The sequence below is a fragment of the Schistocerca cancellata genome, chromosome 6 (genome assembly GCF_023864275.1).
Source record: "Schistocerca cancellata isolate TAMUIC-IGC-003103 chromosome 6, iqSchCanc2.1, whole genome shotgun sequence".
In the NCBI taxonomy this organism is placed as follows: Eukaryota; Metazoa; Arthropoda; class Insecta; order Orthoptera; family Acrididae; genus Schistocerca; species Schistocerca cancellata.
The window spans coordinates 549,917,314-549,989,402 of record NC_064631.1 but is presented as its reverse complement, the minus strand read 5'-3'; the positions used below and the strand labels follow the sequence as shown (position 1 = coordinate 549,989,402).

The window sequence follows — 72,089 nt, the reverse complement described above, 5'->3', positions numbered from 1 at the left end:
ATTTCCTACACAGTATTAACGCTTATTATTTTTTTGACCACTCATTCGCGAATGTACGTGCCCTCTTATTTGATGTATTCAGTCGGCCGTATTCTTTAATAACATTATTTGTAATATTCAGTGTCTTAGTTTCCACAATGATCTTTGCCTGTATCGAACAACACTTCACGCGAAATGTTTATTACGCGACATCCAAATAACATTTATTTCAAAATTTCGACGACAGACTGAATAAAGGTTTTTCTAGCAATAACAATAGCAAAACATAGTAATATAAGAGGACGTTTTACATAGTGGAGTTGCCTTGTCTAAGAACGTCCTTTTTGCTGGTGCTGGTCAGCTTTTTATGTCCTCTTTGCTCCATCCATCGTGGGCTATTTTACTCCCTAGGTAGCAGAATTCCTTAACTTCGTCTACTCCGTGATCACCAATTTTAATTGAGTTTCTCACTATTGTCATTTCTGCTACTTCTCATTCCCTTTTTTATTTTCTACTTTACTCTCAGCCCATATTTTATACTCATTAGACTGTTCATCCCATTGGAGAAATCCCGTAAATCTTCTTCATTTTTACTGAGGATAGCAATGTCATCAGCGATTCTTATCATTGATAGTCTTTCACCCTGAACTTTAATCACATTTTCGAACCTTTCTTTTATTTCCGTCATTGCTTCTTTGACGTACAAATTCAACAATAGGGGCGAAAGACGGTGCCCTTTTTAATATGGGCTCTCTGTTCTTGGTCTTTCAGGTTTATTAGTCCCTTTCGTTTCTTGTTCATATTGTATATGACCCTGGGAAATTATAGAGCATCCAAGTTTATTGAAGACTTTGGTTCAGAGATGTGAAAACGTTGAGGACATTAAGTTGGTTCAAACAATTCAAGTGAGTCTGTCACGCATAGTCCAACAGTACAGTCTTCATGGATTACTCTCTAGGATTATGCAGGCTGGCTGTGACGTAGAGTCCAGCTCATGACTCTTAACTGCACCTGCTCTTCTAGCTGCTCACCGGCTGATACTTTCAAATTGTTAGAAATTAAGTGGACTCACAAAGAGCAGAACAAAAAGTTATCAGAAAAAATTGGCTAGGAAAGAAGTTAGTGAAACCCTCTCTTGAGGAATGGACACTTGAGAAAAGTGCTGAAGCATTCAGGAAAAGACAATCTTGCGTTGGGCTGCACAGTGGATGGGGAAATTGTGATGCTGAGAGGCATCGTAGGTTACTGACGGCTTTGGTAGTAGCGGTTGCAACAAGGAAAGGGTACTGAAACAGTACTCGATGAAGTTGGACGTACCTTCAATATAACTGAAACATTTCTGGTGAGCATTCCATGTACTGTGTAACGAAAGTAGCCTATATTTGTTGATCTGATGGACTGTGTAACTGTGCTCTAAACTTGGGATCAAGCGAGGCGGTGCATTGGCTGACACATTTACACTCACATTCTGGAGACCGACTGTTCAAGTCCCATCTGGCCATCGTGATTTAGGTTTTCCATGATTTCCCTAAATCGCTTAAGGCAAATACCAAGACGGTTCCTTTGAAAAGGGCACAGTCGATTTCCTTCCTTATTCTTTCTAATCCGAGTTTGTCTTCCGTCTCTGATGACCTTGTTGTCAATGGGACGTTACAAATCAATCCTACTTTACTCTTTCTGAACCAGTTGATTTTAGGTGTGCCATTTGTGCTAGTAAATAGTTGATTAAGCATTAAATACGATACGAAGGGAAATTAGAATGGGTGAAAACGTTTCGTTTGAAAGTGGACAGGTTGTTGGATACTAGCTGAGACAGCAGAAAATAGGTTACCTGAAGATGCTCTGGGCAGTGGGGTAGAAAAATTATAGGGTAAACTGCGATTGGAATGTGGGTCATACGCTTTTGACGGCTTTGGGGGTCGCAGGTTTGGGGGTTGATTAAGAAGATGAGGTCAACGGCAAACTGACTTATACATTTCAAGTGGTTACCTCATGCCTAGACCAACAGTACAGCCTGTTAGGATGGGCTACTTTCTGACTGTGCAGCTCTGCTCCAATTGTGTGTCCAGGCTGTGAATCTTAGCTGCGCCTTCTCCAACAGCTGGTCGTCCATGCTGTGTCTACAGATAGTTCAGTGGACACTCAAATTACTGAAAAGGAAATACTAGCAAAATGTACTCGAAAAAAAGTCAGCACGCACCCTCTCTCGAAACATGTGATGGGATAAGTGTTGAGGCATTCAGATAGAGCTAACTTGGCGTGGGATTGAGAAGTAGAAAGGGTTGCATTATTATTTTGGGAGTAGCGATTTCACAGATGTGAAGAACTTATACAGTACATTAAGACATCAAAATGGATGACACACTTACTTGGTACACCGTGCCGAGTCCAACAGTAAAGCCTACATACGTGAGTCTCTTGGACTTAACAGGTGTCCTCCGATTTGGGGCCCAATAAGGACGTCCTGGATTCACCTTCACGTATAGCTGGTTACTCATTGGGGTCTTCAGATTGTCAGACTTTAAGTGGAAGGTTAAAGTGCAAAACGAAAAGATGGGGAAAACGTAGGCTAGGGTAGAAGTCTGCGTAAACTACTCGTTGGATTATGGACCGTTAGTTATTTAGTTACATAATCCATTGGTCACGTATCATAAGGAAGTGGAATGAATCTAATTTTAGGCCATTAATTTGTATCTATATACGTTTGCATGCTGACCATTTAGAGATAACTTCACGAGAGAAAAAAGAATCTTCAGCTTAATAGTGGAAGTAACCAGATAGTTAGGCAAATATGCCTTTACCTATAAGACTGATTTGGGGACTGTAGTGCTCTATGATGTATGGTCCAATTAGAGATGGTACACTGTTGCCTTTATATTCGGGATAATTTGCGTTTGTAGCAGTTTCGGGCTACAAATGGATCCTCCATGGTGAATGTAGTTATTCCATACTCCGGTCGCATAGATAACAGGTATTTGTGGCCAAAAGATGAAATATATTGGAAAGTAACAGTAATATTACAGGGGAGAATGCTGGATAATAGCGAGAGGGGCAGTTGTATGTTATGAAAGAAACAGACGAAAAATACAAAGAGTCAGGAATAAACGGCATAAAACTGTGTGCCCTGGAGCATCTACATCTACATGGGTACTCTGCAAATCACATTTAAGTGCCTGGCAGAGGGTTCATCGAACCACCTTCACAATTCTCTGTTATTCCAATCTCGTATAGCGCGCGGAAAGAATGAGCACCTATATCTTTCCGTACCAGCTCTGATTTCCCTTATTTTATCGTGGTGATCGTTCCTCCCTGCGTAGGTCGGTCTCAACAGAATATTTTCGCATTCAGAGGAGAAAGTCGGTGATTGGAATTTCGTGAGAAGATTCCGTCGCAACGAAAAACGCCTTTCTTTTAATGAAGTCCAGCCCAAATCCTGTACCATTTCTGTGACACTCACTCCCATATTTCGCGATAATACAAAACGTGCTGCCTTTCTTTGAACTTTTTCGATGTACTCCGTCAGTCCTATCTGGTAAGGATCCCACGCCACGCAGCAGTATCCTAAAAGAGGACGGACAAGCGTAGTGTAGGCAGTCTCCTTAGTAGGACTGTTACATTTTCTAAGTGTCCTGCCAATAAAACGCAGTCTTTGGTTAGCCTTCCCCACAACATTTTGTATGTGTCCCTTCCAATTTAAGTTGATCGTAATTATAATACCTAGGTATTTAGTTGAATTTACGGCTTTTAGGTTAGACTGATTTATCGTGTAACCGAAGCTTAACGAATTCCTTTTAGCACTCATGTGGATGACCTCACACTTTTCGATATTTATGGTCAACTGCCACTTTTCGCACCATTCACATATCTTTTCTAAGTCGTTTTACAGTTTGTTTTGATCTTCTGATGACTTTATTAGTCGATAAACGAATGCGTCATCTGCAAACACCCGAAGTCGGCTGCTCAGATTGTCTCCCAAATCGTTTATATAGATAGGGAACAGCAAAGGGCCTATAACGCTACCTTGGGGAACGACAGAAATCACTTATGTTTTACTCCATGACTTTCCGTCAATTACTACGAACTGTGACCTCATTGACAGGAAATCACAAATCCAGTCACATAACTGAGACGATATTCCATAAGCACGCAATTTCACCAAAAGCCGCTTGTGTGGTGCAGTGTCAAAAGCCTTCCGGAAATCCAGAAATACGGAACCGATCTGAAATCCCTTGTCAGTAGTACTCAACACTTCATGTGAATAAAGAGCTAGTTGTGTTTATCAGGAACGATGTTTTCTAAACCCATGCTGGCTGTGTGTCAACAGACAGTTTTCTTCGAGGTAATTCATAATGTTTGAACACAATATATGTTCCAAAATCCTACTGCGTATCGACGTTAACGATATGGGACTTCAATTTAGTGGATTACTGCTACTACCCTTCTTGAATATTGGTGTGACCTGTGCAACTTTCCAGTCTTTGGGTACGGATCTTTCGTCGAGCGAATAGTTGTATATGATTATTAAGTATAGAGCTAATGCTCCAGCATACTCCGAAAGGAACCTAATTGGTATACAGTCTGGACCAGAAGACTTGCTTTTATTAAGTGATTTAAGTTGCTTCACTACTCCGAGGATATTTACTTCTACGTTACTCATGTTGGCTGCTGTTCTCGATTCGAATTCTGGAATATTTACTCCGTCTTCGTTTGTGAAGGCATTTTGGAAGACTGTGTTTAGTAACTCTGCTTTGGTAGCACTGTCTTCGATAGTACGTCCATTGCTGTCGCGCAGAGAAGGCATTGATTGTTTCTTGCCTTTAACATACTTCACACACGACCAGAATCTCTATGGATTTTCTGCCAGGTTTCGAGAAAAAGCTTCGTTGCGGAAACTGTTACAAGCATCTCGCATTGAAGTCCGCGCTAAATTTTGAGCTTCTGTAAAAGATAGACAATCTTGGGGATTTTGCGTTTGTTTAAATTTGGCATGTTTGTTCCATTGTTTCTGCAACAGTGTTCTAGCCCGTTCTGTGTACCAAGGAGGTTCAGCTCCGTCGTTTGTTAATATATTTGGTACAGATCTCTCAATTGCTGTCGGTACTATTTCTTTGAATTTAAGGCACATCTGGTCTACACATACATTATTATATTATTAATTTGGAATGAGTGGAGAGTGTTTCTCAGGAAGGCGTCAAGTGAAATTTTATCCTTTTTTTTTTCTTTTTGAGTAGGTATTTTGTTCGCTTATTTTTCGAGGACTTAGGGATTACAATATTCAATATCTCTACGACAATCCTGTTTTCACTAATCTCTGAATCGGTTTTGATGCTCGTTATTAACTCAGGATTATTTGTTGCTAAGAGGTCAAGTGTATTTTCACAACCGTTTACTATTCGCGTGGGCTCAGGAACTAAATGTTCGAAATAATTTTCAGAGAATACGTTTAGCACAATTTCGGATGATATTTTATGCGTACCTCGGGAATTAAACATGTATTTTCGCCAACATATGGAGGGTAAATTAAAGTCATGACCAACTATTATCGTATGAGTCGGGTACGTGTTTGAAATCAAACTCAAGTTTTCTTTGAACCTTTCAGAAACCGTATAATCTGAATTGGGAGGTCGGTAAAAGGATCCAATTATTATTTTATTCCGGTTGCAGGACTAATACACAAGGGAGCGTAATTCAGAAGTGTCTTTCGGGAAGCAGAAGCAAGAGGTAGTCACAGGGGCTCTCTCCCGCCCCTCGTGATTGGTTGTTAAAGGAAATCTGGGCTGTGACGTATCTTAGTACGGTCAGTGTACTGCCATTGGGCTATCGCCCATCGATTCAACATTCATGTAGTGGCACGTATAATTGGCTGGAATGACTGTACAATGAATATAAAATCTTAACGAGCTGAAAAGGCAATAAAAATTATTTAATTATGAAGGTGTAACCTTTGAACTAACTCACCTACGCGTTTATTGAGGGACCTACAATCAAACGTGAACTCCAAACCAGGGTTCAACTTTGAATTTTTTCCCAAATAGAAATCATTGCCAGAAATGGAGAACGAGAAGTCTTCATCTTTTTTCCGGCACTAAAGCCCATGCAAGGCATTGTCGACCACCTGTCTCTGCCAGTGCTCTCCCAACCTTCTCAGATCCGTCTCGACATCATCCAGCCATCGCAATCCCGGTCTCCCCATTGAGCGGCTACCCTCTTATTTGGAATTAGCACTTTCTTTGGCACTCTTTGTTCTTCTGTTGCCTTCATATGCCCCAACCACTGACGATATACGGTGTTTGGTGGACTTTTGTAGCATTCATACTATTTTTCATTGGTCCTAAATAATCTCCAAGCACCATTATCACATACTGCCCCATATATCTTGCGCAGTACTTGCGTTCCCAGGCCGGCCGGAGTGGCCGAGCGGTTCTAGGCGCTACAGTCTGGAACCGCGCGACCGCTACGGTCGCAGGTTCGAATCCTGCCTCGGGCATGGATGTGTGTGATGTCCTTATGTTAGTTAGGTTTAAGTAGTTCTAAGTTCTAGGGGACTGATGACATCAGAAGTTAAGTCCCGTAGTGCTCAGAGCCATTTGAACCATTTTTTGCGTTCCCATGCATCCAAGGCATATCTAATCTGCTGTGTTATTGTCCACATTTCGGAACTATCCGTAACAACTGGTTTTATAATTGTTTTGTAGTATGTCGCCTTCAGCTGTCTTGAAATGTTTTAGGATTGCAACATGTTAAGAAAGCTGTAATAGCATCTGTTACCTGCAGCTATCCCTACATTTTTCTCTGTGATACCTAGTTATCTTCCGTAACCATTCCTCCCAAATACTTAAACCGAATTCCTCTTTCAAACCATTCAAGCTGCCGAACGTCTTTCCATCTTGGTGTGTGCTGCCCTTGGGCTGTTGCTTATCGATTCAGTGCTCATGCAGTAACTGGCTACAGTGATTAGGTACCGAGGGTAAAATCTTAACGAGATTAAACCAATTCCTCGGAGTCCAGATTGTGAATGACAACCTTCGAGTCCGCAGCTCGTGGTCGCGCGGTAGCGTTCTCGCTCCCCGCGCCCGGGTTCCCGGGTTCGATTCCCGGCGGGGTCAGGGATTTTCTCTGCCTCGTGATGACTGGGTGTTGTGCGATGTCCTTAGGTTAAGTTAGGTTTAAGTAGTTCTAACTTCTAGGGGACTGATGACCAGAGACGTTAAGTCCCATAGTGCTCAGAGCCATTTGAACCACAACCTTCGAACTGTCTTACCCAGACATTTAAAGTAGGGGGCCCAAATTTTTTCACCTTAATATAAGCCCTGAAAGGCTATGGAAAAGGCTAAAAATTTGTATACACATTCCTGAATTTGTTCTCCACCTCTGTGCAAGTTAAATTCTTAAAACATACTACAGTCAATATGTGACGTAAACATTAAAGTTTGTCGGTAGAGCTCTGGTTCATCTCGTTTACATACTGATGTGAAAAAAGTCGTGGGGTACCTCCTAATATTGCTTCGGACCTCCGCTTGTCCGGCGTAGTGCAGCAACTCGACGTAGCACGGACTCGACATGTCGTTGGAAATCCCCTGCAGAAATACTGAGCCATGCCGCTTCAGTAGCCGTCCATAGTTGCCGGTGTGTTACCCATGCAGGATTTTGTGCACGAAATGACCTCTCGATTATGTCCCACAAGTGTTCGACGGGGTTCATGCCGGGCCATCTGGGTGGCCACATCATTCACTTGAATAGTCCAGAATGTTCTTCAAACAAGTCACCAACAACTGTGGTCCAGTGAAATGTTTGGGAACATGAATTCCATGAATTTTTGCAAATGAAGTAGCACAACATAAACATTACCAGTCAGTGATCTCTTCAGTTGGGCCAGAGGATCCAGCCCAAACCATTACAGCTCAAACCATTATGAAGTCACCAACAGCTTGCACGGTATGTTATCAACTCGGGTCCATGGCTTCTTGGGATCTGCCCCATACTCGAGACCTACCATCAGCTCTTACCATCTGAAATCGGGACTCATCCAACTAGATCACGGTTTTCCAGTCATCTAGGTTCCAATCGATATGGTGAAGAGCTCAGGAGAGGAGCTGGAGACAATGTGCTGTTAACTCGCGTCGGTCGTCTGCTGTCATAGCCCATTGAAGCCAAATTTCGCCGCACTGCCCTAACGAATATGTTCGTCGTACGTGCCACATTGATTTCTGCGGTTATTTCAAACAGTGTTGCTTGTCTGTTAGCACTGACAAAACATGCAAACGCCGCTGCTCTCGGTCGTTAAGTGAAGGCCGTCCGCCATTGTGTTGTCCGTGCTGAGAGGTAACGCTTCAAATTCGGTGTTGTCGGCTCACTCATGACACTGAGGATCTCGTAATATTCATCATCTAACCGGTTCCTAAATGGAATGTCGCATACTTCCAGCTCCAACTGCCGTTCTGCTGTTAATTCCCGTCGAGCGAAAATAATCACCTTCGAAACCTTTTCACACGAATCACCTGAGAACAAATGACAGCTCCGCCAATGAAATGTCCTTATATACGTTGTGTACGGGACACTACCGCCATCTGTATATGTGCACATCCCTATCCCCTCACTTTTGAGACCAGAGTGTAGTTCATCTTCGCTTCCGTAAGACACATCTCTTCTACTGAAGGAACCCTTAACGTTTGTCGGCGGAATTGTGGTTCATCATGTATGTAAGTGTGACATATATGTTAATATACAAATGCAGGCAAAGTTGTGGGCTAAAAACTTGTGAACAATAAAGAAAACAGAGGCTCAGAGTGCAGAGTGCGGCGTGCCCACAGGTGGTGCTCTGCGTGGTGCTGGCCGCGGCGGCGGCGACCCCGCTGCCTGAGCCTGGCTACCTGGGCGCCGGCCTCGTCGCCCCCGCTATCGCCCCCGCCATCGCCGCCCCCGCCATCGCCGCCCCCGTGCTCGCCCCCCGCGTCGTCGGCATCGGTGGCGTCCTCGCCGCCCCGCAGCCGCTGGCTGTCGCCGCCGCTGTGCCTCACGCCAAGATCATCCTGGGCTAAGCAGCCCACCAGCGCAAAAAACACGTCACTCGACTACACCCTTATCCGGCCGGCAGGCGCACTGCTGACGACAGTGTTACCAACATGAAAGCCTGAAATAAATTATCTATTTTATTCGTCGCATCAAAAAACTGATCTATTTATTTATGACTACCTCAACAGACATACTCCTCAATCCATTGTACTGGGCATGATGGAAAGCACATTGCAGTATTATAGTCATTCTCTTTCCGGTTAGTTTCGCACAGTGCAGGTTTCAGCCTGTATAGTGGGGGGCCTATCCGGGCCTGCGAAAGCCTCTGAGCCCATGAGAAATACGGACCCTACAACGAACTTGAGACGTCACATTAGTCGCCTTGTCTGCCATACTTCGTGAACGCTCGACTTCATGCAGAGCCCATGGGAAATCAGTATCTTAATGAAAAAGTACCCACTAAAGGCCTTTACATCGTGATGTGCTACTGACATCTTCGATGCACTGAAACGTGCATTTACGAATTATTAAACTGGTCTGAAATATACTGCCAGAAAAAAATAGCAACACTAAAAACTAATTAATGTATAGAGTAATGAAATTTGAGGAATACATTTGTCTAGGTAACATTCCAAGATGGCAGGTTAACGTTAAAGCGAGATAACCGATTGCAAACATGAAATGCTGGTGCATTAATAAGCGGTGTAACCACCAGACTGCTAAATGCAAACGTCCAAAGGTGCATCGTGCTGTACATGTGCGATGGCGTTTCATACCTGTTGCACATCGTCGGTCAATACAGGGACAGTTAATGCTGTTTGTGGATGACACTGCAGATGTCCCATACGTGCTCGATTGGAGACAGATCTGGTGAGTGAATAGGCCAAGGCAATATGCCGACAATCTGCAGAGTACTTTGGGTTTTAACAACGGGATGTGACAGAGCGTTTTCCAGTTGGAAAACTCCCCCTGGAATGCTGTTCATGCGTGGCTCCAAAACAGCTCGACTCACCAGGCGTACAAATCTGCAGTAAGGGTGCGTTCCATAAAAACGAGAGCGTTACTGCTGTCAAACGATATCGCGACCCACACGATAACTCCAGGTGTAGGTCCAGTGTTTCCACCTCGCAAATAGGTTGGTTGGAGGCCCTCAGATGGCCTTCTTCTAAACAATACACGACCATCACTGGCATCAAGGCAGAACCACCTTTCATCAGGAAACACAACAGGCCTCCACCCTACCCTCCAATAAGCTCTAAATTGACACCGCTGAAGTTGCAACGGCAGTGGTTTCGGGCCAGTGATATTTTCACCGGGCATTTGGCGTACCCACAGCCTGCCATCGGATCGCCACCTTGTGTACCGTGATTCGTCACTCCACACAACGTTTTTCCACTGCTCAATCATCCGATGTTTACGCTCCTTACACCAAGTGAGGCGTCGTTTGGCATTTACCGGCGTGTTGTGTGGCTTATGAGCAACCGCTCGACCATGAAATCCAAGTTTTCTCGCCTCCTGACTATCATAGTACTTGCACTGGATCCTGATGCAGTTTGGAATTCCTGTGTGATCATCTGGATAGTTGGAAAACACTACCTGATAGGTATGGGGGAAAGAAATACAGTAGAAGAAGAATGGGTAGCTTTGAGGGATGAAGTAGTGAAGGCAGCAGAGGATCAAGTAGGTAAAAAGACGAGGGCTAGTAGAAATCCTTGGGTAACAGACGAAATATTGAATTTAATTAATGAAAGGAGAAAATATAAAAATGCAGTAAATGAAGCAGGCAAAAAGGAATACAAACGTCTCAAAAATGAAATCGACAGAAAGTGCAAAATTGCTAAGCAGGGATGGATAGAGGACAAATGTAAGGATGTAGAGGCTTATCTCACTAGGGGTAAGATAGATACTGCCTACAGGACAATTAAAGAGACCTTTGGAGAAAAGAGAACCACTTTTATGAATATCAAGAGCTCAGATGGAAACCCAGTTCTAAGCAAAGAAGGGAAAGCAGAAAGGTGGGAGGAGTATATAGAGGGTCTATACAAGGGCGATGAACTTGAAGACAATATTATGGAAATGGAAGAGGATGTAGATGAAGATGAAATGGGAGATATGATACTGCGTGAAGAGTTTGACAGAGCACTGAAAGACCTGAGTCGAAACAAGGCCCCGCGAGTAGACAGCATTCCATTAGAACTACTGACAGCCTTGGGAGAGCCAGTCCTGACAAAACTCTACCATCCGGTGAGCAAGATGTATGAGACAGGCGAAATTCCCTCAGACTTCAAGGTGAATATAATAATTCCAATCCCAAAGAAAGCAGGTGTTGACAGATGTGAAAATTACCGAACTATCAGTTTAATAAGTCACAGCTGCAAAACACTAACGCGAATTCTTTACAGACGGATCGAAAAACTGGTAGAAGCCGACCTCGGGGAAGATCTGTTTGGATTCCGTAGAAATGTTGGAACACGTGAGGCAATACTGCCCCTACGACTTATCTTAGAAGAAAGATTAAGGAAAGGCAAACCGACGTTTCTAGCATTTGTAGACTTAGAGAAAACTTTTGACAATGTTGACTGGAGTACTCCCTTTCAAATTCTGAAGGTGTCAGGGGTAAAATACAGGGAGCGAAAGGCTATTTACAATTTGTACAGAAACCAGATGGCACTTATAAGAGTCGAGGGACATGAAAGGGAAGCAGTGGTTGGGAAGGGAGTGAGACAGGGTTGTAGCTTCTCCCCGATGCTATTCAATCTGTATATTGAGAAAGCAATAAAGGAAACAAAAGAGAAGTTCGGAGTAGGTATTAAAATCCATGGAGAAGAAATAAAAACTTTGAGGTTCGCCGATGACGTTGTAATTCTGTCAGAGACAGCAAAGGACTTGGAAGAGCAGTTGAACGGAATGGACAGTGTCTTAAAAGGAGGGTATAAGATGAATATCAACAAAAGCAAAACGAGGATAATGGAATGTAGTCGAATTAAGTCGGGTGATGCTGGGACAATTAGATCAGGAAATGAGACACTTAAAATAGTAAAGGAGTTTTGCTATTTGGGAAGCAAAATAACTGATGATGGTCGAAGTAGAGAGGATACAAAATGTAGACTGGCAATGTCAAGGAAAGCGTTTCTGAAGAAGAGAAATTTGTTAACATCGAGTATTGATTTAAGTGTCAGGAAGTCGTTTCTGAAAGTATTTGTATGGAGTGTAGCCATGTATGGAAGTGAAACATGGAAGATAAATAGTTTAGACAAGAAGAGAATAGATGCTTTCGATATGTGGTGCTACAGAAGAATGCTGAAGATTAGATGGTTAGATCACATAACTAATGAGGAGGTATTGAATAGGATTGGGGAGAAGAGGAGTTTGTGGCACAACTTGACTAGAAGAAGGGATCGGTTGGTAGGACATGTTCTGAGCCATCAATGGATCACCAATTTAGTACTGGAGGGCAGTGTGGAGGGTAAAAATCGTAGAGGGAGACCAAGAGATGAATACATTAAGCAGATTCAGAAGAATGTAGGCTGCAGTAGGTACTGGGAGATGAAGAAGCTTGCACAGGATAGAGTAGCATGGAGAGCTGCATCAAACCAGTCTCAGAACTGAAGACCACAACAACAACAACATAGGACTTACATGCATTGAAACGTGCATTTACGAATTATTAAACTGGTCTGAAATATACTGCCAGAAAAAATAGCAACACTAAAAACTAATTAATCTACAGTAATGAAGTTTGAGGAATACATTTGTCTAGGTAACACTACAAGATGGCAAAGATGGCAGGTTACTGTTAATGCGAGATAGCCGATTGCAAACATGAAATGCTGGTGCTTTAATAACCGGTGTAACCACCAGACTGCTAAATGCAAGCATGCAAAGGTGCAGTGTGTTGTACATGTGGGATGGGTTTCATGCCTGTTGCACTTCGTCGGTCAATACAGGGACGGTTAATGCTGTTTGTGGATGACGCTGTAGATGTCCTATGACGTCCCATACGTGCTCGGTTGGTGGCAGATCTGGTGACTGAACAGGCCATGGCAACATGTCGACACTCTGGAGAGTACTTTGGGTTACAACAGTGGGATGTGACAGAGCGTTATCCAGTTGGAAAACACCTCCTTGAATGCTATTCGTGCATGGCACCAAAACATCTCGACTCACCAGGTGGACAAATTTGCAGCAAGTGTGCGTTCCGTAGTCACGAGAGCGCTACTGCTGTCTAAGGAAAAGTCACCCCAGACGATAACTCCAGGTGAGATCCAGTGTGTCCAGCACGCAAATACGTTGGTTGTACGCCCTCAGCTGGCTTTCTTCTAAACAATACACAACCGTCACTGGCATCGAGGCAGAACCATCTTTCATCTTTGCTGATGATACAAGTATAGTAATCACACCTGACAAACAAGACTTAACTGATGAAATTGTCAATACTGTCTTTCATAAAATTATTAAGTGGTTCCTTGTAAACGGACTCTCACTGAATTTTGATAAGACACAGTACATACAGTTCCGTACAGTGAATGGTATGACGCCATTAATAAATATAGACCTTAATCAGAAGCATATAGCTAAGGTAGAATATTCCAAATTTTTAGGTGTGTCCATTGATGAGAGATTAAATTGGAAGAAACACATTGATGATCTGCTGAAACGTTTGAGTTCAGCTACTTATGCAATAAGGGTCATTGCAAATTTTGGTGATAAACATCTTAGTAAATTAGCTTACTACGCCTATTTTCACTCGTTGCTTTCATATGGCATCATATTTTGGGGTAATTCATCACTGAGGAATAAAGTATTTATTGCACAAAAGCGTGTAATCAGAATAATAGCTGGAGTCCATCCAAGATAATCCTGCAGACATTTATTTAAGGATCTAGGGATATTCACAGTAGCTTCTCAGTATATATACTCTCTTATGAAATTTGTTATTAACAACCAAACCCAATTCAAAAGTAATAGCAGTGTGCATAACTACAATACTAGGAGAAAGGATGATCTTCACTATTCAAGATTAAATCTAACTTTGGCATAGAAAGGGGTGAATTATACTGGCACTAAAGTCTTTGGTCACTTACCAAACAGTATCAAAAGTCTGACAGATAACCAACAAGTATTTAAGAAGAAATTAAAAGAATTTCTGAATGACAACTCCTTCTACTCCATAGAGGAATTTTTAGATATAAATTTAAAAAAAAAACAAAAAAATTATTAATAAAAAAATAAAAATAAAAAAACACAAAAATGAAAAAGTTGTTATATTAACTTAAGTATGTTGTTAAATTAACTTAATTATGTCTTGTATTGGAAAATTTGACTCGTTCCACATCATTACGAAATATCGTATTCATGATCCATGGAACTAGTATTAATCTAATCTAATCTAATCTAATCATCAGAAAACATAACAGGCCTCCACCCTATCCTCCAATATGCTCTAACTCGAGAAGGCTGAAGCCGCAACGGCGGTGGTTTCGGGCGAGTGACATACAACCTACAGGGCGCCTGTCCTTGCGGAAAGTGATCTGTAACCGTTCGTCGTGACACCGTTGTGCCAAATGCTGCTCAAATTGCTGCTGCAGCTGCAGTTCGATACGTCAGAGACATACGCCGAACACGATGGTCTTCCCTCTCGGTAATGCTACGTGGCCGTCCGGAGCCCGGTCTTCTTGCGACCGTACGTTCTCGTGACCACAGCTGCCAGAAGTCATGTACAGTGGTTACATTCCTGCCAAGTCTTACTGCAATGTCACAGTAGGAAGATCCAGCTTTTTGTATCCACGTTACACGAGCTCGTTCAAACTGAGTGAGATGTTGATATTACGGCTTTGTCGCCTTAAAGGCATTCTTGACCAACGTCAACTTACCAATTCCAATTTCACGACCGTCACAGCGTGCATCTGAGTCAAACTTAATTTGGATCCTCATAGTGGCGCTACGATCGACATTCTTATGCGACCGGCGCGAAATTTGAGTAGATGTCATCTTTCAAATGTAGAACCACGCCTACCAAATTTATTTTATGTCATCTTCTTGGTGTTGTGATTTTTTTCTTCAGTCCTCGTTACTCCCTCCCCGCCGGAGACAGCTGCTGGCACTCGTAAAATGTGCAGTGTCACGTTCTGTGACGTGCGTACCGTGGTCTCTGGTTTTTCGTGAGCCTCGGACTACCTCTTTTGTCGTCATAGCCTGAATGCCACACACAGACACATTAGCTACAAAGATAGCACCTCACGGTACGGTTTCCATTATGGTATTGTTAGTCAAACTGATATCCCGCCACATATTATCCATCACACACAGATCACACTACGCTGTAGAGGAACTAGAAGAAGAAATAAAAACTGTACACACTCTTCGCAATATAACTTTAAACACTGTTTGATATTGGATGAAGCTAAAGCTACGTAGATCTAATGTCAGAAATACTGTATATCATTTATATCAAGTAGTACAGTGAAACAAAACATTAAAGGGAAAAAACTGGTAAACAAAAGATACATCATTGCAGTATTTTAAAAATGCAAGTAACTTAGGCCTGTTGTTTACCCAGTGGTTGTTCCTTATTTTAGGATAACTGTTTGTGAAAATACAGTCCCTAAAAAAAAAGGAAAGGAAGGACAAAATAAAATGAAAGTTCATGGATTGAGAGAGTGTGTGGTGTTATTTCAGTGACTAAAAAATCACGTCAACTATATAATGAACTTGACATTAGCCAACTTATCAGTATGACGCTCCACCCTCTCTTACCTGGATGTACGCACTGCTTCCGTTGGGAAGAGTTTCATAAAGCTTTTTCATTATCTACTGAAATAAGCTCTCTCACAACTTTAGTAACTAGTCGTTGGTATCCTAGATACCTGCATTGGGATGGAGTTGACACCCGAGCTGGTTTCACTTACATTCTGACGCATCAGATCAGGGCATCTTGCTAGCCACCGAGGTACCGCAACCGCGCAATTCTGTGAGACACGTGACATATGTGGGCGAGCATTGTCCTGTTGAAAGTGGAACCACAATAAGCACATTCAGAAGGGTTGTAGGTTGCAAGGTTGCAAAAATGGTTCAAATGGCTCTGAGCACTATGCGACTTAACTTCTGAGGTAATCAGTCGCCTAGAACTTAGAACTAACTAAACCTAACTAACCTAAGGACATCCCACACATCCATGCCCGAGGCAGGATTCGGACCTGCGACCGTAGCGGTCACGCGGTTCCAGACTGAAGGGCCTAGAACCGCACATCCACACCAGCCGCTGCAGGGTTGCAGAAGTTACTCGGAGACGAAGAGGCTTGCACAGGATAGAGTATCAACGGATAGCTGCACGAAACCAGACTTCAGACTGAAGAGCACAACGACAACATATAGTATTAGTAACAGAAAAAATGAAAAGTACAGTGTGATATGTCTGTTTGATGTTAGTTATTGTCGTTAAATGACATACATATTTACATAATCTGTGCAGAGGCTGAAATGAGACCAGATAACAATGTAACAAGAGAAGGAAGAAGGAAGAAATTAAAAAAGTATTTCACAGAGTTATTTCCTCTGCTCAGCTTTCAACTTAGAGTAATCAGTGTTTCAAGTTCATATGTGAATCTCCCTCTTATCACAAAATGAAATGAAATATTTGAGTAAACCATTACAAATGTCCACGTTAACTAATGCCTAAAAATTATTGTGTCTCTTGACTGCTCCCTTGATTGAGGCAGGCGAATGTTTACATTTACGTGGTTAAGTCAAGTGTGGAAACAGTTCACTAAATTAAAGTGTCTGTGGATCACAGATATTTAGTATGGTAGATGGATCGCAAAATTTTCTTCATGACCAATTTTATTCTTCCATATTTCACTCGGAGACAATTTTGGGCTGAAACTAATTTTTTTGCTGCGTCCTTTGTTGAACCCATACACTCTACATATTTACTTAGACAAAAAGTTTTTACGATAATTGGCTTCCAACTTACACAAAAAGTTTCTAAATTTTCAAGACTTAATGTCAGTCAGGAAACTACCACAACTAAAAGTTTTGCCAGCTGTTCAGTTCCTATGAACACACATTACATGACACAAGCGTACAAATTACTTGATTTTTGTGTAATTTCTTTCCTTAAGAGATTTATAGATAACAGTGATACGTTCCCTCACTGGTGTAGGTTTTAACGGATGTTACAGCTGGACTATACATCGTTATCTGGTCTCCACCCAGCCTCTGTATGTACAGACGTATATAAATGTGTATGTCATTTAACCATAATAAGAATTACCATCAAGCAGACATATCACATTGTACTTTTCATTTTTTCTGTTACTAATAGCATATGTTGCTGTTGTCGTGGTCTTCAGTCTGAAGACTGGTTTTGTGCAAGCTATCCTTGAGACTCTCTCCTGTGCAAGCCTCTTCGTCTCCGAGTAACTACTGCAATCTTGCAACCTACAACTTTCTGAATCTACTTACTACATCCATCTCTTGGTCTCCCTCTACGATTTGACTGCGTTGCTGACGCTGGACAAGTCACTGAGGACTACAGACACGTTTGCATGGCGACCCAGGACCTCCCAGGAAAGTTTTCAGGAATCAGTGAACACGATAAATCGAGCCCGCTCCGGACAGGGTTCCAGAAGGTTATGATGTTATGATGACGTCCGCATTTCACGAATTACGTGAAAAGATACATAGGCGTGAATTAGAATAGCTGCACACACTAGATACATGCTCATGCAGAACTTAAAGTTCACTTTAGGGTACAGTTAATTAGTTTCCTCTAATTAGTACCAGTCAACATCCTTTTACATCGAAACTCATTGAGAATTCTCCTGAGTTTAACGTGAGACTGGAATATCATTTTGTGACCATGACAGTTGTAACTTCAGCACATATTATTTACAGGAAACCCAAAGAACGATTTAAATATTCTTTGTTGGTTGATGACCAGTAGAGAGATAATTAACCACAGATATGGCATACAATGCCTCTGTGTGTTATTTTGTCACTTTTAAAACATCCTTCATTTATTCATTGAACGTTAAAAATGCAGACGTTTGTACCAGTACGCAAAAATATGGATGGCTTACATTCTAGGTTTCGTCACGCTGCCACATCGGCCAGAATTTGCATACTTAATGTTGACCTTCTTAACAGTCCGGATGAGTGTGCGCATTATACACTCCTGGAAATGTAAAAAAGAACACATTGACACCGGTGTGTCAGACCCACCATACTTGCTCCGGACACTGCGAGAGGGCTGTACAAGCAATGATCACACGCACGGCACAGCGGACACACCAGGAACCGCGGTGTTGGCCGTCGAATGGCGCTAGCTGCGCAGCATTTGTGCACCGCCGCCGTCAGTGTCAGCCAGTTTGCCGTGGCATACGGAGCTCCATCGCAGTCTTTAACACTGGTAGCATGCCGCGACAGCGTGGACGTGACCCGTATGTGCAGTTGACGGACTTTGAGCGAGGGCGTATAGTGGGCATGTGGGAGGCCGGGTGGACGTACCGCCGAATTGCTCAACACGTGCGGCGTGAGGTCTCCACAGTACATCGATGTTGTCGCCAGTGGTCGACGGAAGGTGCACGTGCCCGTCGACCTGGGACCGGACCGCAGCGACGCACGGATGCACGCCAAGACCGTAGGATCCTACGCAGTGCCGTAGGGGACCGCACCGCCACTTCCCAGCAAATTAGGGACACTGTTGCTCCTGGGGTATCGGCGAGGACCATTCGCAACCGTCTCCATGAAGCTGGGCTACGGTCCCGCACACCATTAGGCCGTCTTCCGCTCACGCCCCAACATCGTGCAGCCCGCCTCCAGTGGTGTCGCGACAGGCGTGAATGGAGGGACGAATGGAGACGTGTCGTGTTCAGCGATGAGAGTCACTTCTGCCTTGGTGCCAATGATGGTCGTATGCGTGTTTGACGCCGTGCAGGTGAGCGCCACAATCAGGACTGCATACGACCGGGGCACACAGGGCCAACACCCGGCATCATGGTGTGGGGAGCGATCTCCTACACTGGCCGTACACCACTGGTGATCGTCGAGGGGACACTGAATAGTGCACGGTACATCCAAACCGTCATCGAACCCATCGTTCTACCATTCCTAGACCGGCAAGGGAACTTGCTGTTCCAACAGGACAATGCACGTCCGCATGTATCCCGTGCCACCCAACGTGCTCTAGAAGGTGTAAGTCAACTACCCTGGCCAGCAAGATCTCCGGATCTGTCCCCCATTGAGCATGTTTGGGACTGGATGAAGCGTCGTCTCACGCGGTCTGCACGTCCAGCACGAACGCTGGTCCAACTGAGGCGCCAGGTGGAAATGGCATGGCAAGCCGTTCCACAGGACTACATCCAGCATCTCTACGATCGTCTCCATGGGAGAATAGCAGCCTGCATTGCTGCGAAAGGTGGATATACACTGTACTAGTGCCGACATTGTGCATGCTCTGTTGCCTGTGTCTATGTGCCTGTGGTTCTGTCAGTGTGATCATGTGATGTATCTGACCCCAGGAATGTGTCAATAAATTTTCCCCTTCCTGGAACAATGAATTCACGGTGTTCTTATTTCAATTTCCAGGAGTGTAATATGAGCAATTTCGCAACATTTGGTTCTATCCACAGGAAGAAGTGAAGACCCTTTGTGACTTCAGTCACTGTCTGTCCTCGCAATATTCCAGCACTGGTAAGTAACACACAATTTTCATTGTTAACTAGTTTTTCAGTAGTCGACACAGTTGTTTCGCATCACTATCTGCCACCGTTTCACCTTTTATTCACTTTCACTAGGAATTCTGATCCTACACAGCACATTTAATTCTTTAGGCTAAGTCAGTTAAGTTTATTCTCCTCCTTGCCTTGCTTATAAAGTGCTTTATACATGGTCAGGCCTTCCTCACGTGTAATTTGATTACTGATTTCTAGAAATTCATGTAGTGTCTTTCAAATTTCAATTATTTAGATATTCACAATTTTCTTTTCTTGTGTGATGAGAGCATACGATTAACTAAGAAGTAATACTTTATGTTTTTATGTTATTCTAACGGAAACGCAGTTCAGCTTATATAGTGTCCTCGTCAACTATATACAGCAAGAAAATACCACTCATCAATTTACTAAGGAGCAAGTCAATAGCTTTCAGATTACAAAATACCACATTACAAGCACCAATACGTGCAGTAGACAAAAAAAATCCTCACCGCTAGATTTCTCAGGGAGACCCGCACACGAAATCCTACAGTATTTATTTGCTTATTTGTTCATAGAAAATAAGTAGAAAATACTAATTAAAATATTTTAATTCTCAGTTACCAGCTAGTGTTTCAAAGGCAAAACATTTTTGTTCCACTAAGATAGCAAATGATAAATCAGTAACTGTTCACATCTGTTAGTATTCACTTTATTTATATGTATATACTGGAAAATTTAGGTTGGAATAATAACAATATTATGAAAATGATAGTCGCTACTTACCATGTAGCAGATGAAATCTGAAAACCATAGGCTTCTCCAATTTTTCACTTATTTATAAATTTTCGGGTCTATATTATCAGGACTTAGTTTATTACATAAGTTCCAAACATTCCAGCTAGTAGACACATCAAGAATAATGTTGACGTTTGCTACCTAATATGAATAATAGCCTTATTAGCTGTTATTTACAGGATTACACGCTAGATCAGTCAGTCAGTCAGTGTAACTATTGCTCTGTCAAGTCATTACAGAACTATGACTTTCTATAAATATACTGTGACTTTAGATTTCTACTACCTGCTTACAGTTTTCTTCCATTGAGTTGAGAGAACAGATCATTTTCAGTGACACTGCCACTAAGATCCTTTTCACATTTTCATTATATTATTACTTCCTCCATTAAAATATATGTACACATTTGACATCACAGTCAGTTCATGGTAGCACAAGGTAAATGATAAAATATAATATTAGTCATTGCTAATTATAAATACTTCCGTAGCTTACATCACATTACATGAGGTGGTCACCTCTGTACTAAACAGGAAATCCCCAAATGATTTACCAGATTGTAGGTAATCAGTTAGATCACTTCCACTAGACGTGGTTTATTACTATCGTAATTATGAGGGGGGAAAAGATTCCTTTCACTTATGTTGTATAAGAAGTATGCTTCGATATTACAGCTGCGAATGACCAATATTTGAAGTTCTGCCTTCAAGGCTTCAAACCAAAGTACACATACTTATCTCAGCGTTCAGCACAGTTCTACTGCCGTGTGTAATTGCCAAAACATTACTAATCTATCCAGTTCTCTAGGAATGCTAATATTTAGCCTTAATTCATGTGAACAAATCACCTGCTTCTGTGTGAGACAATATTTGTTTTATCGCTTACGTATTTTACAAAAATATCTTTTAAATTTCATACATGGTGAAAGATCGATTCATTCGTCTGTTCTAGATTCCATTGTAACGGCCAACTACCTATTAGGGCCGAGCCAATCGACTATGATTCCCTTTAGTAAAATCAACCTAATATTACGGTGGTCGTAACAACTTTCTTTGTGCACCATAACAAGTACATTCCTATTGATGCACAGGAACTAGTTACTAGTGTATCCTACTACTTATTAAAAATAATAGCACTCACACGGGAAAATAGAACTAAAGGATCTCATATTCAGAAATAGGATGTTACTTATTGCATGAAATCAAAGTACTAGTTGTTCCCTTTTACTTCATTCGTACTTCATTTTTTGTCTTAAAGTATTTAGTAGTACCGAGTTGTATAATTTATCGTCAAAACACCATGTAAGGAATTACAATAAGTAAGCACTGTGCCCTCCTTCCACCTCCATTAATTATTTGGATATATTAATGAAAATATTTTAATATCCCAGTAGGAATGCAGTCCTTTGATCTTCGTTCTTGTTGGACATGCAAAAAAATAAGTTTCTTACTTGGATTTAAACTACCACACGCCATTTTTCGCTTTGATATTTTTTTTTTTCTGTGGCCTCAGTTAATGTAACGAGCATCGGTTTCTTCCCCATTTTCCTCTAGAAGTACTATATTGTACTGAAATTCCGAGAAATTGTATATAATTTACATTTTGGTATTCGTTTATGCTATGATCAGAATACTGACCTATGATGGCAACCGATGAGTTCCTGTCACATTTTATATTGTGAGGTATGTGCTCAGGTCTGATCAGGGTAGATCCAGAAAATAAAGTCGATAGTTGCCAACTGCAAGATGGAATGAGTTTAATATCTTTATGTAGGAGGATCTTTGATGTTTAAGAGAGCCAGGCACATGCAGTAAAAAACTCTGTCGTCGCAGCTAGGTGCCCGGAGGAAGCAGAGGTGTGGTGACAGCTTTAAGGTAGGATTCGCGCTACGCCATTTTCAGGTTGTACAATGAGCAAACTTTAGCACGTTAACGGGAGAAGCTATAAAATGATTTCGAAATTGTTTTTGTTAGATAATGTTCAGGGTTAGGATTTGTATGTCCAAGTTTCGACACAGTAAGTGTTTTGTAAAATTTTTTGTAAGAGTGATCCGTGCTGCAAAAATGTTGGAAATAGTAGTTTTTGTACATGACTTAAATTTTTAACTATATATATATATATATATATATATATATATATATATATATATATATATATATATATATATATGTATGTATGTATGTATGTATGTATTGAGGTCAACAGCTAACAGCCTGAATCATAATCCACATCCTTTGCTTGTATTGCATATGAAAATGAGTACTAAAGTAAAGTTACCCACCAAATGAAAGAACATAAAGAAAATGAGGCCTATACGCAATATATATGTGCAGTTCATGGTTTGAAATCGATTTTGGTATAACAAAAGTTATCAGAGCAAAGTTATTTCAAATAACCAATTTTATGCCATTGCACAACTGGCATTATTCAAGTCAAGACATAATTTCATTAATTAAACATCAGGGCCAAAAGTTAATTTTTCAGTACCATCTTAATGCCATTGCACAAACGCCAATATTCTCTTAAACTTGATTGCTGAATCAAATACAAGTTTCATTACTGGCAAAATGGAGGAGTGCACGAAACAAGTTTGCAGATGCAGGTGTGTTGAAAAATTATTTTGGAACAATTTCGTCTCTGATACTTTCACTAATAAAGAAGGAAACAGTTTTGGTTAGATACTTTTATTCTTAAAGATAATTTTGGACTGATACTTTCAATATTACTGACGTAAGACAGGCAATGTTCTGCATGTCGGGTGTAACACAACACCAGTGTTACTGGTTGCATCACCAAATTGATATTTTCGTCTTGTGACGGACCGCAACAACAAAGTGGCGAGAAGTGACTTGCTTCCAGCTGTTTTTTTTTTTCATTTTTGTCATTATTATTCATCATAGCTGTGAATATCTGAAACACTATGCATTTTGGAATGCTTTCGCCTAACAAAACAGAGTAATTAGTGGGATCTGCTCAAATAGTCCTAGTAGTAAGATTTTGTGGTAATCTATTACTACTATATTTCTTCAGTATACTTGTTTTCTTGAGACTCAGAACTGTGACAGACATCATTAATCCTAACTGCGCAGGCTGCATGATTTCTTACTTGCTCGTTAACAGCATTCCATTCATTTCTACGTTACCTATCTATTTACTACACTGAAATTACACACTGCCTTGTCACTGAGGCAAATCTTTCTTTAGTGTCGTGTGTATTTCTCCAAACCCGTTCTTAATCGTCTGTAATGAAGTTCTTCGTTCGCTATATGCTTCAATAATGCTTTCCTGCATGCGGGCTAACATCCCAAAGATGTTTGGGCTCACATGTGGTTCCTTTCCGTCGAAATGTCTTGGGTCAAACTCGTGTAGGGGTTGAACCGCACGTGTCGCATTACACGCCTTAAATTAGACACTTGTGACCCTTTGGTTAAATTGTCTGGATGATGGCAATTTTGCGAAATACAAAGTTAACCTAACATATAATAACACTAATAATAACATCGGGAACTAAATTAACAATCCATAAATGATGTAGACCTCTCAAGTCTCTCAAGCTAACAACTTGGGTAGGAGCTTGGACAGTGGCTTACCATTCTCCACAAAGAATAATCTTCAACTGAGCATGGAGGAAAATTTCGCTGTATGCACTACACCAGGTGGTAACCAATCCACCATCACCCTAGGTGACGTTAGCGGAGCTTCAGATTCTGGGGAGTCCACACCAACATGCTTTAAGGATGAGTCGGAGCATCCTCAAATCACCGGACGTAAACTCAGACCAAGACATCAAAGCTTCTTCGCAACATTTAATTCTAATTCACTGCTGAAAGTGAGTAAATTGAAACATCTGATCAATTCACTTACACAGCATAACATAGTACAGACAGCAGTACGGGAAACCAGATTCACAGATGATCATGCCTTCGAGTACCAAGGATATAGAATCCTCAAAGAAAAAGTGGGTCAGCAGGTAATGAAGAACGTACCCCACTTAGGTACAGGATTTATAATCAGTCACAAGATACTGGATTCAGTCATTGACTTCACCTCCTCAAGCAGTCGTGTATCCCTCCTGTCCCTCAAATGAGCTAACAAGGGCTATACTGTAGTCAATGTACATGCCCCAACCAACCAGGACAACAGACGCAATCCAGACAGAACGGAGAAATTCTGGGAAGACTTAGAAGATATTCTCTCTAAAATCCAGAGACACACACCGTCATACTGCTTGGTGACTTCAGTGCCCAATTGGGAATAGAGAAAAAGTACAGAAATATAGTGGGCAACTATCCAACACGTAAGAGAACTAACCGCAATGGGGAACATTTGGTGGATCTGTGTAGGGCTTTTGGGTTGGTCATGAAGTCTTCAGCCTTCAAACACCTGCCAAGGAAACAGAAGACTCGGATTTCACCAAACACCAGCTTGGGTGAATTTCAGATAGATCATGTGACCATTTCAAGAAAATCTCAAAAGGAAATACAAAATGTGAAGGTACTGAGAAGTGCCAGTCTGGACTCAGGCCATTACCTCTCAAAGATCAAAATGAAACTCCAGCCTAGAAACACTAGAGTACACAAAACCCCCAAGATGGTGAGATTTGACATAGGGAGACTTAAGAACAGTCAAAAACTAAGCTGGAGACTGAACAGTACAGATTTCAACAGCTGGGACCAACTGAAGAAGACTCTTGTGAAGACGGCCAATGAACTCGCCCCCCTCACAAGAAGAAGGAAGCATCCATGGTGGAATGAAGACTGTGTCAATGCAATAGCCCAAAGACAGACACTCTAGGAGAAGTGCAATTCTAAGAAAATGAAGATAAATTGGGAGACTCTTGTGAAGACGGCCAATGAACTCGCCCCCCTCACAAGAAGAAGGAAGCATCCATGGTGGAATGAAGACTGTGTCAATGCAATAGCCCAAAGACAGACACTCTAGGAGAAGTGCAATTCTAAGAAAATGAAGATAAATTGGGAGAACGTATTGGAGCAAAGAAGGCTAACAGCTAAGATAATTCGTGGAACCAAACGGACCTTCACACAAAACCAACTAACCCAAATCGAAGAGAACTTTGCTAAGTATAACTCCCGAGATTTCTATAGAACCTTCAAGCACACACTCAAAAAATACGATCCACCAAGCCTCCACTTCAGAAACTCACAGAACAAACTGGTTTTTAACGACAAGGACAACTGTCACCCCTTAGCTTAGTACTTCAATAACCTGCTCAACTGTGCTTCAACTAAAACAAACCACACCAAACCCGGACACACTGCCTCCTTCATTGGAAGAAGTTCGACAAATCATTCAGCTTCTCAAGAATAATAAGGTAGCTGAAGAGGACTCTATCATTGCTGAACTCTGGAAATGTGCTGAAAGTAACGCCGTGGGCGAGCTCCAGAACATCTGGGAAACAGAGAGATTAACACCTGATTGGAACACGGCTCTGATCCATCCCCTTCACAGAAAGGGAAATGTCACTGATCGGAACAACTACCGTAGAATTTCTCTTGTCCCAGTAACATACAAGAATACATTATTAACAAGTGCAGGAGATCAACTGGACAGTCAACTGGGAGCATATCAGGGAGGCTTCAGGAAAACCAGATACTGTGCTGAACAGATCCTCAACCTTAAAACGGTACTGGCATACTCCAACATGAGAAACCGCAATGTGGTTGTCATCTTTGTTGTTTTCTAGAAGGCCTACGACTCTGTTGATATAGAAACGCTTAACAAAATACTCCAGGAATTAGTACTAGACACCAAAACCCGCAAACTCACTCTAGAAACCTTAACAAACACCCATTCGAAGGTCAGATTTAGAGGGGACATCTCAAAAAGCTTCGAGATAAAAACTGGAGTGAGACAATTGGATGGACTCTCCCCTCTTCTCTTCAACTGTGTCCTCGAATGAAAAGTAAAATGTGATACGTCTATTTGATGGTAATTATTGTTATTGTAAGTAACTTTCACATGTATCTACGTCCGTACCAATGGAGACTAGGAGAAGAACGGATAAGAAAGTAACAAGAGAAGGAAAAAAGACAAAAGAAAAAATATTTGACAGATATTTCTCTGGCACAACTTTCAACTCAGTCATCAGTATTTCAGGTTTATATATTATGTGAGTTTTTCCTCTACCATAGAAGAAAATACGATGTTCGAGCAAACGAACTGTCCGTGTAAATTAATTCACAAAAAATAATTGTATCTCTTCAATATACATTAATCCACAACTCTGGTGGATATATTTACGTTTATTGGTGTCGTTTTCTCCAGAGGTCCGCCTCCATTTGACGTCATAGGCTATACTATAGTATGAATAATAAAAGTTACGAAATGTTGTAGTATTTTGTTTACTTTCTGCACAGATAAAAAATATATATGAATCACATACTAGTCCAAGAACGAACATCCCACTAACATGTAGGTGGTGACAAGTTAGCATGGAATTCCTTCTTTCAGCAATATCTTTTGACCGCATCTACATAAAAACTACACAGACTGTAAAATATCGTTCCCTGAATTCTATGGGATTAGGAACCACTGGTAGAAATTAATATTTAGGATGATATGAGGTCTCAAATGAGTAATGCATAAGACGAACGCAGTGTGGAAAGTATTGTTGGAGAGGCAATTAGACCCCCTGTCGTAAACAACATGTGCAAATAATCACGTCAAATGATTCTGAACTCAACCTTACGTTCTGTCAATAGACTATTCGGTGAAGTCATCACTGCCGAACTTCCTACAGTGTGTATTCTTCAGTGACGGAGCCTAAAACGAGCAGTGATGGTGTCTTCAACTGCAGCATATGAATGATACGTTCCGTACACCACGCTCGTCTTTCATCATCAGCAACTACTACCTGTTAGCTTGAGGGCTGGAACTGTGCTTTATTAACTTTTACCGAGCGAGGTGGCGCAGTGGTTAGACACTGGACTCGCATTCGGGAGGACGGCGGTTCAATCCCGCGTCCGGCCGTCCTGATTTAGGTTTTCCGTGATTTCCCTAAATCGCTCCAGGCAAATGCCAAGATGGTTCCTTTGAAAGGGCACGGCCGACTTCCTTCCCTAATCCGATGATACCGATGACCTCGCTGTCTGGTCTCCTTCTCCAAACAACCCAACCCCAGACTTAATTCAATGGGAATTTAATATAAATTTAATTCAGGATAGCCATTAAATAAAGTTGTCGATGCTATCGGATACTTATTCAAAATTAATAGTGAGTCATGGTGGAATTACTGGATAAGTCCTCAAATTAAACCAAGTGTTTCTAGCACCACATACTTTTCTTAGTCAACAATACACAAATTTCTATTCATTAAGCGGAGGATAAGCTTCAGAATACTAGTTCTTTGGATATAGGGCAGGTTGTAAAAATATGATTCACAGCTCACACCTACCATTAATCAAACAGCCATCCTGTTCCCATATTAATTACTTTATAATGTAAACTTTATTTAATAGGCAAATACATTAATTGGCCTGCATGTATTTGCACATCGCAAAACGCTGTATGATCTGTCCTATGGATCAAAGATTGAAATATATGGCATGAATTACTACCAGTAAAAGTGAGATTCAGTTTTACCAGTACCTAACATTTATTTTACCATAAACAAATAGAAAAGCACTATATATAAAACGTTATGATTACTGATGAGTGCCCGAAGTAATTTCGAGAATGAAGCGTATAATCTGATGCATTGCCTGCTGGGCTTGTAAATTCTTAGGGCATCTTACAACAGGAATAACTGAAAGATAAGGAATTACACACGCATTTCGCATTCACACTAACACCGCGTAGAAGATAAGAAAGAAACTGGAAGAACTACAATTTGTGCACAAAAAACACATGTATTCGGCAAAATGTTTGCTCCAATGGCTTAATACATAACACGGAAAACTCAAGTCGTGGAATGGAACGAGAATTACGAGCCGAAATGCAAATCAGGCCGGGAACGCACGTAAGACATAACACACAACTGCAGGCAACGTCATCAATATAGAACGAGAACTGGGAACAGACGAGCTGTTGGCCCCTTCATTTTTAAAACACGTAGTCCAAGCCACACAAAGCCACATCGAAAAAGAAAAGAAGTCCCAAAATGTCTATTACTCCTTGGAAGGAGTTACCCACATAAGTCAATTACTGCGGAATAATTGCAAAATGAAACAGATTCCAGGCTCGCCGAAACCAATGACGAACATGTTTCATTGAACAAACAGAGGCACATGTAGTAACGGATAGAAATTACGGAATACAGAGGAATAGATAACAACACAAGCACACACACATTCATACTGGGAAACAAGAATTCTGAGACTACACATAGTTTGCACACCACGCTCCCTCATACATAACTTCTGGGTGGACAAAGTAACTACTAGTAAAACTGAATAATTACGGAAACTCTATCACCTTCTATTCTGAATGAAAGATTCTGCAGTGTCACTTACGTCTGAAGCAGAAAATGAACGCCTTAAGACATCAACCAGGCTGAAACTTACACAAGCTCCGTTACCGTACTCACTACTGTAAAGGAGCTGCCAAATATCAGGCACCAGTGAACAATACCCAAATCAATTCGGGCTACCCACAAGTAGCCAGGGTCGGCAGAGAAATCCTTTTTGCACCATGCCAACTTAAGCACAAAAGATCTTCGACCAGAAGGAACGAAAGCCTCTTTGTCTCTCTCCAGGGTTACAAAAAAGCTGGCTAAACTGTTACAGCAGCAGACAAGAAGTTTACCTGCCACCAGACGCATTCACTCACTCTGTCATTCTGCGAGGGTATGAATGGGAGAAAGATGCATCAGTACAATATAAAAACATCATACTTAATGAGGGGAAGGGGAAGGAACCGTAGAGATTTAGTAAAACGTCATTTATCCTTGTAGAGCAGGTACAGAACAAATATGAACTCAGAGAATGTACGGAATTGTGGTTGATAATGAAACATTCAGCTGCTGACTGCTCCTCCCAGCATGATTTGTTAAATGCTCTGGAAGATGTGGAAAATGAACTTCAATATTAGAAAAATATTATAGACTTTACAACTGTACTAGTTGGCCGCAAGTAGACGTGCTGTGAACACAGTCCGTTACTAATACCAGCACAAGATACGATTATTTTTGGAATTGAACTGGAGAACCTGTTCAGTAGCAAGTGTAATTACTACATCTCACTGCTGTAAATTTTTTTCTATGAGATTCTGTGGAGTCTTTGGTACATGAAACACGGTAGACATAGAGAAAGAACTGTTAGGTATCGTCTCAGCTGCTTGCCTCAGGCACTAATGAACAACTGATATTTCTGAGACAATGTGGAAAAAAATTGGGTCGTTGTACGGCATGTTTTGAGGCTGGTAGGCAGCATTTTAAACCGTTTCTAAGAACTGAAGTTTTTGCTATAAAACTGTAAATTGTTTATGACAATAAACTCAAAATTCCTTTTCAGCAATGCTTCCTGTTCTCAAAGTACTCATTTAGTATCCTCTACTGTCAGTATGATTTTGACCCTAAAGTTTTGGGACTGCTTGCATGTGTTATAAACTACTAAACATCACTGTATAATATAACCACACTTTCGATAGTGAAACATATGATTATTATCGGTATGTAACTCATCCTCATAGATGCTCATTAATAATCTCAATTCATCATGTAGTTTCAATATATGAGTAAAATGGACTTAACTCTGAAACATAGCACAGTGAACATCTCGTTGCTTTATCATCACTTCTAGAGTAAGTTAGTGCCAAATAACTTCCATCTCGTAATTAATTTTTAGATAATTACTTAATCAATAGGAAAATTACTTCAGTAGCTATGTTTTCTGTATCCTTATTATGCAGTCAGTAATTTCTGTTTTTCTGTTTCCTAAGGTGTAGTTAATTATACTGAAGAATTTTTATTTTGCTGAAGAATTTTATATTTGAAATTTTGTAGTTCTATGTATTGCAAAAATATCAACCTCACTAATATACCTTTCTGGATCTTTCACCAGTACTACATTAAACTACTAAGTTTCCTGATTATAGACATGTGTTTGGTTTTATGTGATAAAAGCAGTTTTAATTTCATTGTGTATAAATATAATAATGAATACTATTGAAATTCAGCTCAAGAAAAGAAGAATCTGATTGATTAATATTTAAGAGCGCATATGAACTGCCGTGAGGTACTAGTGACTTTTTGTTAATTGTGTTCTTGATGAAAATTAAAGTAAAATGAATTGTATGGAAAAGGCATATACACTACAGTGTAGGCTATATATAAAACCATGAAACAAGATGGAGTGACAGCTGTGTCATAGTATTGTTAGCAGTATCAAGTAAAGTATTTAGCGATTTGGACCATGAATAACACTTGCCACACAGTGACTGTAAATTGTCAAGAGTTGGTAAAGGCGTCCTTGGAGTCTCTGGTGTGAATTCTTAATAAGTATTGTGTGGCAACAAATCTTAATATGTGTTACAGGTCAGATAATCGTCCAACAAGATGCAGAGTTTTCAATATATGCCATTAAAAACAAATGTTGTCGCATATTGGATATTTTACTAGCAGAAACTTTTATTAGGAAATGCGAATTTATTGAAATGATATAATTCCAGCGGTAATTGAAAAGTGAACATTAAAATATTATTACAACCCCCTCCACAAAACACACCTCCTCGTGATAGTCTATTAAATATGTAGGCCCTATGTTGCAATGATTATTACAGCTCCCCACACACAATCCACCTCGTCATGATAGTCTGTATACTGAGTAGAGTTTCGCAACTACCCTCACCACAACCCTTCCAAAATCAGTCAGTAGAATTTATGCCCACTTAATCATTCATGTGCATGTTAGGTACTGCATAGGGTGGTAGAAGAATTGTAAGATTGAACCAGGAATGTTACCCAGGATGATGCCATGAATGCTGCACCTCATCATATAATGTTGCTAACAGAGAAACATTTTATGTCTTTTACAACCTGTAAGAATTCATATGGATGTGCCGAGGCGACAATTTTTCATATCACTGAAGCTGAATATTGATGTGAGTGTGTAATGGGATAAATTGCTACAACCTGTGTGTCAATTCTCATGAAAATAAGAAATAAATAAAGTGGTTCACTTGTGGTGCTGTAGGTGGTACTGTGTGAAAACATTGACAAAAATGGTCATTGATTTCGTTCCAGTATTTGAACAAATTATAAAATCTGCTAATGGCTGAAGATCAGAGAGATTATCTACCCAGATCGCAGTTTTGAATTTATGAAAGTCTCATCTAGATGCAATAGGCAGGCCTCAAAAGAGAAAATCAACATGTTATAGAGAAAATGAGAATTTTTATTATGGTATTAAAATGAAATACAAAAACTGTATGATGATATTTGTGACGAAATATTGAACATTTCAGTAGTCGGTGGTGGTGCGCACGTAGTTGTTGCCGGAGGGCATGGAGACGCGCTCGACGCCGCCAGGGAAGAGCTTGGGCAGGTCTTGGTCGGGCACGTGCGGCAGGATCATCACCTTGGTGCCGGGCGTCCAGTTGGCGGGAGTGGCCACCACCTTCAGCCGGTCCGTCAGCTGCAGGGAGTCGATAACGCGCAGCAGCTCACTGAAACATCAGAAAACACATAGAGAGACACACTCTTCACATTAACAGCTAAGATACAAACATCGAGAGAAAGAAAAAAGTACGATGGACATAGAGGAACTATGCGTGAAATTTAAATGGATTGTAAATCTTGATCTGGAGAAGTATGTGCAAAGTAAGTGGATTAAGAACAGAAGGAACACCGTAGTTGACAAAGAAATTCGGAAAAAGCTGAGGAAGTAAAGGCTGTTGCACTCTCGGTTCGAACGAGAACGCGTCAAAGGCGACAGGCAAAGTAAGAAGCAACTTGTGCGGCTGTAAGAAGGTCGATGCCCGCAGCATATAACTACCGCCATCATACCGTAGCAAAAGATCTTTCCGAACACCCGAGAAAATTCTGATTCTATGTAAAAGTGATATGCAGGTCCAGTAACTCGTTGATCAGTTTGGTACTGCAGTAGAAGTTAGCAATAGGAAAGTTGAAGGTTTAAATTTCACATTTAGGAAATCGTTTTGTAGGAGGACCGTACAAAATACCGGACTCCCATATGGAGGACATAGTAAAAATGTCCCTGGCAAAGAGAAACAAAAAGAGTTGAAAGTAAATAAGTCGACAGATCCAGATGAGATCACAGTTCGGTTTTACAGAGAGTACACTACAGCACTGGCCCCTTACTTACGCTGCATTTATCGCGAATCTCTCTCTCAGTTCAAAGGCACAACCGACTAGAAAAAGTGCAGATGACTCTTGTATACAAGAAGAGCAAAATAAACACCAGAAAAATTGTGGACTCTTATCTTTAACATCCCATTGCTTCAGAATTCTTGACCACATTTTCAGTTTTAATATAAAAAATTTCCTGGAGATTAAAAGCTTCTGTCCACAAATCAGCAAGGTTTTAGAAAGTATCGCTCATGCGAAACTCAGCTTACCCTTTTCTCACATGACATCCTGCGAACCAGGGTGAAGGTCAATAAGCAGATTCCATATTCCTGGATTTCTGAAAATCATTTATCACGGTGACCCACTACAGACTGTTAATGAAGGTACACTCTTTGACACAAAGCCTGCTTGGCGGCCGGTCACCGCAGACTTTAGGGACATATAAATTGACCAGGCTGATAATACTAAAAGTCTGGCTATCTTCACAATCTGGCAACACTGTAGGGTACGATAGTTCCTGGAGGATCTGTTCCAGTTGTTACGCTATGTCTACACCAGTGGCCGCCGACTATATTTTATATCAAAGAGTATCTCGAAGACCTAAGTAACAGAACCCAGAAGGTTGTCCTCGACAGAGAGTGTTCATCAGAGACAAATATGTCTTCAGGAGTGCCCCAGGGAAGTGTGATAGGACCCCTGCTATTTTGTTCATACGTAAATGATCTGGCGGGTCGGGCAAGCAGCAATTTGCGGTTGTTTCCTCATGATGCTGTGGTGTACTGGAATGTGTCGTCGTTGAGAGACTCTAGGAGGATACAAGATGACACAGACAAAATTCCTAGTTGATGTGGTGAATGGCAGAGCTAGCTCTAAATGTAGAAAAATGTCAGTTAATGAATATGAGAATAAAAAACAAACCCACAACGTTCGTGTACACCATTAGTAGTGTGATGCTTGACGTAGTCATCTCCATTAAATATCTAGACGTTAAGTTGCAGAGAGACAGTAAATGGAATGAGCTCGTAAGGATTGCAGTATGAAAGGCGAATGGCTGACTTCGGTTTACTGGGAGAATTTTAGGAAAGTGTGCTTCATCTGTAAAGGAGACCGAATATAGGACACTCGTGCGACCCATTCTTCAGCATCGTTCGAGTGTTTGGGATTTGTACCAGGTGGGATTGAAGGAAGATATCGAAGCAGTTCTGAGGCGGTCTGTTAGATTAGTTACCAGTAGGTCCGAACAACGCGCAAGTATCACGAAGGTGCTTCGGCAACTCAAATGAGAATCCCTGTTGGGAAGGCGACGTTCTTTTCCAGGGAATTCTACTGCCGACAACGAACATTTCAAGTAAGGACCACGAAGATAATAGAAATTAGGGCTTATACAGAGCAATGAAGATAGTCGCTTTTCCCTCGCTCTGTATGCGAGTGGAACAGGAAAGGAAATAACGGGTTATGGTACTGGGTATCCTCCGCCACGCACCGTATGGTAGCTTCAGGAGAATGTATGTGGATGTGGACATTTCTATAAATACACTTAACGCATCATTTGGAGAGTATTATCAACTACTGACTGCGCTTTCACTTTAGTTGAAGTTTTGGGGTAGAAGTACTGCATGTATCATCCATTCTATTAAAGTGAGGAAGTAAGTCTACAGTTGAGCAGTAGACAACTATTTCCACTGGACGTACCACGCCCACCGACGAGCATCCAACCGCACTGATGGAGGACTGGAACATCATACTTCAAGGACTCCTTACCAACATTGTGGCCAGCACGTTACAGAGCATGTATTGCTGTCCGTGATGAATACGCACCCTGTTAAGAACAACGATCCGCCTTCTGTAATGTCCAGGGGACCATCATGATGTGCAGTGACTTCAGTGAAATTATTGTCTTTGAATTTCTATTCGCGTCATAGAGTATTTCTTACAGTTACCATCTGTACTACAGTATACCGTAGCAGGTCTTTCTATCTATGGTCCAAGTTTCCCCGAGATATGTTATTTGTCAGTGACACATCATGCGAAAGTACATTCGTCCTTAGGTTCTGCACAACAGTCCATAATTATCACAAAAATTAGTCATCACAAAAATAAATTATTTTACTAGTGCAATTCCCTGAGTCACACATACACAATTCAAATTAAGTTTAACTGACAAAAAGATCACTTCCTATGTCCTATATACATTGAAACATTTTTGTTTTGGTATATCATAAAATTCTTGAGGAGATAATATGTCTCGAACAACTGCTTCTGGTCATCTGGAACCACTCTAAAACATTTGGTATATATATATATATATATATATATATATATATATATATATATATATATATATATATATATATATATATATATGTGTGTGTGTGTGTGTATGTATATGTATATTTGCACAAGTGTGATAGTACCATCACGAAAACTATATATTTCCAATAAGTTCAAACAATAACTAATCATTGAAATATTTTCAATAAGCAAAATTTGCAAACTATGATAGTGTTTTGCATTACTCAACTTCCAAATATTAGTAGCAGGGTACGTCATTTTGCACCTACATATGTGCTTTTAATACAATATATTCCATATCAACTTGAGAAAGGTCATGTGGTCAAAGGGAGCTGTCAAATGAAAGCCATATTCTCTAGCAATGCATTCTGATCCTATGTGAAACTATGTTTTCACTATTCTGGAACTCAGAAATACTTGTCTTAGAAAAGTTTCAGTAATATCATCTTTTTATCTATGATAAGTGAAATAATGTGAATCAATAACAACGTAATGTGAGATGCTGCTGTGGTTTAAAATGAACAGGCACATCTTCCTTTCATCCTTTTAAGTTTCATTTACTTGTGTACGAGATAATTAGTTAATTACATAAGAAAAATTATTCTTTTGAATAAAGCTATTTCTTATAGTACGAAATCTATAATTTCCAGCATGTATCTCTCTATTTCTCTTGGAGAAACTGTTAATTCTGAATAGTTTTCACATTTAAAATCCAAGCTGCATTACCATATGTCATAGGTGACAATGCACGCAGTGAACTTTATTCTTTACACATCGCAAAGTTCCACTTGAATAACTTGAATGTCCTACATGGATCACCATGTTACTCCTCTATTGATTTCCTTGTCCATCCAATCCTGTTTCACTGCACTAATTATAGTAGCTGATCAACTGGTTGAATCATTCCAGTATTAATATGTGTTATTTTATTTTCAGTGTGTTAATTATACATTAATGTAATGTATTGTAATTATACATTAATGTAATTAGTTTTCTGGTACACTTCCAAGTTTACTTATTATGTTCTGTTCATTGTTGAAGCTCTAGCAAACAGTTGAATGTCATCATCGACTCAAAGGTAGGTCAGTTATGTTCCAGTGACAGATATTTTTCTTCGTTTCGTCAGTTTAAGGATCTGAAGCTGCTTCTGCTGCTACTTAGGTTAGTGTGGGGTCATGGAATCTTCTTGTCTTACTTCTCTTGCAGTTCTAAATTTCCACCAGCCTGATGAAGTGTGGTGAAATCTGCAGAGTTTATGCACACTTATTATTCTGTATAATAGTGTGGTTTGAATTAATTATTTGTTTTAAATGACTATTAGTACAAATGTAATTAAAAATGACTCAAAAGCTTTTTCAAAAATCTATGGGTCTCAGGCCCCGTGGTACTTTTTACTCATTGATCAAATCTGTTATTTCGTTAGTAACTCGCTAGTGATCTGTTGCATTCTGTGCACTTCAGAAGCCAGAATTTTTATCTGATTCACTAAACTCCGATATTGCTTCTATGCTGTGATTACATTCAAAGAATTCTAAACGGTGACTGGTTAAGACTAAGTGTCAGCTGATGATGGTATCTTGTATTTGGCAAATGAGTCTGTAATCTGCATATGTAATCAGAATGCTACACAGGCACACACTTAAGTTATTACTGCTTTCATTATTTGGTCACTTGCATGGTCTTTTGCCAATGGAGGTACAAGATCTGACGAAATTAGTGTCAACATCCTCATGAATACAGCTCATACATAACAAAAATCTATACGCTTTTTAACATGATCAGATAATGATTTAAGGCGCTGTTTTTTTATTGCGGCAGTGTTTTACACGTACAAGACTTTTTACATCACACTTAAACAATTATAAATGAAAGTAGCAATTATAGGAACAGAGAGAGAGAGAGAGAGTCTGTGTGTGATGTCAGTTGGAATAATTAACTGAAATACTAGTAACAGTAATAGGAATACTACCATCAGCACTGCTAACAATAATAATAATGACAGTAGATGCTAATGTATTTAATGGTGTAGAAAAGTGAGATACTGTGATAAAGAAAGGGAGAGAGAGTCAGGTAGGCTGCCCCAGCTAGAGATTTCAGCAGGAAATGAGAAAGGACAATGGGAAATAATGATACTTTGTTGTAATTCAATGGCTGCATGCAAAAACAAAGGCAGAATTTGCTTGTTGCTTAGTAGATAGGTCATTAACTTTCGCTTGAATCTGGAAATGTGGTTCATTCCTCTGAGATAACGACGAAGCTCATTCTAAAACCAGGTTCCTGCTACCGAAAAGGACTTGCAGAAAACAGCTGCCTATTGTTGTGTGACAGAAAGGATTTAACTTTGACTGGAATGGGTGTCTATGTTTTGTTTCCAGATATGAGCATTAGGATCGAGGAGGGAGACGATGGACTGTATGTGTGACCAGACGGTAACCGCTACAGAGTGTAAAAAGTCTTGGGCTTGTCTGCACGAGAACTGTGCATAATATGGTAAAATATGGTAAAGACGACAAACATCACAACTACATCGTTGCAGATGCTTATCCCCAATTCAAAAGCGTCTTAATCTCACATGAGAAAAATCCTGCAGAATAACATCGCTGTACATTAAACTGAAAGCAAAGCATTTATAGATGTTTCATTTTAAGTTCCAAGTTCTTTTTAAATTTTTTAAGGCGTGGAGATATGCTGATGCCTTCTCTCAAACTGCAGATGTGTGTTCAGCTCAGTATAGGTTTTCATCGATTGTCAATCCTGAACTCTTCACTCAGGTATAAAAATGTATGTGTGTCCCCTTCGCAATAAAAGATGTCATATATTCCTGAATGTAGGGCTGAAGAGCCTAGAATAACTTACCACAGCTGTTTGGATTTTGGATTTATTGAGTGTTAACCCATATTCTGCGCCCTTTTGGATAATGTGCATAGGTCAGCTATGACATTCTCAACAGCTGTTATCGAGTTAATTAATTTACAGTTAAATATCATTGGGAGCTATCAGCATACACTTTGTATTTACAGTGGAACAGAACTGATGACATGACTTTGGCATACAATCAGAAGAGTGTCATACCTAATACTGAACCCTGTGGGACACCTTGTACTACCTGTCCAACACAACTTCATGGTCCCAAATACGCCTTTATTTGGGACGACAGTTAATAACGAAACGATAAAAAGACTTAAGCTGCTGAGTTAGACAAGTAAACTTTGGAAGTGAACAGTATCTGAAGCTTTGTTAAAATCTAAAATCCTCATGATAGATGTCTCATGCCTTTAGGCCAATCACATGACTTGTACTGTTCATTACAAAGCTTTGTGCAGCCACAGGTGAAAAAAATCTCACTCACTTTTACTGACGAATGTACCCTGTAATGAATATAGGTTACGTAAATAGCTGAGTAGCGACACTCACTCGACGTTGCGGCCGCAGGACGCGGGGTACACCATGGAGAGTCGCAGCCGGTTGTCCGGCCCGATGACGTACATGGCCCGCACCGTCATCGCCTTCTCCACGTTGTCCTTGTCGCGCTCGTCGATCATGTCCAGCTTGACGGCCAGCTCGCGCGTCTCGTCGGACACGATGGGGTACGGGAAGTCGCCCGGAATGTCCTTGCAGTACGACTTGATGTCCTGTGGAGAGATTCGTCATATTTTTTTACATTTATTATTAGCTATATTCTCAAATAGACAATAGTTGAACTCAACTGTTCAAAAAAACGTATTTACATAGTCGGATGATTATATGGCAAAACAGCTGTGTAATCCACTCTCTCTGTAACAAACTTCTGAGTGAGTAATGTTCATTTCCGAAAACCTCCATTAGTCTCAAACCATAATCAGTTATCTGAACTACTTACATCAATAAATAAAGATTATTTCAACAATCTAATGCCTAAAACATGACTGTACATAAAACCTCACACGCAATTTTAATTATTTTATTTTATGTAATGAACACTTGTTCCCCAAAAACTTTTCTCTTCAGATTCCAATGAATGAAATAATGCTATATTAACTTCTTGAGTTAGTTATTTTTGTTATAACAACGTGACACTACCTACACATTCTAGCATCTCCATTAAATGGTACTTCTATTTTAAATTTCCTTCAATATATCCGCCCATATCTTCAGAATTTCTCTGTGTTTACAATGTCTTGCTGATAGAACATATTCACAGCTAGCATCACATTTCTACCAATAGAAAATTGGATATGCTGTATTTTTTGTTATCTTAAATGTTGAAAGCGTGCACGTTTATGGAGAAAAAACAATTACTTTTCAACATTATGTGTTATTTGCGTCGTCGTTACTTCTATGCTCGGCTTGGCAACAGTACTTGTATCATCTGCAAAAAGAAGTAATTCTGGTTCTAATTCATATAAAAGTAATAATTCACATCGATAAAAAACAACAGTGGATCTACAAACAAATCCTGCGGACGATAAGACAACCACCTGTGAATTACTTCAACTGTAAAATATAGCTCTACGCATATTTTCATTAGAAAATAACTAAACATGGTCTGTGGTGTACCACGTACTTATAAAAACGTTGTTTGTCTGGAGCAATAAAATTATTGACAACTGTGGTGGGTAAGTCACGGAAAGAGACATCTTACAAGCCTCTCAATCTGCTATCCGTTTACAACCAGAAAAAAGGGATTTGGCTTACTCACATTGACCCAGTCGACGTGGTCCTTGAGCTTGTCGCAGGAGAGGGCCAGCAGCTTGACTCCTCGCTTCTGGAACTCCGGGTTGTGGACGGCGATGCGTCCCAGCTCTGTGGTACACACCGGTGTGAAGTCTGCCGGGTGTGAGAATAGAACGCACCATCTGCGGAACGAGAATCACGTCAGCAGTAAGTCGCAAAACATGACGACCGATTCCATCGGTCTGGGATCGAAAAACAAAAATGCGAAGAAAACAGTAAATATTATTCTTCAGTACGAGACGTACACATACGAATCTCACAGAGCCCTTGAAGCAAACAAACGTAGTAGTTTGGTTTTATTTATTATTATCTGATTACACAGCATTTCTTGGTTACTCATTTATCTGACACTTATGTTGGTTGGTAAAAAGGAATCGATAGTGTCTGTAGAGTAAAAATAAACCTTAAACTGTAGAAGTCAGAAAAGTAATTTTTTTACAAATTCATCGAAATATTAATACTCTCTAAGACCAAAAATATGATGCAGTACGAGCATATTGTCAAATTGGGACGGAAGGTGTAACGTGCATGTAAAGCCAAATAAATGATTACATTTTCAGAAAAACTGGACGACAGAAAGTGCTTCACAAATCGACCAAGACAATTACGCTATGGTCCACCTCCAGCCCTTGTCGAAGCAGTTATTCTGTTTGGCTGACCTCCTGACGGAAATCCTGCCAAACTCTGGCCAAATCGACAAAATGCCGAGCTAGTTGGAGGGCCTTGCCCATAATGCTCTAATCGTTTGTAATTGTTGAGAGGTCTGGCCAAGGTATGGTTTGGCAAGCACGAAGAGAAAACAGTAGAAACTCTCGCCGCATGCGGACGGGCATCATCTTGCTGAAATGTAAGCCCAGGATAGGTTGCCAGCCGGCCGCGGTGGTCTAGCGGTTCTGGCGCTGCAGTCCGGAACCGCGGGACTGCTACGGCCGCAGGTTCGAATCCTGCCTCGGGCATGGGTGTGTGTGATGTCCTTAGGTTAGTTAGGTTTAAGTAGTTCTAAGTTCTAGGGGACTTATGACCTAAGATGTTGAGTCCCATAGTGCTCAGAGCCATTTGAACCATTTTTGATAGGTTGCCATGAAGGGCTAGCAAACGAGGCCTAAAATACCGTGACGAACCTCTGTGCTGTAAGGGTGACGCAGATGACTACCAGAGGCGCCTCTAGACATATCTTCAGTGACCATCATGGCTCTACTCCAGTCAATGAGATTCCAGGCCGAAGACATGTATGGAGACTCCCGGGACAGCTGAGTCATATCAACCTGACTGCACCCACCATACGGCCCAACAACCAGGAATGATGGTCCGGGGTGCCATTTCTTTTCAGAGCCGAACGCCTCTGGTTGTCATCAGTGGCACCTTCACAGTACAACGGTACCTCGACAATACTACTCCCCGTTTTGCTGCCCTTCATGGAAATGTATCCCGGGCTTACATTTCAGCAAGATAATGGCCGCCCGCACACGGTGAGAGTTTCTACTGCTTGTCTTCGTGCTTGCCAATCCTATATTGAACAGAAAGGTTGCTGGATGTCTTCCCAGTTGAAAACTATTTGGAGCTTTATGGGCAGGACCAGATCGGGATTTTGACGACCTAACGCGCAAATTAGACATAATTTGGCACTATATCTCTCAGGAGGACACCCAACAACCCTGCAATCACTACCAAGCTGAATAACGGCTTGCATAAGGGGCAGAGGTGGGCCAACGCATTACTGACTTGCTCAATTTGTGAGGGTCTTTCTCTTGAATAAATCGTCCAATTTTTCTGAAATTGTAATCATTTGTTTGTCTATATATATAATCACAGTTGCCGATTTCCGTCCCATTCGGACAATTCATTTGTGTTGCGTCATTTATTTTTGTCTTAGAGTGTGTAACAAAAACGTGAATATATAGGGTCTTGAAGAGCAATAGTGATTATTTTAGGAAGTGGTAGTGGAGACTAACTCGAATAACATATTCCATACAACAAGAGCAACATTTTTGTTGGTTACAGAGACACAACTGGTTACAGAGATAAGTTTTCATTTCGCGTGTTGGGACTTCATTTTCTCGGGTTTATTTGCCGATTGCCATTTTCCTTTTTAAACTGAAGATATAAAGCAGTGCTTCAGTGTACACAATTACTCTTTTCTGATTTTGATTCTGATTTGGTGGCCAACTCTACTGTGAGAGTAAAATGTTGTTAGGTTTCCAGCCTAATCAAGTGGTTAAAATGTCACGAGCTTTCGACCAAGCACTTCTTAGCCATTGTCAAGTAGAATGACTGCTGATGGGCTGCTGGAACGCCTCTATACGCCGGCTGTGACGTCACTGGTGCTCACTGCATCATCATACACGCGCAGACTCGCGTGCGCTGCATCCGCTTCAACCTCGCGACGGCTGGATCTCAAGCCCTGCTTCTCTGGTGGATTTGTGGCATTTTCTAGTTGTTCTTGATTCGCCTTACCCACAACATTTTTTATGTGATCGTTGCAAAACTAAGTTGTTTGTAATTGTAATTCCTAGGTATTTAGTTGAATCGACAAACTTTAAACTTCAGTGCTTTATCGTGTAACCGAAATTTAACAAAAATGGCTCTGAGCACTATGGGACTTAACATCTATGGTCATCAGTCCCCTAGAACTTAGATCTACTTAAACCTAACTAACCTAAGCACAGCACACAACACCCAGTCATCACGAGGCAGAGAAAATCCGTGATCCCGCCGGGAATCGAACCCGGGAACCCGGGCGTGGGAAGCGAGAACGCTACCACACGACCACGAGCTGCGGACGAAATTTAACAGATTCATTTTAGTACTCATGTGGAGGACCTAACACTTTTCAGTGTTTAGTGTCGATATCTTGTCTAAATCATTTTGCAATTGGTTTTGATCTTTACTACACGGTAAACGACAGCATCATCTCCAAACAGCCTATAAGCGCCGATCAAAAAGTATCCGTTTGAGGTCGTTGCTACAGGCAACGTGGCGCGCATACGGATGTGGGTATATAAACACCAAAACGTAGGTAAGTGATTAGTGTGGCATCGTCTTCCCGTCGTGCGTGCGATACAAGCGGAAATATGAACTATGACACCATTATTACCCAATGAGTCCAAACAGGACCAACGTGCTGTTATTCTTTTCTCGGTTGCCGAAGACCAAACACCGATAGATATCCATCGGAGAATGGAGAATATGTATGGGGCAGCACGTTTATCGAAAGCCACCGTTGTGGAATGGTGCGCCAAGCGGTGCTGCTGCTTCGTGGTAACGCACCTCTCCGTATCACAAAATTTCGTAACGCAGAAGTTACGCCAACTCAAGCGCTGGGCACCTGACCTATAGTCCTGATCTCTCCACAGGCGTTTATCACGCTTGCGGTACTGTAAACGAGGCCTTGAGGAGCCGACGATTCTGTCGGTTAATGAAATGCAACAAGCAGCTACGAACTTCTCCGCGCAGACGGGTACCTTGAAACCTGATGCGTCGGTGAGATGGTTGCCTCAACACTCACGGCGGTTTTTCCCGATTGGCATACCGATCCTGGACTGTACGGCCTTCGAACGGGAACTGTTAGGTCGTCTCTTATAAGACAGCTGGTCAGATTATCTCCTAAACTGCTTACATAGTTTCGTAACAGCACAGAGCCTATAACACCAGGAGAACGACAGAAATCGCTTCTATTCCTGTCAGTGACTTCCCGCCAATTACTACGAACTGTGACCTTTGACTGGTGGTCACGAACCCAGTCGCACAAGTCTGAGGCGATACTGCGTAGGCACGCTGTCTGATTAGAAGCCGCTTGTCAGGAAGGATATCAAAAGCCTTGTGCAAATAAAGAACTGTGAAATCAATTTAAGATCCCTTGTCGATAACACTCATTACTTCGTGAGAATAAAGAGCCACTTGTGTTTTTGCCGGAAACGATATTTTCTGAATCCGCCTATGAACAATATCAAGGAATTTCCGACGCTGTTCACTAACAATCTACACTCCTGGAAATGGAAAAAAGAACACATTGACACCGGTGTGTCAGACCCACCATACTTGCTCCGGACACTGCGAGAGGGCTGTACAAGCAATGATCACACGCACGGCACAGCGGACACACCAGGAACCGCGGTGTTGGCCGTCGAATGGCGCTAGCTGCGCAGCATTTGTGCACCGCCGCCGTCAGTGTCAGCCAGTTTGCCGTGGCATACGGAGCTCCATCGCAGTCTTTAACACTGGTAGCATGCCGCGACAGCGTGGACGTGAACCGTATGTGCAGTTGACGGACTTTGAGCGAGGGCGTATAGTGGGCATGCGGGAGGCCGGGTGGACGTACCGCCGAATTGCTCAACACGTGGGGCGTGAGGTCTCCACAGTACATCGATGTTGTCGCCAGTGGTCGGCGGAAGGTGCACGTGCCCGTCGACCTGGGACCGGACCGCAGCGACGCACGGATGCACGCCAAGACCGTAGGATCCTACGCAGTGCCGTAGGGGACCGCACCGCCACTTCCCAGCAAATTAGGGACACTGTTGCTCCTGGGGTATCGGCGAGGACCATTCGCAACCGTCTCCATGAAGCTGGGCTACGGTCCCGCACACCGTTAGGCCGTCTTCCGCTCACGCCCCAACATCGTGCAGCCCGCCTCCAGTGGTGTCGCGACAGGCGTGAATGGAGGGACGAATGGAGACGTGTCGTCTTCAGCGATGAGAGTCGCTTCTGCCTTGGTGCCAATGATGGTCGTATGCGTATTTGGCGCCGTGCAGGTGAGCGCCACAATCAGGACTTCATACGACCGAGGCACACAGGGCCAACACCCGGCATCATGGTGTGGGGAGCGACCTCCTACACTGGCCGTACACCACTGGTGATCGTCGAGGGGACACTGAATAGAGCACGGTACATCCAAACCGTCATCGAACCCATCGTTCTACCAATCCTAGACCGGCAAGGGAACTTGCTGTTCCAACAGGACAATGCACGTCCGCATGTATCCCGTGCCACCCAACGTGCTCTAGAAGGTGTAAGTCAACTACCCTGGCCAGCAAGATCTCCGGATCTGTCCCCCATTGAGCATGTTTGGGACTGGATGAAGCGTCGTCTCACGCGGTCTGCACGTCCAGCACGAACGCTGGTCCAACTGAGACGCCAGGTGGAAATGGCGTGGCAAGCCGTTCCACAGGACTACATCCAGCATCTCTACGATCGTCTCCATGGGAGAATAGCAGCCTGCATTGCTGCGAAAGGTGGATATACACTCTACTAGTGCCGACATTGTGCATGCTCTGTTGCCTGTGTCTATGTGCCTGTGGTTCTGTCAGTGTGATCATGTGATGTATCTGACCCCAGGAATGTGTCAATAAAGTTTCCCCTTCCTGGGAGAATGAATTCACGGTGTTCTTATTTCAATTTCCAGGAATGTATATATATTGTGAACACTAACGCCACTGTAACAGTCCAAAAGTAACTCTTAGAGGACGATTTTGTCCCATGGTCATCAGGTCTTCTTTTCTTGTTTTTCCGTCGTAGATAAGTCGAATGTCCACATCTTCTACGCTCTTGGCACCTGTTAGGCGTTACATCGTGATGCGCAAAGATAAACACCTGCAGGCTGAGTACACAAGGAGAGGACGCTCTCCAGTGAAGCTGGCAAACCGGTTACGTAAGAGGTCGGCCACGAGCACACCGTCCAAGGCCGCATCGTATCGCTGTTGTCAGGCGCATTGGCGGGCGTGGCTTGGTAATATTACGGTGGCGCTCCGTGGCACTTTTTTATGTGATTTTTCTACGGCTGCTTACTTCCCTGCGCTGCCAACCCCCCCTTCCACTCCACCGCGCTAATTTTATACAACTCCATGTCAAAACGAGATGTGTAAAGAGGGAAAGGAAATCGCCTCAGCCTCCGAAATCGGAAAATTCAGTTAAAAGAAAAAACGTCAACTTCTCGAAGTATTAGTTCTGAATGATAAATTAATTCTTAACATCAGCTAGACAGATTGTTTTTCTCGGTCTGCATGACTGAATTCTATGTCACTACGCGAAACACAATGGTCAGATGACGTGACGGTTCGGTACCACAGCACAGAGTACATAGCGAGCCAGTCTGTTCCTTTTTACGGTTCAACCTGGATCGCACTACTTGTATTTCATGTACAAAGGCCGGCCGGAGTGGCCGTGCGGTTCTAGGCGCTGCAGTCTGGAACCGAGCGACCGCTACGGTCGGAGGTTCGAATCCTGCTTCGGACATGGATGTGTGTGATGTCCTTAGGTTAGTTAGGTTTAATTAGTTCTAAGTTCTAGGCGACTGATGACCTCAGAAGTTAAGTCGCATAGTGCTCAGAGCCATTTGAACCATTTTTTGTACAAAAGAAGCCTGTGGTTGTAGCAAGAGCAATGTTTAGTCTTCCTTCATGGGAAATAATATATGTGATCGGGTATTACACACTTGAGATAAATGGAAGTGCTATGCCACCAATCAAACAAACATGTATGGTTTTCTTTTGCTTCTTGTTAATGTGTAAATGTGTATGTAAGTTTCACACTGACTGTACGGAAAGCGATGATTAATTGGGAAACAGCACTATTTCCGGCACAGGAAGTGAGAAACCGCACACCACAATTTTGTATTAACAATAGAAGCAACTACAAAGACATGCTGGAACACAGTTAGAAGTTCATAAACGAAAAGACTGAGAAGTCTTGTTTAAAGACATGAAGATGCAGCACATGGTAATTCTTTGAAGACAAATAATATTGAAGAATGTAGTTTTTTGTCAATGTACGGGTGAAAGGTCAACACGTTACGCATGGAATCGATCACCAGTTATTTACGAAAGGGAAAAGACCTGTTGACCGATAGTTGTAGTTATAAAAAGGCGAGGGCGAATCGAGTATGAAATTTAACAGTTCACTAGTTTACGTATTTTGTACTCAGAAATTTTCTACAAAAGGGAATTTGTAAATAAAAGAGAAATCCACCACGCATTCAATGCTGGTAATTTTGCTTCTATTTCGCTAGTTTAATTTACTATAGAAAAAAGTAGGCAAATGTTGTCCGTGAACAACCGCTGAATGAAATATCCACTCCAACCTTATGTCCCAGGTTATTGACACAAGAGCATAAATTACGAGTACTTTTTCGAATTCGTTTCTTTTTACGGAAGACTTTTGGAGAAAGAACTGTTGTATTCACCTTGCAGTCATCAGGTAAATGAAATTATTCTCAGGCGGGTTTTTGAGGAAAAAACGACGTGCAGGAAAACACGCGTGAGACTGTCACAGTTTTTCACATTTTCTCCGCGATATTTCCTTCGAAGAAATATATCCCTCCAATCAACGAGTTAGCAAAGGCTGAAGAAAGAAGTTTCGACAACATGTTGGAGTATATAGTGCCGGTCCAAACCGCAAATTCTTCTCTTTCTACTGGAAGTGACTGATTTCGATTATCTTAAGCATCATCTGATTAACATTAATTTAGTCTTAGAACATGTGTCGGTGACGGCTAGCTTCGGTAGAACCCAACGACCGCGGGCACCGACGCATCATGTGCTCAGGGAAAATTCATCTTTGTCAGGTGAAGCTTATGATAACCGAAACCGGACACCATCACTGCAAAGAAAAGAAACTGTGATTTAGTCTGTTACTGTTGATTCTTATACTAACATTGAAGATTGGGAACTGCATCACGAAACACGCAGCTGTACTTATTTTTGTTTTGACAGTCAGTTTCGATCAAAGTCAGACCATTCTTGGATCATCTTTGCGACAGAGGAACATTATACGAGGGTTGGAACTTAAATAGTGGCAACTATTTATTCACAACCGATACACAAGAGTTACGTGTATACACCTGTTACTGTCCTTCAAAGTAGTCACCAGCGTTGTGTAGAACCTGTTGCAAGCGATGTGGAAGGCGCAGTATATACCGTTGTCAGAGCCTGTTCTGTTGATGATGCGAATGCGACTGTCTAAAGTTATGTTGATTCTCGTGTGCGACTGTGATGATGTTATACTAACGCATCACGTTCCTCCATGGCAGACCGTCAAAGCACTGTTCGCTTTTTAGCATCACCTGCGACCAGCTTTGCGAAAGAAACGGCGACACTTTCTGCCCCCACCCATCATTTTGCACGACAATGCCAGGGCGTGTGGCTGCTCTGTTCGGTCGATGGGACTGGGAAGTACTGTACCGTCCACCATACTCCCCGGACTTAAGTCCTTGTGACTTTGATTTGATTCCGAAGATGAGGGAACCACTTCGTGGTATTCGCTTCGGAACTGTTCCAGGGATTCGACAGGCAGTAGACCGCTCCATTCGCACCATCAACAGAACAGCCTCTGCTAAAGGCCCGTCCACACGCAACGATCTGTATGCGCAAATGTCTGCGCACATCACATCTGCGCAGACAGATCGTTGCGTGTGGACAGAAGATTTGCACCAACCTGAGGTGTGTGCAAACCTGGAAGTTGGAGTTGGAGGTTTGAGCGAAACCTCTCAAATCTGTGGGTTCAAACCACATCTGCGCAGACAAGTTGGAGCGTGTGGACAGGAGATCGCCGCAAATCTGGCGCGAAACAACTGTTTGCTCAGTCTAGTGTTTGTATTTTGCGCACAGGCATTAAAATGGCTGGCACTCGTCAGTGTTCTCGAGAGGTTGTAAGTGAATTCATTGAAATATATAGAAACCACCCATGTTTGTGGAAGATTAAAAGTAAAAAATATAGTGTCCGAGACAAAAATACAGCAGCATACCATGCTCTAATTGAAAAATTGCGGGCAGTTGACGTCTCGGCAAACAGAGAAACGGTAATAAAAATAAAAAAATTCGTTGCGAACTGGCGAAATTATTAGCGGATGGGTGTCGAAACTTATAATTATCTCTTAAAGCTTGTAACCCCTCATATTATGAGAAAAATACTTGTATGAGAAGGGCAATTTCTCCTCATGAGCGGCTGGCGGTAACATTAAGATTCCTAGCAACAGGAAGGAGCTGCAAGGATTTGGAATTTTCAACTGCAATATCGAAACAAGCGTTGAGTAAAATAATACCCAACACATGTGAAGCTATTTTCGCTGTCCTGAAGGATGAGTTCATGAAGCAAGTCAAGTAAATTAAGTCTGTCAGCGAACTGTTTACCGAAAAGAGTTATCCAAAGATCAGAAATCTAGAAGATCTGGTCTAAGAGTAGATCAAGTATACCAGCCAACGTTATGCTATTTCGATCTGCTTAGCTTTCTTAGTGATAAAGGAACGCCAAGACCAAGCAGGAGTACAATTGAAGATGAAATTGGAGTGTCAATGCACCAGGAAATGGAACACGAGGTAATGTAAAACAAAATAGGTTCGGCGTGCAACTCTCGCAGTAAATGTACGTGAGAAAACTGCTTTCGCTTTAGCAGCTACTGTCTACACCGTTTTGACCGCTTTCTCTGTTTCCTGCGGTTGGTCTGAATGTTTTTTGCAACACAAGTTGCGAACACAGACCACAACAGAACTTCCTCCATTTCTATATTTGAAAAAAACTTAATTAAATTTTTGACGTTTATGGGGAGCGTAGTCGCTTGCCACTGATATTTCTTTTCTACACCGACAGATGGCGGGCGAGTAGTAGATTGGGGTTTGTGTCGTGTGAACACACCACATTTGCAGCGATCTTTTGCGTGTACAAACATCTGCGCCGATGTCTGCGCAGACAGATCGTTGTGTGTGGACCGGGCTTAACGGTATACTCCGCCTTCCGCATCGCTATCAACGGGTTCTACACTACGCTGGTGACTGCTTTGAAAGACAGTAACAGGGGAAAACATGTAACTCTTTTGTATCGGTTGTGAATAAATAGTTGCCACTATTTAAGTTCTAGCCCTCGAATGTCAAGCGCACACTATAATGGTGCGCAGTGCCGCATAAAACAATTTTAACAAGACATGCATTACGCACAGAACGTTCAACCAATATATGGTAATTACAAAACACGCCTTTTATTGAGAATTTCAGAACTGTAAACAATAATCAGAATCTTAAAATGCTCCATTTTGGTAAGACCTGTTATTGCAGTTGTCAAATGCACAGTTAAATACGTATTTTGTAATCATATTCTTTGTATACATGAGTGGCAACATGTGTAAGGCAGTTAGAGCCACTGTGTAGAATTATTGTTGCACTTGATACATAGTTGAAGAGTGGAAATTTCAAACGTTTTAAGCTCAATATTTTCATAAAGCGCCTTTTTAGTACTTTCGTGTTCCCGGTGCCACGAATATTTCTACCGTTACTGAACGGCACGCTGTTAATGCATCAAAGATTCTAACACGATGCCACAGAACTTACACAAATACAACAACCTTATAGAACATAGTAAACAATAAAAGTGATGCACATCTGCTACAGCATTTCCGTCCGAGACGAAGTTGATTCGTGCAGCTGTGGAGTTCATGCCATCCGCCAACTGGAACGCCAGTGATGGCTTTGCTTTATCACAGTTAATAAGAGATACAGTTCAAATTCTTGAAAAAGCTATCTCTCTAACGTAAAGGGGAAAAAAATCTGAAAAAATTTGACATGTTTGTACTGCCATGAAGTTGTTCCTCTGTTGCGTCGTATACCAAGCGAAAACACAATTGCCGGCCGGAGTGACCGAGCGGTTCTAGGCGCTACAGTCTGGAACCAAGCGACCGCTACGGTCGCAGGTTAAAATCCTGCCTCGGGCATGGATGTGTGTGATGTCCTTAGGTTAGTTAGGTTTAAGGAGTTCTAAGTTCTAGGGGACTGACGACCGCAGCAGTTAAGTCCCATAGTGCTCAGAGCCACTTGAACCACTTGAAAACACAATCAAGGCCTACAGCCTACCTGAGAATCTATAAAATCTTCTACCACGATAACAGTAGCAGTTTTATGATGGAAATTAACGGATTATTTGCTCATTAGCGTCTGATTATGCCGACCACTGGCCTTCGTTAGACCTTGGGAGACCTGAAGAACATACATCGATTTAAAACACGATAAAATTGTTCTTTGAGTAGATCATTCTGTGGATGTAAAAGGAGATCAACAACTTTCACAGAGAATTTGGTGACGTGATGTTCACATTATACTTAAAGATTATTTTGTTAGTTAATTTACAAAAATTTAACTCTGTGGTTATTCATAGGTGAATAAAAGCTGGATAAGTAAACTGGAGTATGCGGTTAGTATCAGTGTGCGTATTCAGCTACATTTTAATAAATAAATGCTTCAAAATTTGATCCGATACACAGATAGACACTATTACAGACACTTGACGCAAAGATTTTCTTTTTTGGGGGGTTAGGGGGGAGGGCGAGACGTTCATTGGCAAAATTTAATCCCGACAAGAGTTTATGATCCAGTTAGGTGAAAATGGCTTTAATATGCACGCAACTTCCGTTCTTTCCACTTTTCGATGCCTTGTCTTATAACACCAAAGCGAGCAAATAACGGAAACAATTGGTGTTTTTAGGTCACTAGCTTGGCTCTTAATGCAAACACACGGCCCAAATTTCATACTGATTGGATTAATATAAGCACGCTACGTTACGGATATTCCAGGCTGAAAAAGTTAAAAATGTTCCTACAAATTCAAAATAAGGAAAAGAAACGACTAAACCGATTTACAATTTCTGGCTTTTTTGTTTATTTAGGAAATGCACAAATGAGGGATTCGTGTTTAAACCAGAAATGCAAATGTACCTCAGATTTAGGTTCTATCACGCTGAGGACGGCCGTATAAATGTTTTGAAGAACAAAACTGTAACAAAAACATGTAAAAACAGTAACAGAAAGCGAATATTATTCAGCAGGAAGTACAGCAAAGTCACAGCCACCTCGGGGGCCAGTTCATAAACCAATGGTGAAAAAAACTGTGTTGGGAATAATTTTACACATAACCTCTACGTACTTACGGCAACTGGTTCTCAAAAACTGGTCAATAAATATACGTAACCACTTTTATTTGTGTTTCGTGACAGGTTTTCGGTTAAATAACTATCTTCATACCAAATTTTCCATGGTGAAGTTACAGAGTTTCCAGTATTGATGATGATATCTGGAGATGGCCATTAGCGGCATCTGGTCACCAAGAATATATAAGAAGCTATTTGGTCTGTCTGCAGATCAATTTTCAATGGCCATAGGCCGACAAGACGAGAATACATTAGACGACCATGTGTGAATGCTTGGGTTAAACAAAAACCCTCTCCTCAGTTCCTCACGAAATAACGAGGTGTGGCACATGGGTGATAAATTGTTCATGGCGACACTACACACGACACACCAATCGGTGCTGTTCGACAAGAGCGTTATATGTGCCGGCACTGGGTTACACACACTCCCTTTCTTTCTTTCTCTCTCTCTCTCTCTCTCTCTCACACACACACACACATACACGCAAATCATATGAAATCAGAGTCATTTACATTTAAGACACAACACATTCGCATGTCAAGAAGGGGAGCTACATATATGTTTGCAGAAAGAAGTCTTTGCACTCAAAATCACCTCGGCTTCTCCCTGTCTACAATGGCGTACAGAAATGTTCAGGCGAGGTTATTGACCTAGTCACAGAATGAAAGGAACATTTCGTAACACTAAAAGACAAGCAGAAGGTTATCATCATAATGTTACAAGCAAAACGAATAGTGAATTTACCACAAACGGCAGATAAATAAATACTCACGAGTCGCCTTTCCACTTGTAGAAGTCCAGCGGCCCCTGCGTGGAGGGCGCCGTGAAGTTTGGTACAATGCTCTCGAGCTTCATGCTGTAGTGGCGGCAACTGTTGTGCGTCTCTGAACAAGTGACTGGCGGCTGCTGGGCCACCGCGTACTTATATAAGTAAGCGGAGAGGAGTTGGGTGGGAGGAGCGAGAGAGAGGGACAGAGAGGGAGAAGATTGCAAAGTCAGCAGCGCTCAGCTTTGCTCTTTCACTCGCACAGTCCCAGTCGCTCTCTGTCTCACACCGTGACTCGGCAGCTGCCGAAGTCTGGCCGATAACCAGCAATGTTGGAAGCCGCTATCTGCACTCCAAATACACGCCCACTGCCTGCATGGAATTCGAGGTTCTTGCAGTGACGTCTTTCTTTACGACTGGCGTGTATCTAATGCGTAATGATGTCTGTTGTAGTGCAACGTACATTCAGCAGGTTCTAGCACAGTGATTAATAAACAGTTCTTACACGGTACCCGTCTCCAAGATCCGATAAATGATTCGAAACAAGACTTTTGGCATGTATTACTGTCCAAAGAGCCGAGGAGTCTTCTTTGGGTTGATACTATGCAAGATTACACAGAATGAAACTGAACTCCACGGATAAAACTTCGACGTGAGACCTGTGTTTCTCTGGGCGTACACCACGTTCAAATAACTTATGGGAATGCAGCCGGGTGACGTCGTCGATAAACGCTGATTTTTCGACACATGACCACCCTGTCATCTTCAAGGAAAAACTGCAGCAACTAAGCCCTGTGCAAGAAAATTTATAACCTCGGTTTGTAGAGTAACACACATTTACACACACATGCACACACAAACTGTATGCCGGCCGGTGTGGCCGAGCGGCTCTAGGCGCTTCATTCCGCAACCGCGCTGCTGCTACTGTCGCGGGTTCGAATCCTGCCTCGGGCATGGCTGTGTGCGATGTCCTTAGGTTAGTTAGGCTTAAGTAGTTCTAAATCTAGGGGATTGATGACCTTAGATGTTAAGTCCCATAGTGGTTATAACCATTTGAACCACAAACAGTAAAAACTAGCGCCACCACACAACCAAAGATGACCGACGGCAGACGTTATGGGTAGTCAAAATTTCTAAACAATGGGTGAGGTAGCATTAACTCTATCCCTCTGTTTTTTGACAAGGGAGGGAGCAGTTTTCGATACACAATTCAAGCAAAAACCTCCATCTTTATTTACAAGGTTACTTGCTAATTTAATTTCACCTGCTTCCTTAACACCACTATCCCAGTACCTGTAAGTGCATGCTAGAATCTCCGTGTTGTTGTATTCCGCAGGGCGACTGTTGCCTAGACAATGTTCTGACATAGCCAATCTGCTAGTCTGTTGTAAGCGTATGTGACGCCTATTCCCAGTACACCGGTCCTGCGCGGTCCTGATTGTCTGACCACTGTATGACATGCCATAATTGAGCCGGCCGCCGTGGCCGTGCGGTTCTAGGCGCTCCAGTCCGGAGCCGCGCTGCTGCTACGGTCGCAGGTTCGAATCCTGCCTCGGGCATGGGTGTGTGTGATGTCCTTAGGTTAGTTAGGTTTAAGTAGTTCTAAGTTCTAGGGGACTGATGACCACAGCAGTTGAGTCCCATAGTGCTCAGAGCCATTTGAACCATTTTTGAACATGCCATAATTGCAAGAACACGGTAGACACCTGCCTTACATAAACCTAGGTCATCTTTAACGGAACCTAAAGGGACAGTCTTCTCAGACAGGGGTCAGAAAACTCATTTCACATCACATTTCTGCAAAATAGATCCATCTTGTTGGAAATACTCCCAGTGTACGGCATAAAAGGCATAAATCTTGGAGCAAACTTGATATGATCGTCACCCACACGCCTCAGCATGAAGGACTATTTCGTACCTTACACGAAGACATGTCCGAAAGAACAGATACCATCGGTGACTATGCAGCTCTCTTAGAATGAAAAGATAATGAAATCAAGACCTTAAGCTGCCGACAGGCGTTGATATACTTCAACGGGGACAGTTGAAAATGCCTACATGGCAGACGCTCTATCCATCTCAGCCACCGAGGACGTAGAGGATAGTGCGACTGCAGGGATTTATCCCTTGCACACCCCCCGTGAGACCCACATTCCCAGCTTAATGTCGACACACTACATTCGTATTGCCCCTGCCCATTACACTCATTACTCGCGGAGACAATCTTACCGAGTCCCGTAAGAGTTCGGGCAATGAGTGTGCATCCAGCACAGAAGAAGAAGGTCAATGGCCGGTTAGACTTAACTATACATGAAGATGGTATCTGTTCTTTCGGACATGTCCGAAGGTACAGATACCATTGGTGCAAGGGATAAGTCCCTGCAGTCGCACTATCATCTTTGCCCTCGGTGGCTCAGATGAATAGAGCGTCTGTCCTGTAAGGAGGAGACCCCGGGTTCGAGTCCCGGTCGGGGCACACATTTTCAACTGTCCCCGATGATGTATATCAACGCCTGTCGACAGCTTACGGTCTTGATTTCATTTCACCGATAGTACCTGTTGTTTCTGAGATGTTATCTAATGTAAGTTGGTTATCTTATGTAATATAACAACACAAACATTCTGGCATGCATTTTCAGCTATTGTGAAGGTATTATTAAGGAAGCAGGGGAAATTAAAGTAGCAAGTAACCTTGTAAATAAAGATGGAGGTTTTGTTTAAATTCTGCGTAGAATCCAGCTCTCTCTCCCTTGTCAAAAAACAGACGGATTGAGTTAACGTTACCTCACACGTTGTTTAATTGCTTAGTAAATTTCACTATCTTCAGCTGTCGGTCGTCTTTGGTTATGTGTTAGCGCTAGTGTTTGCAGTGTGTCTGTATTTGTGTGTGTGTGTGTGTGTGTGTGTGTGTGTGTGTGTGTGTATGTGTGTGTGTGCGTGGGTGCGCACCGAAGTTTTAAATTTTCTTGCACAAGGCTTACCTGCTGCCGTTTTGCCTTGAATATGATAGGGTGGTCGTCGAAATGTAGACAATTGTCCCCTACTTCAACCGGCTGCATCCCCTTCAGTTATTTGAACAAAACTTCGGCGGTTCTTCAGGGATACTTTCTTTTTCGGCATAAGGGACCCGTGGTCTCCGCTGGTTGGTTTCCTGTCGCAATTACTTTTGTTTCTGTGAAAATACTTACACAATAGCGGCGAAGCCTATAGTAAGCAATCAGCAAAATATACAACACGAAACACAGGCGATGCAAAATTTTCAGCAGAAATATGTACATTGCGATGTAAAACCATATACGTGTACGTATTGTCCAGCGCTTCACCAGTAAACCTATTCATACTGTTGTGTATTATCGCACAACCATCACTGCTGGCTTAAACCCAAGAGAGAATCGAGCAGTGTTGAATGTAAGCTTAAGGACAGACTGTAAACGGGGCATTACTTCAGTCAGTAGCAAGCATGCCGAATGGGTGAAACAAGTTTGTTTCCAAACAAAACACAAAGTGTATACCGTCGACATTTGTACTACTGTGCAAGTATTTTCAGTGCAAAGATAAACAGGGATAATAAATTAAATGGAATGCAATTACTATGTAACAAGTCATCGAAAATCAGAGATCCCTTATACCAAAATACTCAGAGAAATATCGATGGACAAATTCCGAAATTTTATAGTTCGCCGAGGACAGACAAAGAGGCAAAGAGAGCATACCCCGCCCAAAGGAGTCTACTGCGATCAAACGCAGGTCTTAACTAGAGAAAGAAATATCTGACAACGTGCGTCTGGACGATAGCAGTTCACAGAAGTGAATCATGAACTTGTAAGTGGGCTCCTTCTGTGTTGGCAGCGCTGTGTAGCGCTTTCCATTGGATCTCTGACTGCGCTTTCTTTGTAAGAGACTCTGTGGCTGGTTGGACTCGTTGTTGGAAGTTATTGGCCAGTAGTGTTGGGCAGTTGGAAGTTAGTCGCCAGCAGTGATGGATGTATTGTTGGGCAGTTGGAGGTGAACAGCTAGCAGTGACGGATGTTAGATGTGAGAAGTTAGCATTGATGGAGGGTATAGGTATGAAGTGTTAGCATAGGCTAACGATCTGTACATGTTCGACTTGGAGATTGAATATTATTCATAATTATATACATTTGTACTAGATGTCAATGTTTGAACAGTATGTCACATTATTAAGGTAAAAAAATACATTATTTGGTTTGCAACAAAATATTTCCTTTGCTAACCACATGCCTGTTGGTAGTTAGTGGCTTTAGTAGTTAGAATCTTTTATTTAGCTGGCAGTATTGACGCTCGCTGTATTTTAGTAGTTCGCGTAATGAAGATTTTTGTGAGGTGAGTGCTTAATGAAATGTATAGGTTATTGTTAGCATTTCTTTTTAGTTAGGACCATTCTTTTGAATTAATTATTTGAAGTCAAGTTATCCTTTTTTTAGCAGTCAGATTGCGTTGCGCTAGGATATTATGGGTCTCAGTCACTCAGCAATTTAAGTACAGACTCACACATTTAAATAAAGAAGTTTCAAACTATGGAAGAACGGAAGAGAATAGTCGATGATTTTAAGAAGTGATGTTACAGAAAATTGCTGAAGTTATACTCTGAGAAATTTTTAAGTGGAATAAAGAAAATGTACTCCAAGTGTACAGAGACTCACTAGAAGTAATGCAGCTAGAAATAAAGTCCTGCTCTGAATGTTCATGAGGATGGGGCACTTTATACTAAGTGCGAATAATGGTGTTGTAGCGAAGAGTCTCCAAGTGCAAGTGGATGAGTGGCTGCTACCGACCATCACATATCGCAGCGGCAGAGAGGGCTCATGGTATTGAGCTGCTGGAGGCATGGCTCAGCAGGCATGCTCCATTGGGTCCATCGAATCCCGCACGACCACTATCGGTATCTGACGGAAACTTGCAATTCTGTTGCCAACTGTGATGCCCATGGAGCAGTATCAATACGCGACACCACAAATAGGGTGTGTGACCAACACAGATGGCAATGCACACTCTGCAATGTGCTTCCATGCTGGCCACAAGGTAGGTAAGCAGTTGTGATAGAGCGTTTCATTCCTCCACCAGCGTGATTGGATGGTCTTTGGCATATGTGGATGTGCAGCAGTACGTCTCCCTAACGCATCCCACATGGGGTTGGTGGGATTTAAGTTGGGGGAATGGGCAGGGCAGTCCATTTGCTGAACATCCTCCATTCGAAAGATCCCCCATGTACGTTGTTCGATGCACTCATGCGTTATCATCCATAAAAATGAAGTCAAAACGCACTCCTGCAAAGAAGCAAATGGGTAAGGAATACATGGTCACAATAACGTTGCCCAGTGGATGCACAGTGTTCAAAGATTTGGAGGCAAGTACCCCCACGCTACATTATGCCTCCCCACACCATAACACCTATACGATCTAAAGTTGGTACCACGCTACGACAAATGTCTAAGTTGTAGCGGCGACTATGTAGAGAAGTAGCTGGAAGATGTAGCTAATCCTTATATATAAAATTCTCGTGTCACAGTGTTAGTTGCCACACTCCTCCGAAAGGGCTCGATCGATTCTGATGAAATTTTACATATATATTCGGTAGGTCTGAGAATCGGTTGTAATCTGTTTTTCATACCCCTAAGTGATAAGGGTGCTCCACCCAAAAAAATTTCTTATTTTTTGGACAGAACATTTTATTTTTATTTTTTTATGAACAGGCATTTCAAAATACACGCAATCTTAAATTTTTACACTTCTACCACGAACCCCTATTTTTAATAGCGATTTTAGAAATTAAAGAATTTTCAACCCCAGTCGGTAACTGATCTGTTATCACTTCACCAGGTATCCCCGCCAGGTGTCTATCAGTGATAGTCTTTCAGTACATAGGTAACTGAATAAAACGTGCCAAAAGCAACGATTCGAATATCCCTCTTTAAATCGACGTAACTAGACCGAGAAGTTTAACTAGATAGCGCGCGTCATTCGCCGACATTTAGCCTAGCGCACACGCATCGATTTTTATCGTACGTAAATATATCGTACAATCAGATTCTTTTAGTGGAACAAACAAGTTTCTATGCTTTCCTTTGTTACTCTAAAAGAATTTAATCGTACAATATTTTTACAGACGATAAAAATCGATGCGTGTGCGCTTGGCCTTATTCATAATGCTGGTGAACACGTTTCGACACGAAATTGCCGCTGTGTTTGTATGCTCATGGACGAGCCGTGTATCGGCTGCAATTGTTAAATCCGTGCGATCTACCGTAGAAACGCTAGAACTAATAGTGGCCGATACTGCCGGACTTCCCCGTACTCCTTTTCTCCCTCCCTACACAGTTTCCGGCCATTATCATTGTTTGTGTCACGAGCTCCCGCCAACAACGGCTATTGTGTTACACGTATACATTGCGTTACACGTATACATTATTCTTATAGACTAGAGATAATTTATATGGCAAAACCACGTTTGCCGGGTCAGCTATAATTCAGAGGCGGAACGAAGTTCGCCGGGTATAGTTAGTGTAACAAAAAAAAATCACTGTTGTTTCTATTTCGCCTCTAGTCGGAGGCTGGAAAGATAGCTCTCGTATCTATGCTCCAACTTGCCACTGACCCCTTTCCATACCTTCCAGTATTTCATACTGGCACAGAATTCTCAACTTCGTTTAAAGAACGCTACTGAGTAAAAAAATTTTGTATCAAAATTTTACTTTATTTGGCCGAACTTCCTGACAGAATGTCACTGTTCCTCTGTCTACCACTATCAAGTTATCAAATGTCAGAGGAACATGCCTTCAATTTAAGAAGGAATTTTACTGGAGAGCTTAGTTGCGAGTATCTTATCACAGAAATCCTTTTCACACTAAATCCACTCGCTATGTCATGCACGAGAATACACCATTAGAGTGCCCTCGGAGCAGAAGCGCTCGCGGCGCCGATAAGCAGTATCTGTATCTGCGCCAAACAAGAGCGCTCTCAGTCCGCCAGTGATAACCTGTTTTGTTACGTAAGTAACCCACACAAGAGAGGAGACGCCCAGTTACCATCGTCTCTAGGCTGTGTGAAATTGTACAAAATTCACACAATCAAAAAGACGATCGATGAGCGAAAATTACGAATTGGTATCCTAGTAACACAACCACTGTTTCATTTTGGAGCAACCGTCATCATCATCAACAGCAGCAGCAGGCAGCAGCTCTTTGACATTCACTACTGGATAAATGACAGATTACAGACTCCAGTTGTGTAAACCGATGTTACTCGTACGTTTTTCCTAAAATTGTCCACTCACCTTCAGTCAACTTGTTGGCGCTATCGATTTTATTCCTTGAATTAAAGCAAAGCTAATCCATTATCCATACCGCCCGCATCCACGAGAGCATTTTCTTTTTTTAGATATATGTCCGCTGACTGATTCGATACGGTCCGTCACGAATTTCTCCTGTGCCAACCTCTTCTTCATAGAGTAGCACTTGCAAGATACGTCCTCCATTATTTGTTCGATGTATTCATATCTGTGTCTTCCTCTGCAGTTTTTATCCTCTACAGCTCTCTCCAGTACCATAGAAGTTATTTCTTAATGTCTTAACAGTTGTCCTATCATCCTGTCCGTTCTTCTTTTCAGTGTTTTCCCTATATTCCGTTCCTCGCTTATTCTACGGAGAACCTCATTACTTACCTTACCAGTCCACCTAATTTTCAACATTCTTCAGTAGCACCACATCTGAAATGCTTCGATTCACTTCTGTTCCGATTTTTTCCACAGTCCTTGACTAATTGCCATACAACGTTGTGTTCCAGGCGTACATTTAGATTTGGACCTGTGTTTGATACTCTAGACTTCCCTTGGCCAGGGATGTCCTTTTTGCCAGTATTAATCTGCTTTTTATGTCTTCTTTGCTACGCCCGTCATACAGTTTTTTCTGCCGAGATAGCAGAATTCCTTAACTTCATCTACTTCGTTATCACCAATTCTGATGGTGATCACGAAGTTTTTCGCTGTTCTTGTTTATGCTATTTCTCATTACTTTCGTCATCCGATCTACTTTCTGTACTCGTTATACTGTTCACTCCATTAACAGAGTCTGTAATTATTCTTCACTTTCACTCAGAATAACATTCTCGTCAGGCAATCCTTTTACCTCTAATTTTACTGCCGGTCTTGAACCTTTCTTTTAGTTCCGTCATCGCTTCTTCTATGTATAGATTGAAGAGCAGGAGCGAAAGACTTCACTCTGGCCTTATACCCTTTTTAATCAGAGCACTTCGTTCTTGGGTTGGGTTGAGTTGATTTGGTGGAAGAGACCAAACAACGAGGTCATTGGTCTCATCGGATTAAGGAAGGGCGGTGAAGGAAGTCAGTCGGCCGTGCCCCTTCAAAGGAACCATCCCGGAATTTGCCTGAAGCGATTTAAAGAAATCACGGGAAACCTAAATCAGGATGGCCGGACGCGGGATTGAGCCGTCGTCCTCCCGGATGCGAGTCCAGTGTGCTAACCACTTCGTTCTTGGTTTTCCAGTATTATTGTTCCATCTTGGTTCTTGTACATGCTGTATACTAACGGCCTTCCGCTATAGCTTACTCTATTTTTCTCAGAATTTCGGAAATCTTGGATCATTTTACATTGCCAAACGTTTCTTCCAGGTCGACAAATCATATGAACGTGTCTCGACTTTTTTTTTTTTTAAATCTTTCTTTCACTACCACATGGATGTCAGGACCGCCTCTCTGGTGCCTTTATCTTTCCTAAGGCCAAACTGGACTCATCTGGACCCGCTGCGTCGTGCAAGTCATATAAGGACAGTATTATGTTATGAGACCAAACACGTTGTGTGTTTGATTACATTGAGGATGAAATCACACCGTAATAGGCCTATTGTAATAAACAATATAATCAAACACAGCAGCGTCTTTGGTCTCATAACATAATATAATAATGTCCTTGGATGCAAGAGCTGTTAAGCTGATTGTGCGGTAATTCTCGCACTTGGAGCTGAGCGTATATCAAATAAAATATAACTACAGATTGCTTCGCCCAGTCACCTATGAAATATTTATTTATTGTCACGAATTACACTCACGGAAATGTAGTATTCAGTGAAGATCCTGTCCGAACGCTGCCAAACTGATATTACAATGTTCTCACGTAAGATGCGTCGACGAAAATTTCGTTCTTATGCGAGCTTATTTTCAGTGTTTTCAGTACAGAAAAAAGCCATTCCTATTGATTAGGAATAACGTCAGTACACGATGGTTGTTGGATGTGTCCACCATTACTGTAGATTTCCAGGTGAAGGTGCTCCACAGCATATTCAGAGGACGTGCACGACCAGCTTATCGCCATCTTTCCGACTTCGAGAAAGGTCGAACCACTGCCGTGAGCGACACTGGATTTCATAAGCACTGACCGAACAGGAAACAAGTGCCACACGCCTTGTCAATGACTATGATACAAATTGCAGTCCGATAGTAAATGTAGGTCCATCACAATGAGTTTCTAACTTTGCGAAGACAATTGGATACAATGGACATTTGGAGTCGACTGCCTCGCAAAAGGGATTGCTTAAGGCATGTAAAGTTATGCGTCATTATTAAGTGAAACGACATATTTTTTGGTGTCATCAGTCGTCTGACTGGTTTGATGCCGCTTGCTACGAATTCCTATCCTGCGCTAAACTCTATTGTCTCAGAGTACCATTTGCATCCTACGTCCTCAGTTATTTGGTGGATGTATTCATGTTTCTGTCCTTTCCCACAGTTTTTACTCTCTACAGCTCCCACTACTCCCATGGACATTACTCTCTAATGTGTAACTCATGTCCTGCCATGTCACCCCTTCTTCTTGTAAGTCTTCCTCATATGTTCTCCTCTTCGCCGATTCTGCGGACAACCGCCTCATGCTTTATTTTATCAGCCCACCTAATTCTCAGCATACTTCAGTAGCACCACATTTCAAACACTTCGATTCTTCTCTAATCTGGCTTGCCCACCGTCCATGTTCCACTACCATACAACGCTGTGCTCCAAACGTGTATTTTCATCAATTTCTTCCTCAAATTGAAGTCTATGTTTGATGCGAGCAAAATTCTCTTGGCCAGGAATGCCGTCTTTTCCTTTGCTAGTGTGCTTTTTATGCCCTCCTTGCTTCGACCGTAACAGGTGACTTTGCTTCCAAGATGGCAGAATTCCTTAACTTTGTCTACTTTGTGACCACCAATTTTAATATTAAGTTTCTCGCTATTCTCGACCGTAACAGGTGACTTTGCTTCCAAGATGGCAGAACTCCTTAACTTTGTCTACTTTGCGACCATCAATTTTAATATCAAGTTTCTCGCTATTCTCGTTTCTGCTGCGCCACATAACCTTTGTCTTTTTCCGGTTTACTCTCAGTCCATGTTCTGTACTCATTACAGTGTTCATTCTGTTCAACAAATCCTCTAATTCTTCTTCACTTTCACTGAGGATAGTAGTGTCGTCAGCAAATCATAATCTTGATATCCCTCCATCTCGAATTTTGATTCCACTCTTGAACTTTTATTTATTTCCGTCATTGCTTCTTCGATGTATAGTTTCAAAAGTAAAGACGAAAGACTACATTCCTGTCTTATACCATTTTTAATCCGAAGTATTTTTAGTCCTCCAGTCTCATTGTTTCCTCTTGTTTTTTTGCACATGTTATATATATTAGCAGTTTTTCCCTACACCTTACCCCTATTTTTCTCAGAATTTCGGACATTTGTACCGTTTTACATTGTCGAACTCTTTTTGTAGGTATACGATTTCTATGATCGTATCTTGGTTTTTCTTTAGTCTTGCTCCATTATCAAGCGCAGCGTCAGAAGAGTCGGTATGGTGCCTTTACCTTCCCTAAAGCCAAACTGATAGTCGTCTAACAGAATCTCAATTTTCTTTCCATTCTACTGTATATTATTCTTGTCAGCAGTTTGGATGCCTGAGCTCTTAAGCTGATTGTCCGGCAGTTTTCGTAATTATTTTCCCTTGCTGTCTGCGGAAAAGTGTGGATGATATGTTCTCGAAAAACTGATGGCACGTCGCCAGTCTCATAATTCTACATACCAACCCGAATAATCATTTGTTTGCCACTTCCCCCAATAATTTGATAAATTCCGTTGGAATTATTTGATGTCAAGCCTTCAAGAGCTCTTTTCAATTCCGTCTATAACACTGGAACGCCTATCTCCTCCATATCGATTCCAATTTCATCTTCTATCGCGTCGTCACCAAGTCTTTCTCTGTTCAAATGATAGAAGCCGTCGAGACCATTGATGGTCCAACAAGGCCACTGTGTCTCATTGCGGGCATTTGAATGGCCGCCCGTAAGTCTACGCCACTTTCCAGGGAAACTCGCGCAGTCACGCGTGAGTGCTAGACGTTACAAAGTGTTAAGTACACTCCTGGAAATTGAAATAAGAACACCGTGAATTCATTGTCCCAGGAAGGGGAAACTTTATTGACACATTCCTGGGGTCAGATACATCACATGATCACACTGACAGAACCACAGGCACATAGACACAGGCAACAGAGCATGCACAATGTCGGCACTAGTACAGTGTATATCCACCTTTCGCAGCAATGCAGGCTGCTATTCTCCCATGGAGACGATCGTAGAGATGCTGGATGTAGTCCTGTGGAACGGCTTGCCATGCCATTTCCACCTGGCACCTCAGTTGGACCAGCGTTCGTGCTGGACGTGCAGACCGCGTGAGACGACGCTTCATCCAGTCCCAAACATGCTCAATGGGGGACAGATCCGGAGATCTTGCTGGCCAGGGTAGTTGACTTACACCTTCTAGAGCACGTTGGGTGGCACGGGATACATGCGGACATGCATTGTCCTGTTGGAACAGCAAGTTCCCTTGCCGGTCTAGGAATGGTAGAACGATGGGTTCGCTGACGGTTTGGATGTACCGTGCACTATTCAGTGTCCCCTCGACGATCACCAGTGGTGTACGGCCAGTGTAGGAGATCGCTCCCCACACCATGATGCCGGGTGATGGCCCTGTGTGCCTCGGTCGTATGCAGTCCTGATTGTGGCGCTCACCTGCACGGCGCCAAACACGCATACGACCATCATTGGCACCAAGGCAGAAGCGACTCTCATCGCTGAAGACGACACGTCTCCATTCGTCCCTCCATTCACGCCTGTCGCGACACCACTGGAGGCGGGCTGCACGATGTTGGGGCGTGAGCGGAAGACGGCCTAACGGTGTGCGGGACCGTAGCCCAGCTTCATGGAGACGGTTGCGAATGGTCCTCGCCGATACCCCAGGAGCGACAGTGTCCCTAATTTGCTGGGAAGTGGCGGTGCGGTCCCCTACGGCACTGCGTAGGATCCTACGGTCTTGGCGTGCATCCGTGCGTCGCTGCGGTCCGGTCCCAGGTCGACGGGCACGTGCACCTTCCGCCGACCACTGGGGACAACATCGATGTACTGTGGAGACCTCACGCCCCACGTGTTGAGCAATTCGGCGGTACGTCCACCCGGCCTCCCGCATGCCCACTATACGCCCTCGCTCAAAGTCCGTCAACTGCACATACGGTTCACGTCCACGCTGTCGCGGCATGCTACCAGTGTCAAAGACTGCGATGGAGCTCCGTATGCCACGGCAAACTGGCTGACACTGACGGCGGCGGTGCACAAATGCTGCGCAGCTAGCGCCATTCGATGGCCAACACCGCGGTTGCTGGTGTGTCCGCTGTGCCGTGCGTGTGATCATTGCTTGTACAGCTCTCTCGCAGTGTCCGGAGCAAGTATGGTGGGTCTGACACACCGGTGTCAATGTGTTCTTTTTTCCATTTCCAGGAGTGTATTTTTGGTAACAAGCAAAATGTTAAATGGTTGAAAGTATTCAGCCTGATTTACAGCCCGCAGAGGCATCTCTTATCTCGACGTAGAATTTCGTCGACAGTGTTGTAAAATCAGGGACGTGACCACTGACACCAGCATCGTTGCACAACCGATGCAGCACGTCCAGCTTGTGTGGCAGATCTCCGAAAGAACCATCCCGCCACAGTTCGACCCCTTCCAGACCCGCTCAGTTGGCTGAAGGAAGTACGACTGCGTCTCCGTGGCATGGTTGCCTGATTGCTTCAAACGTTTGCACCACACTGAGCCTTTTGGCTGCGAGCATTCTCTAGGCTAGACATAGACGGCTGTCCGGTAGCTATGCCAGTACGCTGTCGAGGTTGGCATATGGCGTCATCGAATCAAAATCAACGTCTTTCCAGGAGCACTTTCCCAGGAGAATAGAGAAATGTAAGTTAAAACAGATGAGTAGGAAAAACTAACCTGTAATGTTCGAATATAGCTGTAGTGTGCTCCTTGACACTGTCAGATCGATTACGTATCTGGGCATACCATTGCAAAGCAAATGAAGTGGAACAAACATTTAAGGATTGTAGCAGGGAAGGCGAAAAGTCGATTTCGGTTTATTGGTAGAGCGTTAGGAAAGCGTGATTCATCTGTGAGGGAGACCGCATGGAGGACACGTATGTGGCCCTTTCGTGATTATTGATCATGTGTTTTGGGATCCGCACCAGGCCAGATTGAAGGAAGGCATCGAAGCAGTTCAGAAGCGGACTGCTAGATTTGTTGCTGCTAGGTTCGAACAACACGTAAGTACTGCGGAGATGCGTCGGGAACTCAAATGGGAATTGATGTAGGGAAGGCGACGTCCTTTCCGAGTAACTCTACCGAGAAAATTTAGAGAACTGGCATTTTAAGCTGTATGCATAACGATAATGCTGCTGCCAACGTACAGTCCGCTAAATGATCACGAAGTTAAGATAATAGCCGGCCAGTGTGGCCACGTGGTTAAAGGCGCTTCAGTCTGGAACCGCGCGATCGCTACGGTCGCAGGTTCGAATCCTGCCTCGGGCATGGATGTGTGTGATGTCCTTAGGTTAGTTAGGTTTAAGTAGTTCTAAGTCTAGGGGACTGATGACCTCAGATTTTAAGTCCCATAGTGCTCAGAGCCATTTGAACTAGTTAAGATAATAGAAATTAGGGCTCGCACGGAAGCATATAGAGTAGGGAGTTAATGACTAGTAGTGGCAAAAGGTACCCTCGCCAAGGCTTTCGGAGATGTTTGTAGATGTAGATGAAATTATAACTTATAACTTGCTGAAGTGTTATTGCACTCTTGATAAGGTAGATTACGGATGAAAATTGACCCTAATTAGATCGGCACATTTATTATACAATTGTACTAACTAGAGCAATGTTTCCTACTGTACTCAATGGCAGCTCGTACCTGAGCATTCGCTTTTATCATTTGTGAACCTATGTTTACTAGAGCCTTTCTACTTCAATTACCGTATATTTTCACCGTTTATAGATTACGGAGGAATGATGATGATGTTTGGTTTGTGGGGCGCTCAACTGCTTGGTTATCAGCGCCCTTACAATTACCCAATCTTTGCTCAGTCCAATTTCGCCACTTTCCTGGATGATGATGAAATGATGAGGACAACACAAACACCCAGTCATCTCGAGGCAGGTGAAAATCCCTGACCCCGCCGGGAATCGAACCCGGGACCCCGTGCTCGGGAAGCGAGAACGCTACCGCGAGACCACGAGCGGCGGACAGAGATTACGGAGGAGCTGACAGTCTCATTTCGTAATAATGAAACCACCGGAAGAGCTAATTTAAATACACAATCAACGAATGAACAGTAAACAGTGAGCCGGACGCAGTGGCCGAGCGGATATAGGCGCTTCAGTCCGCAACCGCGCTGCTGCTACGGTCGGAGGTTCGAATCCTGCCTCGGGCATGGATGTGTGTGATGTCCTTAGGTTAGTTAGGTTTAAGTAGTTCTAAGTCTAGGGGACTGATGAACTCAGATGTTAAGTCCCATAGTGCTTAGAGCCATTTGAACCATTTGAGTAAACAGTGAAATCAATATTTTTATTTCGCTAGCAAAACCGCTTCGTCCCCAACATGGCAGTGAAAATTGGTTTCCTAAATTCTATTTTCCTCTTCCGTAAAAATGTTTCATAGGTAAAAGTATTTGAGAATGAGAGAAGAAAGGAAGCTTAGGGCATAACGTCACATTGACAACGGGTCAGTAGAACCGGAGTATAGGGAGGCACATGAAAGAAATTGGCCAAGGGCTTATAGGACTCTCACATTGAGGGTTCCGATCAAATTTAATCATGTTTAGAGATTGTTTATACATCCACAGAACAGGGAATCTCGACGATCTTTGCCTGTTGTTGATGTCAATACAGGAATTGCAAGACGTATCAGAATCTCTCAAATATTTCCTGAGACTCGCCTGGACACACAAAAAGAAGCGAAGAGAGAACTTTAGTTTATATATGTAGAGAGAGAAGATGTAATAAAATACTTTATATTTACTCACTAAAACATGACTGCAAGTTGCATATCGCGTATGCATGCAGCAGAATTTTTCTGTTATGATTCTGACAGATGATGAAAGCAACGTGAGGTGTAATGGCGAAAAGATATTTTTCATGTGATATAATTACCGTTTAACACTTCCGACGTTTTCCTTTACTTGTATTGTGAAATCTTGGTTATTACCAAATTTGATAATTCTGGTTCAACGGGAAGTATCCTATTGGTTTTGATGCGACAGTTTGCTATTACAAAATATATGACATAAATGCGTTTTTGCATTTTTGATTGCATCGACTGAGAAGCTTCAATTTTTTACCCCGCCAAGGGACCATAAATCTTTGTATATGACATAAATTTCAACTTGATACGGCTACCCGTTCCTGAGAAGAAGTAGTCTTGACAGTGGGGCAGAGAGACAGGGAGGCAGAAAGACAACATCGCGATCCTATAAAGGTTCCCGTTTCATCGACTGAAGCACAGAACGTTAAAAAAGGGAAGGAAATTGGCCATATTCGTTTTCAAAGGCACACTCTCGAACTTCGTCACAATCGATTTAGTGTAAAGGCGAGAAACCTAAATCGAATGGCGGCACAGGGTATAGTGATGTTACAAAATAAAAGTGATGTTATTCAATGGAAAGTTGGAAACTGAGATTTAGCTTACTGTTTTATCAATCACAATTGGCGTAAGAATCATGGATTGACCATTGTCATAAAATATTGCATTATGAGATGTGATTAGTTTTTACTTGCAGTTTCGCGTGGCTTGAGGCAGTCACAACTAGCGTGCTATTGATTAAGAAATAGCATTATCATTTTTCTAATTACTTCATGATTGTAGATACGATCATACCCGGTTGTGAAGTTACTGTTATGACAAAACAATTTCCTAAGGGACCAGAAAGTTCTTAAGGGCGCAAAAACAACTGTAACATCACACAAAAGGGAAATTCAATATTAAAGCTGATGCAAGAAGACGATAAAACAGTTTTCTTTTTATCAATGTAACACGCACATTGGACTGCTGATCTTGGTGTCTGTAATATTAGCAAAATGCATAATTAAAATGAAAATAATACTGAGAGATAATAGAAATGAGCACTGCTAAATGATTCAGTATTCCCAGAACAAATATTTATTATAACTAAAACATATATCGTACCTTAAGCTTAATACTACTATGACGGTAGATTTTTATGTCCGTATCATGTCCATTGAGCGCTCTTTTATATAGCCATTGTCTTCTTTGAGTCGCTCGTGCGTCGTCACGGTAAGTTATAACAGTTCTTTACACTTCACTCAAACTTAGACATAACACGTTTATATACATTTAGTAAAAATTAGATCAGACTACCACAAATCTGCGTCCGTCTTACTCGAGAAAAACAGTACAAGTCTTTTTAGCGCTCAAGGCTTCATTTGTTCTCCAGCGAACAAAATAGTGAAGGATCGCATATCTATCCGTATTTTTCCGTTTATATTGCCGCCCAAAGACGACGAATTACATGATTTAGAAAATTCCACCGTCGCCATGCAACGCCTCATTATACATTAATCATTATTTATAAACAAGTATTTGCCTTCTGGCTGAAAGTATTAACTACTCGTATTTGCTCTTTTAATGAAGTCAAAAATAGCGAATATCACAGTATGGACCTGCGACCTGCCGAGTTCCAGTGTCCCACCACTGCGACACTTCGCACGGTACATCTGAGATTCGAGCGCGCAGCTTCGTCAGCGGACGGAAGGCGCGCTCATTGGCCGGCTCTGAGACAACCCGCGGCGTGCCAGGTCACTGCAAGGGGAAGGCGTAAACACGGAGAGTCAGAGCCAGCGTGGAGGGGGGAGGTGAACGGGACGCGGCCGCAGTGACGCGGTATCTCTGCTAGAGAGAGAGCGAGGGACCAGATAGAGACAGACAGAAGTGCAGAGCTGTCGCCGCTTGCCCGCACTGGTGCCGAGATCGCGCTGTGGAGGGGGGCAGTGACTTGGCGTTCCTATAGTAGGCTCGGCTGTGCCGCGGGCAAACAACAGCGGGAGTGGCTGCCAGCAAACGGGTCAAGGCCGCTACCTTACCGTGTCTGCTCGAACAATATACACTCCTGGAAATTGAAATAAGAACACCGTGAATTCATTGTCCCAGGAAGGGGAAACTTAATTGACACATTCCTGGGGTCAGATACGTCACATGATCACACTGACAGAACCACAGGCACATAGACACAGGCAACAGAGCATGCACAATGTCGGCACTAGTACAGTGTATATCCACCTTTCGCAGCAATGCAGGCTGCTATTCTCCCATGGAGACGATCGTAGAGATGCTGGATGTAGTCCTGTGGAACGGCTTGCCATGCCATTTCCACCTGGCGCCTCAATTGGACCAGCGTTCGTGCTGGACGTGCAGACCGCGTGAGACGATGCTTCATCGAGTCCCAAACATGCTCAATGGGGGACAGATCCGGAGATCTTGTTGGCCAGGGTAGTTGACTTACACCTTCTAGAGCACGTTGGGTGGCACGGGATACATGCGGACGTGCATTGTCCTGTTGGAACAGCAAGTTCCCTTGCCGGTCTAGGAATGGTAGAACGATGGGTTCGATGACGGTTTGGATGTACCGTGCACTATTCAGTGTCCCCTCGACGATCACCAGTGGTGTACGGCCAGTGTAGGAGATCGCTCCCCACACCATGATGCCGGGTGTTGGCCCTGTGTGCCTCGGTCGTATGCAGTCCTGATTGTGGCGCTCACCTGCACGGCGCCAAACACGCATACGACCATCATTGGCACCAAGGCAGAAGCGACTCTCATCGCTGAAGACGACACGTCTCCATTCGTGCCTCCATTCACGCCTGTCGCGACACCACTGGAGGCGGGCTGCACGATGTTGGGGCGTGAGCGGAAGACGGCCTAACGGTGTGCGGGACCGTAGCCCCGCTTCATGGAGACGGTTGCGAATGGTCCTCGCCGATACCCCAGGAGCAACAGTGTCCCTAATTTGCTGGGAAGTGGCGGTGCGGTCCCCTACGGCACTGCGTAGGATCCTACGGTCTTGGCGTGCATCCGTGCGTCGCTGCGGTCCGGTCCCAGGTCGACGGGCATGTGCACCTTCCGCCGACCACTGGCGACAACATCGATGTACTGTGGAGACCTCAAGCCCCACGTGTTGAGCAATTCGGCGGTACGTCCACCCGGTCTCCCGCATGCCCACTATACGCCCTCGCTCAAAGTCCGTCAACTGCACATACGGTTCACGTCCACGCTGTCGCGGCATGCTACCAGTGTTAAAGACTGCGATGGAGCTCCGTATGCCACGGCAGTGTGATCATTGCTTGTACAGCCCTCTCGCAGTGTCCGGAGCAAGTATGGTGGGTCTGACACACCGGTGTCAATGTGTTCTTTTTTCCATTTCCAGGAGTGTAGTTAGACGCTAAAGCGGCAACATCAGGAAGGGCAGCAAATAAGGAAATTTTACAAAGATTGCGTCAAATTTTTAGTTGATTTGGGCGGAAACAGGATGAGAAGCTATGTCCAGAGAGCAGCCACCTATTCTAGCAACAGTCGCTGCAACTTTTTACATCAGGTGGAATTGAGACTGAATCAAACGGTTACGTACCGAGCGAGGCGAAGTAGAGATTAGCACACTGTACTCACATTTGGAAGGACGACGGTTCAGAAGCGCATCGTGCCATCTTGATTTAAGTTTTCCGTTATTTCCCTAAATCGCTTCAGGTAACGGTTCTAGGCGCTTCAGTCTGGAACCGCGTGATCGCTACGGTCGCAGGTTCGAATCCTGCCTCAGGCATGGATGTGTGTGATGTCCTTAGGTTAGTTAGGTTTAATTAGTCCTAAGTTCTAGCGGACTGATGACCTCAGAAGTTAAGTCGCATAGTGCTCAGAGCCATTTGAACCATTTGAACGCTTCAGGTAAATGTTGGGGTACTCCCTTTGAAAGGGCACGACCGACTTCCTTCCCTAAATCGAGTCTGTACTCCGTCTCTCACGATCTTGTTGTCGACGGGACGTAAAACATTAATGTCCTCCTCTCCGACATAGTTACTGGCATCCCGCGCTGCTTCAACTTTTTGCTAGAGTGATCGGTCGTAGTGCCTACCGAGTAATGACGTGCCAGACGCTAGGCGATTCGTGACCACATCATGCAATGTAGGCTTTCACGACCGGTTTTTACAAGGGGACGTCACAAACTACCCTCGCCGCTTTCATTCGTAATGAAAGTATGTGTAGGGTACGACTAAGACTTAACATGTCTCTTTTTGTTT

General features: G+C 42.6%; 2 protein-coding genes across 2 annotated transcripts in view; one reads left to right on the top strand and one right to left on the bottom strand.

Moving 5' to 3' along the window:
• Positions 1-9,148, top strand: part of LOC126088616 (neuropeptide-like 3) — a 10,609-nt gene extending 1,461 nt beyond the window's left edge. The window contains exon 2 of the mRNA XM_049906845.1: positions 8,790-9,148. Coding sequence (XP_049762802.1) covers positions 8,790-9,017 — 228 coding nt within the window. The 3' untranslated portion in view covers positions 9,018-9,148. The remainder of the gene's footprint in view (positions 1-8,789) is intronic.
• A 22,665-nt stretch (positions 9,149-31,813) lies between these two features.
• LOC126191273 (peroxiredoxin-6-like) lies at positions 31,814-52,569 on the bottom strand. The gene is made up of 4 exons (XM_049932082.1): positions 52,426-52,569; positions 39,719-39,875; positions 38,455-38,672; positions 31,814-32,105 (listed from the first exon to the last, which is right to left on the bottom strand). The coding sequence occupies exons 1-4, from the start codon at positions 52,506-52,508 to the stop codon at positions 31,901-31,903; spliced, it is 663 nt and encodes a 220-aa protein (XP_049788039.1). The 5' UTR covers positions 52,509-52,569; the 3' UTR covers positions 31,814-31,900.
• Positions 52,570-72,089: the final 19,520 nt, after the last annotated feature.

Bases quoted from the DNA above. Each gene is read 5' to 3' on its own strand.
- LOC126191273 (XM_049932082.1), bottom strand. From the start codon at position 52,508: ATGAAGCTCGAGAGCATTGTACCAAACTTCACGGCGCCCTCCACGCAG. The intron at 39,876-52,425 runs GTGAGTATTTAT...CTCGTTCCGCAG, and splicing joins TACAAGTGGAAAGGCGACTC to ATGGTGCGTTCTATTCTCAC. The intron at 38,673-39,718 runs GTGAGTAAGCCA...ATCTCTCCACAG, and splicing joins ACCACGTCGACTGGGTCAAT to GACATCAAGTCGTACTGCAA.